At 47.5% G+C, this 67,078-nt stretch overlaps 1 protein-coding gene and 1 non-coding gene across 2 annotated transcripts; one reads left to right on the top strand and one right to left on the bottom strand.

Moving 5' to 3' along the window:
* Positions 1 to 12,520: 12,520 nt before the first annotated feature.
* TRNAV-UAC lies at positions 12,521 to 12,593 on the bottom strand. Its single transcript has one exon. It is a non-coding gene; the product is annotated as a tRNA-Val (tRNA).
* A 1,022-nt stretch (positions 12,594 to 13,615) lies between these two features.
* On the top strand, positions 13,616 to 33,715 carry LRRC52 (leucine rich repeat containing 52). Its single transcript, XM_039221249.1, has 2 exons — positions 13,616 to 14,485; positions 33,299 to 33,715. The coding sequence occupies exons 1-2, from the start codon at positions 13,864 to 13,866 to the stop codon at positions 33,622 to 33,624; spliced, it is 948 nt and encodes a 315-aa protein (XP_039077180.1). The 5' UTR covers positions 13,616 to 13,863; the 3' UTR covers positions 33,625 to 33,715.
* Positions 33,716 to 67,078: the final 33,363 nt, after the last annotated feature.

Here is a 67,078-nt window from a genome sequence, read left to right as displayed (position 1 = left end):
AGCCAAAACATGGAAAGAGCCTAAGTGTCCATCAATGGACGAATGGATCAAGAAGATGTGGTTCATCTATACGATGGAATACTACATGGCAATGAGAAAGAATGACATCTGGCCATGTGTAGCAACATGGATGGACCTTGAGGGTGTTATGCTGAGTGAAGTAAGTCAGGCAGAGAAGAACAAATACCATATGTTTGCATGTAAAGGAAGATTAGGAGGAACTTAATGGGGGACCGTGGGGGAGAAGAAGGGGGGAAATAGTGGGGGAGAGGGAGAGAGGCAAACCATGAGAGACTCTTGAATACTGAGAACAAACTGAGGACTGATGGGTGGGGGGAGGAGGGGGGAGATGGGCATGGAGGAGGGCACTTGTGGGGATGAGCACTGGTTGTTATACGGAAACCAACTTGACAATAAACTATTTGTAAAAAAAAAAAAAAAAAAGATTTGTCCAGATCCCCTTGACTTCTCCAAATAAAGACCACCACATCCTCTAAGTTTGGTCTTGGTTTTAGTTTGGTTTATGGGGGGAGATTCCTTACCACCAAGACCAAAGACCAGAGTTCGATTTCATATAAATAGACTATTCTGATGGACTCCTGGTGGCTCCTCCCGGGAGGACACCTCTCCACTCCCCACCCAAGGAAGCTCAGAGCCTCGCTGTCTCCAGGTTCTATCTCTCTGTGCTGCTGGTGGCCCCTGGCTGTCCCAGACCTCCAGGCTGCCAGTTCCAGATTGCACCAGTCTCAGAATCCTGCCTCATTGGCTTGGACGAGGCGTTCATTGAGAACAGCTGGAACATGTCTTTCGGCAGGAGGTGAAGGGGCTGTTCCCACCCCACGGCCTGTCCCTGGCCTGGTTCCACTGAGCCCAAGACCCAAAGACACAGCTCCCTTGATTCACAGATGATGAAACAGAACCCTAGACACTGAACTTCTTGTCCAAGGTTACACAGTGAGTTTAGGAAAGCATCAGGACTAAAACTCAGGTCCCCAAATTCCCGGTTCCAGGCTCTATCCAGCTAGATCTCCACCCACATGGCCCTCAGCTCCACATCGGTTTTCAGGGGAGCTGAAGGGGAGGAAGGGAAGAATGACATCACAGCCAGAACAGCTTCTGGGGGCTCTAAAGGAGCCTTGGTCTCTCACAGATTTTACAAAGGTTTGGGGCCAGCCCATGAGCACTCTTGGAAACTTCGGGAACACCCTAGTAATCTCAGACCTCAGCCTCTTTCACAGACCTCAACGCACACCATTTCCTTCCCATACTCCGCAATCAGATGTACTTTGCTGAAACCTCTTGCCTTTAAAAAAGAAAAAGAAAACAAAGAATCCTAAGAGCAGAGTACATTAAAGATAGCAGCTCTTTGTTTTGGTGATGCATGACCATAGGGAGGAATGTTTAAGAAAACACCAAGGATGTGAGACTCAATTCTTAATAAATTTATTCATCAGAGATTACATGCTCACACTCTTATAATCAGAGTGAATGATAAGCGTTGGGGATTTCAGGTCTGATAGGGACAGACTCAAAAGGCAGCTGCAGGTGTAGCCTTCACGAAATGCCTCAAGAAAGTTCATTTTCAGGAGTTTCCTACGCCGTGTCGGGGGCAATGGTCTCATCGAATCTGGCATTATGTGCAGAGAGATTACCTGACCCTGAGTGCACTCCGTGTGGCTGTGCTAAAGGTCTGTATCATGTAGTGGTGTCCCAGCCTCATCAGTTACATCTTTGGACTGTCAGTCTGGGGACATCTGTATCGGCATAGCTGTGACTCATCAAGCACATACTTAGACTATTCGGTCCGAGAACCTCGTCTGCTGGTCTTGCCATGCTCAGAACCACCGGCGTCTGAACACCTTTCCTCTGGTGACCTCAGTTAAACAGTTCTTCCTGGAAATCCTCTGGGACTCTCACCCTGGACAGTACTCCAACAGCTACTAATAACAAACTATATTCTAACTCACTGGCAAATCAGGAATTACGACTGCAGTTGCTATTCTTTGGGGAAACTTACATCACTGTATGACTTTGCATTGCTCTTACACATTGTGTTAGTAACTCAGAACCATTGCAAAATCACACAAAAATCATAGCTGCTACCTTTTGTTAAATAACTTTCCTGGAGGCTTGGGGACCCATTTGTGTGGCCCGGATGTTTCATGGATGCTCAAAACCACTTTAGGAATACAATATGATTATCTCCATTCCACACGTGACAGAGATGAAGACAAGTTCAGGAAGTTGCCAGTCATATAGTGGAAAGTCACATACACCTGACTCCACAGTCCACGACTTTCACCACCACATTATTAGGTCTCCCGCCACTTAGTATGTAGAGTGTCCGTAAGATGCTATTGGCATCACGAAGGAAGGGATTCTTTCCTGCCCTCTCATACTGACCTTTCTCCCAATTCACCAAAGGGGTAGCAGCAAGCCCTAGATTAGCGTCACACGACTGCCAGGTACGCAGAGACAATGCTCCTTCAACAAAATACTGGGGTACTCAGTCGGTTAAGCATCCAACTTCGGCTCAGGTCCGGATCTCATGGTTCTTGAGTTTGAGCATCGTGTCAGGCTCTCTGCTGTCAGCAAGGAGCCCATTTTATATCCTCTGTTCCCCTCTCTCTGCCCCTCCCCGACTTTCTCTCTCTCTCTCTCTCAAAAATAAATATTAAAACACATACACACATACACACACACACACACACACACACACACACACACTGGAATTTTATATGGAGCACCACAAAAAAGGCTGGGTCAGACAATGCATTCCCTGAAAAAAATCTTTATAACATCATAACACATACTGCTAACTGGCAATGTAATGCCATGAACTTACTTTCCTCCAACAAGAGTGATTCAGGACCTACTATGAGCTAGATAGTATATGAACATGTCTACACTCATATAAGGCATTCCACATATTCAGATAATGAATTGGTCCCTGGGCCCCAAGGTGCTGTCAGTCTAGCGCAGGGCAGAGGGGAAGGGAATGCACAATTATGGTACATTATAATGAAAATTGTCATACAGGTACAAAGTCCGAGAAAGCCTAGGATAATTCTGCCTCAAGAAATCCGAAGAGGTCCAGCATTTAACCTGGATGTGGAATTTGAAGTGGGGACCTGAAGTGTGAGCGAGACCTCGCAAAGGCACAGGAGAACAAGAAAAAGGGCCCAAAGGGTATACGATATAGAGAGACCTGGGCCACTGCCAAGGGCCAGCAGGGGCCAGCAGGCATCTACGTGGCTAGATGGTAGCAAATGAGCCGGGGAAGGGGGGCTGGGTCAGGTCCTGAGGCCCGGGAACACCATCTGCACTCAGAACCATGGAGAGTCATTAGAAGTTCCCCAGCAGAGGAGCAAACCAATTAGAAGGCTTTCCTGACAAAGAAAGCCCACTCTGGAGCTGTGTGGCCGGTAGATGAATAGGTATCTGGGTCTGGGTAGATTTAATGGCCCTGAATATTTAACTACGTGAATTTCCTAAACACGAAAAGTATGATACATTTTAATGTGTTTCTGTCTCTCTTTCTCTCTCTCTATGGCAACTAATCTTAATTATCTCACAATTCTGAGTTCAGGAAGATATCTCAACCTGTTTATCTTCAAAGGGAACAAGTCAAGGGTTTACTCTGAGTATTAAATGTGCATTTTTATAGGTTTAAGTCTTAATTAAATAGCAGTGAGATCCATATGCAGGGTACTGAAAGTGTAAATACCTGGAAAGGAAGGGGAGAAAATACTTGAAAGTTGCCATGTTGAAATATTGTTATTAAAAGAACAGAAAATTCCTATTAAAAACCAACTCATCGTACCCTGCTGTCTGTTCAGGCTGCTATAACAAAATGCCACAGCCCAGGTGTCTTGTAAACAACAGAAATTTATTTCTCACAGTTCTGGGAGCTGGAAGTCCAAGATCACGGTGCTGCCATGACTGAGCGAAGGCCCTTTTCTGGGTCTCAAACTTCATATAACCTCACAGGGCAGAAGGGTTTGGGCACTTTCTGGGGCCTCCATTATGAGCCATTAACCACATTCATGAGGCTTCACCTTCACGACTAACCTCCCCCCAAAGAACTCCCCTCCTAATTCCATCACACTGGCCTCTAAGATTCAATGATAGGGGCTCCTGGGGGGCTCAGTTGGTTAAGCGTCTGACTTCAGCTCAGGTCATGATCTCATGGTTCGTGGGTTCGAGCCCCGCATCGGGCTCTGTGCTGACAGCTAGCTCAGAGCCTGGAGCCTTTTTCAGATTCTGTGTCTCCCTCTCTCTCTGACCCTCCCCTGCTCACGCTGTCTCTCTCTTTCTCTCTCTCAGAAATAAATAAAACATCTAAAAAAGTTTTTTAGAAAGATTCAACGATAGCACCTAGGTTCCATTTACTACATGCAAATTCATACATTCAATTACCAAAAATGTCTGTGGAGGAAATATGGTCCAGTCTATACCCTTGTCCCTCCACACCCGCTACCTTCCACCCCCTCCCCATCTCCCGCCACATAGATGGGCAACACCCAACACCAGCACTGTAACCCAGTTCTGCCGTTGTGGTTTGGCTGGCTCCAAAACTTTAAAGAAAGTCATCCCTAAAGCACAAAAATTGGGGTAACAGCTCAGGACAGCAGGACAACTGGAAAAGGAAGCGATCTCAGTAGGATCAAAAAAGGGGGGGACCCGGCCCCATATATATCAGCATCTGCGGTAAGCTGGGCGTGCATTCGTTCAGAAATCAGGGAGCTCTCAGTACACGCCCAGCTCTGGCCCAGGCGCTGGGAATGTTGAGAAATCAGAAACCACCCCTCTCCTCAAGAAACCTCCGTCTCTTTTGATGCTTCTTGCAATTCTCTAACTGCTTAAGTTGTTCGGAGGAGGAAACTGAGGTTCAGAGATGCTAGTGAACATCAAGACCAAGGATATCATGGGGGGCGGGGGCGGGGACTGAGAATGATGCAGGAAAACCAGGTGAGAGGTGAGCACTGAGTCACTGGCTCTGAGCACAAGCTCAGGAGAGCCCCTGTCGTAAAAGAAGCCCCCAAGTCTAGGGGCCAAATTTACACACAGGGACCCCAGAGGAGGGAGCAGATGACCACGTAGGCAGGAAGAATTGCAAGCCATTATGTTCCCCCTAAGACCATCTTAGCTTTAAAAGTGTGTGCACATAGGTACATGCACACACACACCGACCGACTTCCTAACTCTGGCCAAGATATTTAGGAGGCAGCATACAGAGCTTGCTACTGAAGGCACAGAGACCTGGGTTCAAATCCCAGCTGTTCCACTTCACAATGGGTGAAGCTACTTAACCTTGCCATGTGTTACTAAGCCTTACCTCAGGGGGTTGGCGGGGTGGGGGGGGGGTACTCCAGAAGAAATGGTGTATGGAATGTACTCCGCAGAGTGCCAAGCATTCAGTGACAATCAAGAAAAGAGAGTTGTGACACTTCCCACTCAATCAGCTCTAAAGTGAAAACATTATCTGTTCTTACAAACAGGTTCCTTCTGAACCCGGACTCTCTACCTGCATGACTTCTACCCACTCGCCCAAATCGGAAACTGCTCTATGTTCTGTTTCTCACACAGCTGCCCTTCCCCCTTTCTCCACCATCTTCACCATCATAGCCAGCACTTCGGTGTGATTCCACGTTCAAAGATACTAAGCTAAGCCCTTTAGAAGATCTTTAATTGGGGAGCGAAGGCTTTACGAGGAAGGTACATTCATTATCTCTGTTTTGGATCTGGAGAAACAGACTTGAGTTAAAAAAGTTGCCCGAGGTCAGGGTGCCTGGGTGACTCAGTAGGTTAAGCATCTGATGTCAGCTCAGGTCATGGCCTGAGAGTTTGTGAGTTCGAGCCCCCGAGCCGCCATTGGGCTCTGTGCTGACAGCTCAGAGCCTGGAGCCTGCCTTAGATTCTGTGTCTCCTTCTCTGCTGCTCCCCTGCTCAAGCTCTGTCTCTGTCTCTCTGTCTCTCTCTCTCTCTCTCTCCATCGAAAATAAAGATTCAAAATATTTTTTTAAAAAAAGAATCTTGCCCACGGTCACACAGCTATTTCGTGAGAGAGCTCACATTTTATAGACCGTTTATCTCAAAGCCCAGATGCTGAAACATTACACTGTATTGCCTCCCAATGAACCAGTCACTGTCTTAGCCCGGTGCCTTCTCCCTGCGGCTCCCTGTCACTGTCTACAACCACAGCCCGCTCTACTCAAGCCCAGAAAACACCGTGGGCTTTCAGAAGGTGGTATGGACCACTATGGGGGCCCTCGGAATGCCAGGCCGATGGGGAATTTGGCCAACACAGAGTCCCTGCGCCTGAGAAAGGGGGTTGCTAATCTGAGAGCCGCCCTGGCGGGGAGGGTGGGCAGGCAGCATGGAGGCCAAGGAGGACCCCAGTCCATCAGTCTAGGGGTGAGGTACAGGGGGCCTGAGGCGAGGGGTGGGGGTGGGAATGAAAAGGCTGCATGCGACAGACATTACCTCACCAGGCACAAATACTCCCGAGGCTGGAACTTTAATAATTCTGTTACTAGGGAAACAGCAAAGAATCCATCTCCGAGAGAACCCTACATGGCCCATTTTTGCACACAAGCGTGGCGGCTGTAAGCTGGGTTCTCTCTGAGACAGGGGTGAAGGCGAGTGGCCAAATGACACAGCAAGCCACGTGCAGCAGGATTTTCCCTGAGGTTTTCTGACCTTTCCATTCTCTCTGGTTTGGGGAGTAGAAAGACATTGATCTGACGCAAGCTCTCCAGGAAGGGAGACAGCGTGGTCCAGGAAGTAGGGGCTATTTGAGCCCCACATAGGTTAGAGATCCTGCCTCCAATACTTGGACACTTGGGGTCTTGTGGGGAAGGAAGGGCTCAGGTTGAAGGTCAGCCTGGAGACAGAAGCCAAAGCATTTATCACAACGTTAGCCAGTCCTGCTCAGCCACCTGCCTTTCCCCTGCTTGGCACCACTGGGACCCTGGCCAGGCCTTAGTGATGGCCTCTTCAGTCTGTCCAGGAAGTAGGCACTGGGAAGGCCCTGCCAGGGGAGTGAGCTTGTGGGCTCTGATGAGAATTACGGATGCTCCTTGTAAGACCCACAGCAGAGTAAGCTTTCTTCCCAGGAGCTGCGTGGCCCTCCACCCATTTGTCCTTCTGGGAGTATCCTGATGATACACACATATGACTCTGTTTACCTCTGACAGCAGCCCTTCCAAAAACCCAAGAGCCCAAGCACCTAGGTGGCTCAGTCAGTTGAGCGTCCAACGTCAGCTCAGGTCATGACCTCACAGTTCATAAGCTCAAGCCTTGCATCGGGTTCGCTGCTGTCAGCGCAGAGCCCACATCTGATCCTCTGCCCGCCCCCCTGCCCTTTCCTGGCTTGTGCTTTCTCAAAAATAAATAAAACATTAAAATAAAAACAATGACAACAACCAGGAGCCTTTCAAAGGTGCTGGGAAAACTCTGAGACTTTGAGACCTTCTCACCAGCCTCTCTCAGGATTCACGCTCTCCTTTCCAATTTCTACGCCAGATGCCAACTTGGCCCCTCTACGTGACACCCTGGGGGACACCCTTCACCTTGCCTGTGGTGCTTGCGCTCCAAGTTTCTACCTCCCATGTGACATATTTTCTTGAAAATCTGTCTACAAGGAATGCTGAAGGAGAGACAGGACTCAGTTTCCATTAGTCCTCCTCCTAATCTCCCAGAGCCTCTGTGAGGTGCGGATTCCCCCTGAGAGACTGCCAGAGGCTTCCGCTGCTTCTGAATTTCGATATCAAAGATTGTTCTGAAGGGCAGGCTGGGGGTGGAGAGCCATGCTGGATTATGGAGAGATTTCCACTATAGTGGTTCTACACCTTCTGGGGCTTTGATAAAGAATGAAATGCCCAGGGGCACCTGGGTGGCTTAGTCAGTTAAGCGTCCGACTTTCGCTTAGGTCATGATCTTGGGGTTCGTGGGTTCGAGCCCCGCATCGGGCTCTGTGCTGACTGCCAGCTCAGAGCCTGGAGCCTATTTCGGAGTCTGTATCTCCCTCTCTCTCTGACCCTCCCCTGCTCACGCTCTCTCTCTCCTAGAAATAAATAAAAATATTTAAAAAAAAAAAAAAGATTGAAATGCCCAGTGGTCAATCCAATGGATAGAGCATGATCCAGATGATCCAGAAGTAATTCCCCCTTCCAGAAATCTGGGTCACCTCAGGCATCAACAAGTCAACTCTTGCCGACTGTGCCACTCATTCTTTGAGCTTATGAAAGTTGTTTTTCCTTTTAGCTTCCTCGCCAGCAAAAGGAAGAAAACTATACAAAACAATCTCAAAGGTTAAAGTAAGCCTTTAAACCTGAAAAATATTGTGAGGCCTCTGAAAGACAAGGAACCCCAAAGTGTAAATAGATCACAGAACAACAGTGGTTTGATTTGGTCTGGAGTTAATGTACCATTCAGTGCTTCAGAGGGGCACTTTTATCGTACACGTATTCCATGGAGCCTGTAAAAACAATAATGAGCATTTTGAGGCATTTGCCTAAGTGCTCATGGTATAGCTTAGTAACGAAGACCTTGCACTCAGGAGTAAAACTTTCTGGACCAAATCTTGCCTTCATCACTCATCAGCTCTGTAACCTTGGATGAATGGCCCCTCTTACAGCTTCTTTTTTTTCATTTATAAGATGGGGTCGTGCCACATGACTCACTGAATTGCTGGGAGAATTGCATGCCTGATGGAATGAATAGTCAAGGGTAGATGGTGTGTTATATTAAACGACATTCAATCTTCATAGGAATCCTTGAGACTCATTATTTGGCATCCCTATTTTATCAAATAGGAAACACGTCCATAGAAGCTGAAGTGTTTGCCCAAAGTCACTCGGCAAAGAGTCTTCTCCTTCCAAAGCTCATACCATACCACAGTTGTCTCTCGCACATTCTCCTCCCAAATCAATGGGTTCAGACAAAGTCGCAATGTGGGTTTCAGGCATAATGACCACTACACACAAGCCTAGCCTCGGCCATTAGTACATAAGTCTGTTATAAGCTGAGAAGATGATCCAATCCCCTGCAATTTCAAGGCTTCCTTTAGATTCCTCTAGATAATGAAGGCTACAGAAATGTATAATGTAGAGGGAGCCTGAAAACAAAGCCATCCCTAGAGAACACAGCAACTGGAGTGATTCCCTCTGGCCTGCACTCTATAAGGGTCCAAACTCCTGGCGGGGATTCAGGCAACCTGAAGGAGAAAGACAAAAATAGTTCATGCCAGCTGGTACCAGAAACAGACCCAAGACTCACAGATAGATAGATAGATAAATGATAGATAAATGATAGATAAATAGATATGATAGAGATGATAGATAGATAGGTAGGTGATAGATATGACAGATACATAGATGATAGATATGATAGATACATAGATAATTCATAATACATAGATAGATATAAATGTTAGATGATAGATAAATAGATATGATAGGTGGATAGATGATAGATGATAGATAGATATAGATGATAGGTAGATGGATAGAGATAATAGATGAATAGATGATATAGATATAGATGACAGATGGTAGACAGATAGATGATAATAGATATGACAGATGATAGAGATGATTGATAGATAGATAGATAGATAGATAGAGGATAAATAGGTAGATAGACAGACAGACAGACAGACATATTTGGCCCTGAGGCCCAGCCTTCCTGGCATATACTAGGACTTCTTTTCTCTTCCAGGCCGCCCTTCCTTTTCATCATCAATCAGTCCCACAGGACACAAGCGGTGTCAGAAATCTGGAGTGACCTGGACGCCATAAGCACTCCAACATCAAAATCCTCGGCATCCTGACATTCTCTAGACCAGCACCCACTGAATTCCTGGCCCAGAAAGCAGAACAGAGAACTGACTTCTATGCCCCTGGGATGCTAACCCCACGGAGAGTCCGGAGTTGAACACATGAGCAGTCTTAACTGAATAAAATGGCACCGGCATTTCTTCCTATTTTTCTTCCAAACAGTTACAAGTCTGCCGAAATGATATTGCCCTTGCCCGTGCACCGGATGGAACAGGCAGTGGTTCACATTTACGGAATGCTTACACTGTGCCAGGTGCCGGACAGTCACTGGAATCTGTCCCTCGTGCTCAGGTCTTAGGGTTCCGAGCATCTGTCCTGCCCTTGCACAGACTGGGGCTTGATGGAACTTAACATTTGGGTGGGTGCTCAGAGAGCATCCTGCCTTTTCTACAGAAAGGAAATCAGGGCCCTGGGAGGGGATGGAAGCCAAAGGTCCCGGCTGGGTCCACTTTGCTCTACCCCACCTCGGCCTTTTACAACATCAAGGACTGTGCCCACCTGTCTTTTGGATCACGAGAGTGTGTGGGGAGGCACACTGACACTCGAAAGGGATCTCTAAGTGGGGAAGGTGGTGTCTCTGCCAGATGCAGCTAAAAATAGGAGCTGGCCCAAGAGCAGCCTCGGCTAGTGAGTATGTATTGATACCAGGTGTTCCTCAGTGTGCTCACCCGATACCCTCCTGTGCTACAGGAGGGACAGCCGCCCCGGCCACCCCAGGGGCAGAGGTGGGCTCATCGGACAGCTGTATACACGCTAAGGGCAACCCAGCTGCTTCTGAAGCTGGAGGTGGCAGATTCTATTTCCGCAGAATGTGGGGGCCAGAGGGGGTCATCAGATGGAATAGGAAGGCTCTTCTCTTGGCCCTCCCCTAGTGGCTCACTGTGCCGCCAGAAACCTTCCCATCTTGTAGGAATTTAGAAGTCCTAAGGAGAGCTGGAACTCCTCTCGTTCACCTCTCTCAATATATAGATGAGAAAAGGGGTGATGGGCATGGAGGAGGGCACTTGTGGGGATGAGCACTGGGTGTTATATGGAAACTGACTTGACAATAAACTATTTAAAAACATAGATAGATAGATAGATAGATAGATAGATAGATAGATAGATGAGAAAACATAAAGCCCAGAGACATTAAGCAACTCTGCCAAGGGCAGACAGCACTAGTCCAGAACTTCCCAAAGCCGGATCCCTGAAGTAAGAGTCTCGTAGATGTTCCTTGAAGATCAATTGTTTTAAAGGTTCGGAGATCAGGTAGTTGGGAACGGCTACATTCTCTATTCCTTGTCTCATCCACTCATTCTCTATTTAACAAATATTTACTCAGTCTCAAGATGAGGAACACATTCTAGGGACCTGGTCTAACCCGGCAGAGCTGAAACCAGCCTACGGGTATGCAGACTTCAGGACCACAAAATGCACAGCTACCCCAGGCCGATGGACTGTGAGGCTTTGTGAAAATGGCAATGCCCTGGGGAGAGAGAGCAGGCTGAGGTCCCTAATAACTTTTAATGCACTTATTTGTCCGAGACTTTTCCAAGTCAGAGCACTTGCAATCATATGGCCGAAAGACTAAGCCTGAGCCCAAGGCTTTGGTCTTGAAAAAGTGTATCCACATCAGGAGGCCAGAAGTTAAATGCAGAAACCTGGACACACTGGCTCTTCTTAAAAAGAAAGAGTGAGAAAGAAGGAGAGAGGCATAAAAGGTGGAAAGTCAGAAAACTCACTCCACAAGCTTTGGCAAACCAGTCAGCGATCATCTCTCATCAAAAGGAAACAGATAGGGGCGCCTGGGGGGCTCAGGGTTTAAGCTACCAGCTCTGGGTTTCAGCTCAGGTCACCATCTCGTGGTTCGTGAGTTGGAGCCCTGTCTGGGGCTCTATGCTGACAGTGTGGAGCCTGCTTGGGATTCTCGCTCTCCCTGGCTCTCTGCCCCTCCCCCACTCATGCTCTCTCCACCCCTAAAAATAAATGAATAAACTTAAAAAAAAAAAAAAAAGTAAACAGACACCAAACCCAGTGCACTGGGAAGGAATGTGGCACCCCTACCACACCCCCTCCAAACCACACCCTCGACTTGAACTGGCCCCCAACGGAAGCTATCGCTCTGGAAATTAATTCTTCCCCATAGCCTTCACAGGTGGAAGTCCTCTCCCAGGCAATCATGTAAAGTCTAGCAAGGAACTTTTTTTTTTTAATTATAAGGAAAGGATGGTTTCACCATCAATAAAATCCTGCTTCAATTAGTACAACTATGCTTCGGGTCATTATTTTAAGTGTTTGAAATTCTACTTAAATAAGGTCACTTTCAATTTGGTAAACACTCCTAAGTCATCATCTTAATTCACGGCCAGTCACCCTAGGAATGCTGAGTAAGTAAACATAATCAAGCATTAGCTAACCAGCCACAAATCCACTTGAGTTTATTAATTTCTCTCTTGGCAGAGAAACACGAAAGGGGCCCAAACCATCAGAGACATTCACGCATCATTCATTCAGTAAATATTTATTACATACCAGGTGCCAGGCACGATGCTAAGCTAAATATAGGTGGCATTGGTTTCTTGTTTGTTGGTTTGGTTTTGGGTATTTTTTCCTTCCTTAAATAGTTTATTGTCAAGTTGGTTTACATATAACACCCAGGGCTCATCCCCACAAGTAAAGAGGGGACTTTCCACCCATGGTTCCACTGAAGCTCTAACCCAGGACCTTCTGCGTGTAAAGCAGATGTGATAACCACTACACTATGGAACCTTGGCGGTGGCATTGTTTTATTAATATTCACCGCTAGGTTATATACGAAATCCTATTTTCCCCCAAAAGATCAATTTTCATTCCTGACGTGCTTTTTCTTCATTTCTGCCCAATGTGCCTTCCTCCATGGAGCAGACGATGTGTCCTGACTGGTCAGCTTCCAGACTCGATCTTTTCCTCCAAAAGACCCCCTTTTCCATCATTCCTCAAATAGTTAATGAATATAAACTCCCACAAGAAGCGCTAGAGAGGCACTGGCTATTTTAGAAGTCCCAGGAGAATGGTAATGGTAAGAAGTAGTTCATATCCTTGCACTCAGATATTTTCTTATACATTTGAGTTTTGTGTTAAGGGAAGTAGCTTGTATTTGCTCTAAAGGTTTTTTAAAATACTAGCACACATATATTCCAAAATACATTCCACACATATATTGCAGAAAGGGTTGTACGCGCACTAGGAATGAAGTCTTAAGGGCACCACCTTATCAGAGGAATTCCCTTTCCTCATTCAAAGGAGGCTCCCTCTTTCCCATCCTACCAAAAACTGGCACCCGCCCGAATCCGCTCCCCAAGGGAAAGACCCATTCTGAGAACTGACCTTAAACAAGTCACTTTGCTCATCAGTAAAGAAGGGGGCTGGGCTGGAGACTGCCAAGGTCCCTCTTAGCCTGGACCCCTAGCCTAATCCTCTGCCACCCCTCCCTGGGGAGCTGGTACACACATACACACGCACACACACCACACACACCGTGAACCCATGTGCAGTCCCCCGCCCCCACGCTTCAGGGGCCTGATACCCAGCCCCCACCCCCGGGACAGCCAGCTTACCCGAGACACACAAAACACCCCCACACCACCCAGAAGGAGAGGCAGGACTCTCCCTCCCTCAGCCAGGCAGTCTCCTGAGGCTGCTGACATCACAAAGGTGTCAACTGGCAACCTCATTGTCATGTGGCTCTCCCCTGGCTCCCCTTCACTTGCAAACGCAGGGAAAGGGTGAGACCTTTCAAAGCCGCCAAGCGGGCAAGCCTCCAGCAGCAGCCCGGGAGTGAGCAAGCTGCAGAGCCACCCAGCCGGGCGGCGGGGCATTGGGCCTCGCGTTTCAACTTCTGTTCTGTTCTCCTGTAATGGAAAATTGCTTTGTACAAAGCTAGAGTGTTACAGTTCTTTCCAGCGCCCCTCCCCCCCTCCACCCCGCCCCTCAGCAGCCTTCTGACCAGAGGGACAGCGCCCGCAGCAAGGTGGAAGGAGGGTAGTTGCGGTTTCTTACTATGTCCCTTGCTTCAGGCCCTGGGCCCGGGTGGTTACTCTTTTCCTTTGGAATGGGACTGGTATCGGGGTCTAAGTGTCCAGATAATTGTCAGTGTCAAGACCAGGAAGTGATCTGCACAGGGATCCAGTTAACCGAGTACCCCCCAGACATACCCCTGAACACCCGGAGGCTGTACCTGAATGATAACGGCATCACTTTTTTGCCAGCGATGACTCTGGGACTCCTCAGTGACCTTGTTTACTTGGACTGTCGGCGTAACCTGATTCGCGAGGTGATGGATTATACCTTCATCGGGGTCTTCAAACTCATCTACCTTGATCTCAGCTTCAACAACCTAACCTTGATCTCCCCATACAGTTTCTCCGTGCTCAGCAACCTGGTGCAGCTGAACCTCTCCAATAACCCTCACCTGTTATCTCTTAACAAGTACACCTTTGCCAACACCAGCTCTCTGAGGCACTTGGACCTCAGAAACACCGGCTTGCAGACCTTGGACCATGCCGCCTTCTATAGCCTCATAACACTACAGACCCTGTATCTGAGTGGGAACCCGTGGGTGTGCAACTGCTCGTTCCTGGACTTCACCATCTACTTAATAGTGTCCCATCTGAACCATCCAGGTGAGGGTTTGGTTGGGTGTGGGGGCGAGGACGTGACACAGTAGGAGGAATTGGTTGCAGAAAAGGTAAACTCAAGAGATGGTCGGGATGGGACAGTGAGTCTGGGTTAAGCTGATTGAAAACATGCTTGTTGCCCCACAGACTCTATCTATCCTGGGGTTGCCTGGAGAGGCAGCGGGGTCAGGAGAAAAAGTTCTAGAGTGGGAACCCAAAGAGCTGAGTTTTCTGGTCCTAAGCTCAGACTTACTAGTTGGCTGCCCTTGGGAAAGACAACTTCTCTGAGCCTCAGTTTCCTTATCCATCAAGTGGGGACAATGATATTGCCTAATGGAGCTGTCCTGTCAACCTAAAATGGTGTGTGTGGAAATGACTGACTTCCATAACTGCATGGTAACAAAGTAATACAGGGGCGCTGTATTCCATTGGTGGCCTATTTTAATCTGTTTGATTCAGTGACTGAATTTTCCCAGGATCTGAAAGTAAATTCAGACATGCAGAGGCAGTAGAAAATCCAAGAGTATGAAGCACAGAAGAGAAAGTGTAATAGGGAGAGGGGGAGGGTCCAGGAGCTCCCCAGGCAATGAGAGAGGGGGTGGAGAGAAGGCAGAGGAGAAGGCTTTTGATGGCCCCTTTTTCTTCAAGATGCTAACCCTCTAAGGTAGGAGAGAGTGGCATGAATCCCTGAAGAAGGGGTCACTGGTGCCCACTGTGTCCAGCAGGGAGAATCCACTCTCCCAGGCAGATTCTGAAGTCTTACCTGGCAGATTTCCAAGCCAGATGCTACAACTCTCTCCACTGTCGCCAGCCCTCTGCCATGGTCCCTGGGGCCCCCCAGTGTCTAATCCCCTCTTCTATTCAGTGACTTTACTGTCCCATCCTCATCCTCCAATCATCCCACTCCAACACCACCTGCACTCAGGAAGTCAGAACTTCAGGTAACTGTGAACTGACTCCTCACAGAAAGCCAGGGGCCACTGAGGTGATCTGGCAAGATTGGACTTTGGATTCAAACCCTATCAAAACCATGTCTTCTCTCCCTCCCCTGAGTGTTCTTGAAAAGACTTTCAGGCACCTGCACCTGCTGACTCTTCTGGCCCAGGTGGCAATATTCCAGAAAGATCCCTAGCCAAAATGTTAAGTTTCAAGGGGATTTGGGGGGAGAGGGAGCTGAGTGGTGGCAGCGCTCATGGCCTCCCTTCCAATGGGAGGGTCTTAACATGTCTTCCGGGCAAGGCCTGGCTCTGGTGAGGCAAGTGAGCAAAACTGAGGGAGGCCCAAAGAGTGGGCGGCTCCTCACATTTTGTGCCCTAGGCACCTGGCGATGCTGAGAGGTACTTTAATCCGTGTTAGAATAAATTGAAAGGAAAGAACTCCATCAGACCATCTTCTTAAGATCACCAATCATAAAGGATAGAGGAGCAGTTATCTTGGGTACGTTGCCTTATTTCTCTATGAGAATGTCTTCTACTTTTCTCAGTGACTGGTGCTGTGGTGCTTTCTAGAAAGCTCTCTGGCAAAGGGCCATGATTGATTATTCTCGTGCATCGAATGTGGCTTTTACATGGGATTCTCCTGTCAAGGTTCATGTAACCAGCCTGTGAAGAAGCTTCATCTTCTTTTGCCCCTCCCCACCATATGTGTATATTTTCCCTGAGCAGAGCCCACCACGTGGCCAGGAGAACCTCAACCCTAGCTGAAAAGGGAGATGTAGCTTGGCGTCCTCCCCAGCCCCTAAGCCTCCTATTTCACCTGCCCTCGAATCTCCCTTAATCAAAATTCTGCGTATGGAGTTGTCTCTTCTCAGAATTTTCAGGCTGACTACATTGGACCCCTTGACTCACTTCATTCTGGGGTTGAATAGGACTGTAGACCGGATCTGTTTCACTGCATGTTTTCAAAACCATCAGAAGCGGGTAGCTATCCTGTCAAGCTCATAAGCTCTTCATGAACAAAGAGTCTGTCTTTTGTGAGCTCCCCCCCACCTCCACAACAACTACTAATCTGCACATCTCCCTCTGCTGTTTTTGGTGGCCTAGAGAAACCCACCCAGGCCACTTCATGCAGAACTGTGGGCTCGTGGCCCTGGCTAACAATTCTTATCTCTTAAAAACACTAAGGCCAGCCATAGAGGAATTGATCTTTGTAGAGATGTTTGAAGCTGCTAGAGTTTTTCACACATGCTGTCTCATTTTCTTTACTTTGAGTGTCATACCGACCCTTAAATTTTGTGCCCTAGGCCAATGGAAGAGGCTAGGATTGATCATTTTAATCCTATCATATGGATAAGAAAATAGACTGGCCCCAAATCACACAGCTAGTAAATGGCCCCCCAAAAATGATTTGAACCTCCTGAGTCAGGTCATTTTTCATGAGACCACTATATCTTAAATTCCCTAATTATATGATAACTAAGGTCCTATAAGTCAGTTTAATTGTAAATATAAGTCATGGTATATGCATGCGGCCACAGCACCTAAATTACAGCTTTATTTTCTATCTGACTACACATGAATTCACCCAAGATTATTTCCACTGGATGGGGAGTTCTAACCATCATAAACTCATCATATGCCTATGTTCACCTCACAAATCCAAGTTCATCACAACGCACCCAAATTCCGAAAGAAGGAGCCTAACCTTGCTCACCTTTGCATCTCAGTCTGGTTCTCTCTTCCCACACATACACATGCATACATCCCGTGACAAACACATAAACCCATGTGCAAATACACACACATATACCCACATACATACAAGAATCACGATGTGCCCACATGCACACACCATAAAAACATAAATACACATCTACTCACATACACAATCACCCACATACTTCATATATACAACACACATACATACACCAATGTGCAGATCCACAGCCACACTTGAAGAGGCACACACATTCACATGAAACTGAACACACACACAGTAGAATTCATGAGATGCTTTTCTTGGCCTTTAGCCAGACCTCAACATAATGGAAGATACTTATTTCATGTGACTCTCAAATGATTCATGTCTCAAGTAGAAATATCTTCGTTATTGAGAAATACTCATGATGAATGCTCAAGCTTAGCACTACCTATTATACCACACTTGATATCAAAAGGTGATCTTTGGCATGTTCTAAAATGGAGTGTACTCCTCTCTCCCCATGTGCCCACAGTGCAGGATATAAGAAGATTCTCTCTGAAGTGATGAGCTTAGTAACTTGGTTATTTGTAGAAAAGAATCCAAACTGAAGATGGGTTTCATTTTAGACCCAGGAAGATACTGAATGTTAGTACTGGGTGATTTTACCTGTGGTGCAGAATTAAGGTCAGGATGACAGAAGAATGGCAAAGTATAGAACCCTTAAAAAAGCAAGGCAGTGAAGAAAGGAACTTCCATGCTTCCACCACTCAGTTCATCCATTCACCCATTTAAATCTTTATTGAGTCCTATAGGTGCCAAACAAGAGCTCATGGGAGGGAACCAGCCAAGAAGCCTGGAGCATCTACACCATATATGTCCCATGGCCCAGTCAGGGTCAGCAGAACTAACCGAACTGGACAGAGCAGGACAAAAGAGACCGCCATGTGCCTACGAGGCAGAGCAGGCACTTGGGACAGCCTCGGCTGCAGATGGGGAAGGACAGCCACCATGCAGGCAGGGGAGCCCGGTGTTAAAGAGCTCAAGCTGGAGTGAAACAGACCTGGATTATAACCTTAGCTTTGCCACTTGCTATTTATAGGATATCAGAGAAGTTACTTAACCTCTCTGAACTTCAACTTCATCTTTCAGACAGGTATAATAATAGAACGAACCTATGTAGGCTGTGGAGATGAGAACACTTACAAACTGCCATTAGCAGTAAGTCTTGCACACCAAAAGCATTCAATAAGTGAATGGTTGGCAGACGTGGGAAAGATACAGGGTACTTAAGAGAGTACAGACATCAGTCAGGTGACCCCAGGATAAGCAGTGGGCTTCAGGAAGGCTGATCACACATGGAATAAGAAGGCTGAGCACTCCTGTCCAGGAGACAGGACTGTAGGGATGTATGTGGGGATATATATAGGATGTAGAAGGTCCCAGGACTCTGATCCCTGGGAAAATGGGACAGGGGGAATCTTAGAGGGAGTTGGGTATTAGACAAGTTATGAACACAGGAGTTCACACCCTGGGGGACAAAACCAGAAGCCCAAATCAAGGCTTGGTCTCAGCCGGGACCATAAGTCTCAGTGCTGAACCAGTAGTAGCCAAGTGGTTCTTTCTAAGTCACCTGAGTCTGGAACTGAACTTCTACCTAAAGACAAGCACCCACTTCTGGAAACAGGTGTGGACATGCAGACAGCCTGCAAGGGATGAGGGCAAGGAGGTCCAACTGTGGGGCAGACATGGCCTTGAAAGCAAGAAGACACCTACATGGTGTGATTTTGTTATCTGAAGAGGACAAAGCAATACCTCGGCTCCCATCCAGTGCCTACCACTGAGCTAAAATGAACCATTAGAGATTTACCCTTTGGGATCTCAAAAAGTACCCCAATCTTGAAGAGGACCCTGCAAAAATATATGAACTCCAGAGCTCAATAATACTGGTGCCCCAAGCCTTTATCAGCTCTTGGAGGCAGAATCGAATTCTTGAGAAATACAACTAGCTAAGATTAGTTCTGCAGCAGTGGGGAACCTTGAAGGAAGCCAAGGTCCAGCAAAGAAATGGAGAGATCTTAAAACAAAAATTATGAAGACCGTAATATGTCCTTCCCTATGGTGCATCTTGGCTAAATTCACCTGCCACAAAGGAGATGTAGGGAAAGTTAAATGTTTTATCCATCTATTTCATTATCAATAAAAATTTTCCCATATTGGCAAGAGGTTCAATTCCATTTTCAAAAGGTTTTCGTCAAAAGAAGCCCTCTAATGATATACTCAGCAGATGCACTAAAGGCTATTAAGTCCTCAAAGAGTTCACATACTCACTTTGCGAACATGAAAGTCACGGTAGAAATGGAGGTGGGTGGTAATGTGCTGGTTTCCAGGATGCTCTGATCAATGCAGAGGTAAACAGATCCACAGATTCCATTTTCTATTTGGCCCAGGTCAGCAGATAGGAGACTAATTCCTGGCTGGAACTGTAATTTTCCAGTCATTAATGCTATTTGAAGGTGAGAGTGACAATTGAGCTCTTCCCAGGATAGAGCTGCCTAGTAGGACAGGGTCGAATGCCTCTGAAGATGCTCTCAAAAACTCACACAACTCTAAGCTCCTGGACACAAGGAACCTGACCTTCATCCCCTCTTCTTCCAAAGCCTGGTCCAGCACTGCCCAACAAGTCTCTGCAGCAGTAGAAATGGTTTATATCTGTGTTGTCCAATGCAGTAGCCACTAGCCATATGTAGCTATTGAGCTCTTAATTGGGCTATTGCAACAGAGGAACTGAATTTTTAATTTTATATCCTTTTACATCTTGTAAATAGCCACATGAATGGCCACTGGCCACCATATTGGTCAGGGCAGCCCTTTAATAAAAGATGCTAACGCTAAAGCTTTAGAATCTAGCCTCCTCACAGGTAAGTGACTAGAGAGCCAAGCCCGGCATGGAGATCTCCTAACATCCAGATTCAGAGTTTTGCCCCATGCCATGATGTCGCCTTACTCTGAGACACATCACAGTCCACTCCAAAACATTTGTTGTATGTTCAGTATATGCCCAACATTCTATGATAATGTTGGGTGCTTTCATCACAGAGAAAAGAAGTCAAGAATTCCTGTCTAATAAGACAACCTTGGGATATGAGAGAAGATGCAATTGAAAGCCAGAAAGTCCTGTCCTGGTCCCTGTGATGCCACTGTGTGATTTGGGGCAAGTCACTTTCCCTCTGAGACTCACCTGTCTTTGAAATAAAAAGAGAGTAGGATTAGATATTCTCTAAAGCCCCTTTTAACAGGTAGTCTACGGACCTAAATAGAAAGATAAGGTGCATGTTAATGTAGGAAAGCCGTGATCAGCAGACGGGGTCCCAGATGGGCAATGCAATGGGTCAGTGCTGAGGTGGAGGCATCCCTGGAGACGTAGGCTACAGTCACATCATTAGGATGTGCATGTTATTAGTAAGCAGGCAGCCTTGAACTCTCGCGCTGTCCCACCTCCTCTCTTAAGCACCGTCTACTTGACTAGAACTATGCCTTGCCCTGGTCTATTCTCCCAGACCTGGCCTGCTCAACCAGTGTTCTCAAACTCCAATGAAATTTAGAACCCTAGACCCTATATACAGAGATTCTAGTTTCGGACAGTGCAAATCTCTAGGCCCTATTTTGAGAAACTCTATGACAATGGCTTGTGTTCTAGATCTATAGTAGTTACCCCCGCTGGTGAATAAATTGCTTTGCACTGAGATGTTAGTGGCTAATAATGTTCTGACATCCTTCCCTCAAGGGGCATTTGCAATGTGACAGAGAACAAAAGGGGAATTCAGAAAAGAACAGACTACCAGGCGTAGAAGTAGGGGTAGTTTGGGGACACTGTCCCTCTGTGTCCAGCTCTTAAATTATAGTCTTTAAGCAGTCCTGGGTGACCCGGTGGTGGGGCCCACAAATCAAAGAGGAGTCTGGGCAGAAGTGTTGTAGAGGAAGGGGGACCAAGCCAGTGAGAGACATCTGCAGGGAGCAGATGGGCTGGGTCATGTGCTATTTCAAGTCCACGTCATCTCGAGGGCATTTTGAGCAGAGAACATCTTAGTTTCATTCCAAGGCTACTTCATCCTGTATTCAAGGCTGCTGTAATAGGATAATGGCCCCATTTCAACCCACCAAGTACAAAGTCATCTACAGCTGTGCCAAGACTTAGATTTCCAGAATGAATTCAGGTCCTCACACTCTTCTACCATTAATGCTAACCCATCTCCTCCATCAGAAAAATTGCTGCAAAGACCAGACGCCCAGAACAGGAACAGCTGGGCAGCAGACATTTCCAAGGCCATCAACTGCTCTGCCAGCCCATCTCTCCTACCTTCTCACAAACACCCTGCTGAGAGCTGGAGGAGCAGCCTCATAAGGGCAATGAGGGGGCTGGAAGGGGGGCATCTGGGTCAGCGATCCCTAAACCACCCAAAAAAGCCAAGAAGAGATGAGGTGGCAAGCACGTGTGGTGTAGGAAGGAGCCTGAGTGATTCTCACACATTCTTGAGTTCAGCCACTCGAGATCCCTGAAAGGAGGTGATCCAAAATCCCTTCAAGCTCAGAATGCCCACAGGTCCAGTCACCCAATGCCACTCCGGCCTCTGGAAGGCAGTATTGCAAGGCCAGCCAGCCTCGGTTCCCTTACCTCTAGAAGAGAGGCGCTCTCCAGCCTGGAGGTAATCCAGCAGAGTGTGGATGTGGCTAGAAAGAGAAACCGGGATCTGGCCATGAAGGGCCTTTGAAGGGTTTTCTGGGGAACAGGCAGTGTGTCCTGAGAAGCCCTAGGGGGCAGGTGAGCCTGGATGCAAGGCTAGGGGCTACACAGGCATCCAGGTAAGAGGAAGGCAGCCTATAGCAGCCATGAGGATGAAGCAGTCTAAACAGGTCAGAAGGAACCATTCAGAAGTAGAGGCGATAGGACCCAGACTGATCTTGACCCTCCAAAGCTTCCTTGTACGCCCTTCATGACTTCTGGCACAATTCTACTTAATTAATAGACTTGTATATTTAACATGTGTCTTCTCTGACAGACAGTAAGGTCTATGAGAGCAAAGAACATGTCTGATTCTTCAGAAATGAGCTCAAGGCCTGACACAGAAAAAGACTCAATAAATATTTATTGAGAAAAATCAATGAATAAATAAGATGTGGAAAATAACAGACAAAAATTGGCTTAGGCCGCTCTGGGGCCTTCCCTGAGACGGACACTTAGAGGAAGGGCAGTGAGGAGCTTAGGGGAGAACCTTATCCCACCGTGAGCATGTTGAGTGGGAGGGGCCCCTGTCGCCCAGTAGGTCTTTGGATGTTCTGACCTGAAATCCAGAATAGAGAACAGAATATATATTTGAGAATCGTCAGCTCACTGGTGACCAATGAAACCAAACAAAGGATGAGATGAGCAGCAAAAGGGTTTAGAGTCAGGGGGTAATAGAGCAAGGACAGAAACTTTGGGGAATCCCAACATATGGAAGGCTCCAGAGGAGCCACCCATGAAGTGTCCTGGGCAGGAGAAGCCAGGGAAGAGACAGGAAATCAGAGAAGGATAGACTCATGGAAGCCAAGAAGAGTTTCAAAGAGTGGAAGCAGGTCAAGTAAGGGCTGAAAAGGCGTTCATCAGATTAGCTACCAAGAGGTCCCTGATGTCTTGGACATTCCAATGACACGGTGAGTGTTGACAGCAGAGCACAGTGGGTTCCAAAATGAACAGCAAAGAAGAAAAAGGGTGCAGAAAAAAATGTAAGCTTGGGACACCTGGCTGGCTCAGTAGGTGGAGCGTGCAACTCTTAATCTCAGGGTCATGGTTCAAGCCCCACGTTGGGCGTAGAGATTTCTTGAACAAAAAAATTGTAAACTCTTCCAGGAAGCTTGGCTATGGAATGAAGGAGATGGAAGAGAATCGTATGGGGAGGGGGTTATTTATTTTCTTAGGAGCAAAGAGGTCCACATATGTGTTCATCCACTGCTGAGAAGTCAATGTAAGGCAAAGACACGGGCTGGGGGAATAAGTCACGGGGTAAACCCCCTGAGGAGGCAGGAGTGGACAGACTCAAGAACCAAATGGAGGGCAAGCCTTGAACAGGGAAACGCCCCTCCTCTGGGACCACAGAGAAGGAAGTGAGGGTAAGCACACATGGTGATGAGTGTGAGGATGTGGGGCAAATGGAACCGAGGGGCCCACCCAGCAGTCCCTATTTTTCTCTCAGTGAAATAAAAGACAAAGGACAACTTTCTATCTAGAAAAGTACACAGGTTCACATGATGTTTTCTAAGATGCTTCTGTAACTCCAAGCCAATCAGGTGATCCTAAAATACCCCTTTGTTCTTGAGATGATCATACTCCAGTTAAAAAGGCAAAATTAAGATGGGCTCTGGATCCAAACGACCTGGTTTTTAATCCTGCCTCTGTCACTTACCAGCTGGGCCACAATCTCCATGAGAAGTATGCTTCTCATCTATAAAATGGGAATAAATTAGTACCTGGTTCTTGGGTCATTGTGCTAATTCAATGAAATAGCCCACAGTAAGGTTTTAGAAGTATACGTAGTAAGTGCTCAACTAACGTTAGCTATTGTCATTGCTGTTACAATTCCTGGTGGTGACTAAATATCATGGGGGACATGGAGAAGGGGGGAAGCAGTGTGGGCTTACTGAAACAGACAGGGTAACAGGATAACTCTTTGTCCTGGGGTGCACTGTCCACAGGGAGCCCAATTCAGGGGGGCCCAGGACTTTTGGGGTGGAGGAGGGTATTTTAAAGCTTTCAAAATGACAGTATTATGTAAAAAAAACAGAGAGAGAAAGAAACCTAACACCTAGCCTATATGTAGGGATTTTCTTTCTTCTCGGAACAGTGGTAGATCTGGCCTTCCCCTCAACCCAAATAATGAAAGGAATAACTAATACATCTAATACATCCAATTAAAATATAGTCCAGACTAGAATTAAAATCATGTTAACAGAATCTGGCAGTTTTCAATATTTTCTTCCAACAGCTATGATGCTTGGCCAGAGCATGTGGCTGAGGTGAGGTACAGGCCTTGAGGACTCTATTTGACGTTCACACAGGGGTCAGGGGCCCAGCCTGGCACCTGAGTGCACTTATTCCTCTAATAGTTTCTGAGCACCTATTAGGTGCCAGGCCCTGGGCCAGGCACTGGGCCTACAGCTCTGAACAGAAACAGACACGCTCGTGTGGAGCCTCCATTCTAGCAGGAGAGGAATAAATAGACAAATAAACATATGACATAATGTCAAGCGATGATAAGTGCTACAGAAGAAAATTCAGGAAGGGAAGGGAGAGAGTGTGCCTGGGATTGAGGGCAAGGCAGATACTTTACATTGGATGGTACCAAGGAGGTGAATTTGAGCAGAGAATTGAATGACGTAAGGGGACAAGCTCTGGACATAGGATGTGGGGGAGGGGGCTTCCTAGACAGAGAGAAGAGCAAATACAAAGGCCCTGGGGTGGAATGAGCTCAATGTATTAAAAGGTGAGTATGGTGGAGGCAGATGGAGGAAGGAGACAGAAAAACAGAGGCCAGATCAGGTAGGGCCTCTAGGCCACTGTGAGGCTTCTGACTCTGTTCCACGTGTGACAGGATATCACGAAAGGGTTTGGACAGGTGAGCGGCATGACCTATGACCTGCAGACGGCTCCCGCTGCTGGATGGAGTGAGAAGGGCTGCCACAGATCAGGCGAGAGAGGATGGTGGCCTGGACCAGGGTAACGGTCCAGATGACAGAAGTGTCAGGATATATACGTTGGGAAGGTCAGCCTAACCGGAATGTCTCGTGTTTTGAGAGGCGGCTCGTGATGCGAGCGAGGAAGCAATGAGGGGTCCCAAGTTTCCGCCTGGGCCACTCTGATCGGTGGTGCCTTTCTGCAGCTGAGCTTTTCTAAACTGCCTCTATCCATGAGGATGGCCGTCCACTACCTGGATTTTTCTGAGCGGATGGGTAGTTATTAAGCAGGCTCAGCTCTAGACCAAACTAAGAAGAAACTAGAATTTGCTTTTAGCTTCCAAGAACCAACTGGTACCATCCCCTAGCCCGGCCACACAGCCGGCCCCCCACCCCCATCAAAACCTTACTCAGAAAGGTGCCCGCTGGTTTCTCCGAGCGTAGGGCTTAAGTCGTTAGCTTCTTTCTCAGAAGACGATACCCTTCAAGCCTTATCCTGCTGGTGCAGTGGAAGGTTATATCTCCTGCTGACAGAATCCTGTGTACTCACAAGTGCCTAAGGCAGTATTTTGAGGAAAGGGCATCTTTCTACCCCTAAAACATGCCACATACAAACACTTATACAGAAGACCAGTCCTGCAGCCTAGAGCACCTCTAAAAGCACAGGAATAATCGGGTTGAACTTGCTGGACTTGAAGGTCTTTTCTGTAATGTTCCAAGAGCTTATGAATCACTTTTAACCTATACCAAAATATGGACTTTTTATCCAAGGGGAAAAAAATTGTATCAGATAAGAACTGTAGTGCCCAAAGCCCAAATCCTCCAAATCTTTAAGGTTTCATGATGCCAGGGATGGTTTAGACCAGGAGTCAGCACTGCCTTCTAGAAAAAGCCAGATAGGAAATGTTTTAGGCTTCGTGGACCTCTGTTGTAACTACCTGGTTTGGCCATCTATTCCCTGAAAGCCGTCACAGAAAATACGTAAATGAATGGGCATGGCTTTGTTCTGACAAAAACGTATTTACAAAAATGGGCAGCAGGTTGAATTTGGCCCACAGGTTGGAGTTTGCTGAAGCCGGGCTTGTGCCATCAAGGGAAGCTTGTGCCAGCTAGGTGGTGAGCAAGGAGGAGCTCTGGGAAGCAAAGGTGAAGTCAGTGCTCAAAAGACCCCGCGTGAGGGTCTGCGAAGGCGGCCTGGCTGGCTGGCGCTGGTGGTGCTGGGCTGCTAGATGGTCCACTCCAGGCTCCCCTCTAGAGAGTCGGTTCCTCTGGGCACCCATGGTATAGCCGCATGTAACACCGGTCCTTTCAAATTCCAACTGGGATCTGGTCCTAAAGAGCAAGGCCAAAGACGCAAGCGATTAAGGACTGTTGTAGGAGATCAGACCAATAGCCCACCCGTTGTCTCCTGTGCGCATCCAGCAGACATCGATTGAGCCGGCACTAGGGACACAGAGGGGAAGAAGAGAACCTCTGCTCTCAGTTCTCTGAGGCTGATCGGGGGGGGGGGGATAGTAAGAAGTACCCTTTGCCGCCACGCCCACCACACTGGCATCTTCACTTCCTTCTCTGCAGTCTTGGAGGCCAGAAGAGCGTCGCTTCCCAGTTCGGGGCTCACCCCTCCATTTGGTCCCGGAGACCTTCAGTTCCTGACTCCTCCAGGACTCCGCACCCCTGGCTCACTGAGTCCTCCCCAGATTTTTGCCAGGGAAGCAGGGATTCGTATTCGTCTGGTGTCGAGCTGTCCAAGGCGGCAAGGATCAGCCGGCCCACCTATGAGGTTCTTCCTCCCCAGGCTCCCTTTCCTCGAGCTGAGCATCACGTCAGTGACGTTGGCCCCGAGGGGTATTAATAACAAATAACGTTCTGTCCATTCGGCAATCCCGCTCTGAGCTCTGGTGTGGCTTCGGCACGGTGCTTGTGTTAAGGGTGCAACAGTGAGCCACACGGACAAAGCTCCATGTCCCCATGGAGTTCATGATCTAGTGGGTGGAGGCAGACGAATGAGTAGGTGGTAAATCCACTTCCTTCACAAATACATAATTAGCTGGAGGGAAAAATAAGGTCAACTATGCGTCTCGTGACATTCGGGCAAGCTCGGGCCGCCAGGGAGAAATGGGAGAGGCAGGTCTTTTCTCGGGGTTCAAGGTGGAAAGGTCAGGACAAAAGGCTCAAGCTGTTAGAAAGCAGCGCTGCACCCTCCGCGGCAGGTACAGTTCCGTAGTGAAGGGTCTCCTCCTCCCATCCTTCATCGCACGTTGTCACCAGGTGGAGGCCCAGCCCTCGCCTCGCCCAGATGGCTCCGGAGCAAGCACACCGGCTCGCGGGGCGCCCAGCCTGCACTTGGCTCCTCGGAGACTAAGCCCTGGGCACCCGCAGCAGAGCGCGGGGCAGGACGGTGGTCCCGGCCGGCCCACAAGGGAACAGCCTGCCTTAGAACCACTGGGTTCGAACCAGTTTTCTGAGAGAGAGGCTTCCTGGGCTCCTGCACTAACAGGGGTGGTTCTGAGCCACAGAAGCTCTGACTCCTCCAGACATGTGAGCGTGGCAGACGGGCTTTCTGCCTGTGAGTAACCTGCTATGTGTGGCCATAAACAAGGGGGTACTTTATGTTTCCTTAGGAACTATTTGCAGGAAGAGTTTAAACATTAATGACACCTGTAATCATACCTGGGCACTTTAACGGGAACAAATGCCTGGGGCCCATGGAGCGGGGCTGAGAGAAGGATGACATGGGGCCTAGTAACCTGTTTCTAGTATGAATGAAGGCCCCAGAATTGTGCAGTGCACAGCACACACAACAGTACATGGTGGCTTTTTGTCAGAGGAAAGGAGATCAAGAAAGCCAGGGAGGGGATAATTGATAAACAATTTATTCATTCTGTAGCATGGGAATGATTAAAACTATCCGGTGGAGTGGTCAAGGGTAGAATTTAATTTTGAAAAGCACCTTCTACTGTGCCCAGCATACATCAGGCACTCGAAGATCAGTAGATGGGTCTATAATCTCTAATGTCATCAGACTAGGATAGGAAAACAATGTCTGACTATTAATCTAACAAAAAGGAAATGAAATAATAAAATAAAAGGCAACAAAGTAGAGACAAAGAGACATAAAATAAATGGGACAAATTGAAAACAGATATATCAGTCTAACGTTAAATGTTAACGGAATACTTACAATACAAAGTTTGCCAGACTGGACGGAAAGCAAAACTCAGCTACATGCTGCTTAGGAAAATGTATCTTAAATATAGGAGCCATAGATTAAAGTAAACGGATGGGAAAAGGTAAACAATGCAAACATTAACCAAAAGAAATTCAATAGAGCCATACTAATGTCAAAGACAGTAGACTTTAAGGCAAGAAGCACTGCTAGAAATAAGGAGAGATATTGCTCAGTGAGGCAAGGGTAAATCTACCAGAAAGAGGTAACAGCTAGAAGTTTCTCCACATCTAAAAACAACATATCTTCAATATATATAAAGCAAACCATGACAGAACTATATGAAGAAGGAGGTAGATGCCCTGTCAGAACTGGTGACTCTAACATCCTTCCTGCAGTAACTAATAGACAATTAATAGACCAATAGTAACCAAGGGACAATAGTTTTTATCGCTGAAAAGTCAGTAAAGATATAAATAAAAAGCCAAAAAAGATACAGGAGACCTGTATAAAATCACAACCTAGTTGGTATTCACAGAACAACATACTCACCAAAGAGAGAATACACATCTTTGGGGGGGTAGAGGGACACGCAAAATTTACTAAAATTGACTTCATGCTCAGCCATAAAGTAAATTCTTAATACACTTCAAAGGACTGCAATCATAGAGAGTATGTCTCTGACTGCAGAATTCAAGTAGGATTCAACAATAAAAATATTAACTAGAAAATCCCCCCAAAGTAAGTGTTCCTTTTTTTTGGTTTATTTTTGTTTTTGTTTTTTTTAATAGTTTATTGTCAAGTTGGTTTCTGTATAACACCCAGTGCTCATCCCCACAAGTGCCCTCCTCCATGCCCATCACCCCCCTTCCCCTCCCCCCCACCCCAACTGCCCTCAATTTGTTCTCGGCATTCAAGAGTCTCTCATGGTTTGCCTCCCTTTCTCTCCCCCACTAGTTTTCCCCTTCTTCTCCCCCATGGTCCTCTGTTAAGTTCCTCCTAATCCTCCTATATGTGCAAACATATGGTAGCTGTCCTTCTCTGCCTGACTGATTTCGCTCAGCATAACACCCTCAAGGTCCATCCATGTTACTACACATGGCCAGATTTCATTCTTTCTCATTGCCATGTAGTATTCCATCGTATAGATGAACCACATCTTCTTGATCCATTCGTCCGTTGATGGACACTTAGGCTCTTTCCATGTTTTGGCTCTTGTTGAGAGTGCTGCTATGAACATTGGGGTCCATGTGCCCCTATGCATCACCACTCCTGTGTCCCTTGGGTAAATTCCTAGCAGTGCTATTGCTGGGCCATAGGGGAGTTCTATTGTTAACTTTTTGAGGAACCTCCACACTGTTTTCCAGAGGGGCTGCACCAGTTTACATTCCCACCAGCAGTGTAGGAGGGTGCCCGTTTCTCCACATCCTTGCCAGCATCTAGAGTCCTCTGATTTGCTCATTTTAGCCACTCTGACCGGCATGAGGTGGTATCTCAGTGTGGTTTTGATTTGTATTTCCCTGATGAGGAGGGATGCTGAGCATCGTTTCATGTGTCTGTTGGCCACCTGGATGTCCTCTTTGGAGAAGTGTCTGTTCATGACTTCTGCCCATTTCTTCACTGGGTTGTTTGTTTTTCGGGTGTGGAGTTTGGTGAGTTCCTTATAGATTTTGGATACTAGCCCTTTATCTGATACGTCATTTGCAACTATCATTTGCAATAGACAGCCCATTTCATCAGCTGTCTATTAGTTTTATGGATTGTTTCCTTTGCCGTGCAGAAGCTTTTCATCTTGAGGTCCCAATAGTTCATTTTTGCTCTTGATGCCCTTGCCTTTGGGGATGTGTCAAGTAAGAAATTGCTATAGGTGGGGTCAAGGAGATTGTTTCCTGCTTTCTCCTCTAGGGTTTTGATGGCTTCCTGTCCCACATTCAGGTCCTTTATCCATTTTGAGTTCATTTTTGTGTATGGTGTGAGAAAATGATCTAGTTTCATCCTTCTGCATGTTGCTGTCCAGTTCTCCCAACACCATCTGTTAAAGAGACTGTCTTTTTTCCATTGGATACTCTTTCCCGCTTTGTCAAAGATTAGTTGGCTGTACACTTTTGGGTCCAAATCTGAGTTCTCTATTCCATTGGTCTATGTGTCTGTTTTTGTGCCAATACCATACTGTCTTGATGATGACAGCTTTGTAGTAGAGGCTAAAGTCTGGGATGGTGATGCCTCCCATTTCGGTTTTCTTCTTCAATAGTACTTTGGCCATTTCCAAAGTAAGTGTTTCTTTCAATAAATGATAACATCTTATTAACAAGAACAAGAATGAGCAGATATAGATTATGCCTTCAAGAGTTTTGTCCACCTGGTGGGGGAGAAGAGATACACTCCTTCTCTGGCAAGTAGCCCCCCCACCCCAGGCAAGGGACATGTGACAGGCACCGTGAGAATGCTATGGGAGGGGGGGTGACAATCACATGTAGTCTGATGAGGTGGCTGTGGGAGCGCCCTGGGAGCACATACATTCACACCAGATTTTGAAGGACAAGAAGGACTTGATCACGCAAAAATCAGAGGAAGAGGCATTAGAAACAGAAAGAGTTGTGTCACAAAGCTTGCTACGACAGGGGCAAGATGTCCTCGAGGAATTAATAGTTTAATTTGACTGGAGCAAAGGGTGGGTCACTGGAGTGCTAAAGGAGGGAGAGGTCAAAGCGTGCAGATGCTGAGGGCTCTGAACTCCAGGCCAGGCGGTCCGGTGTTATTCCCAGGCCCACGGGGGGGTCAGAGGAGCGTTTTGAGCCAGCGTGCCTCGACAGAGCTGTGCTTGGGGAAAGCGAGCCTGGCAGGTGTGTGTGACACGGTCCAGAGCTGGGAAATGGGGGAAATGAAGGGAAGTGGATTTAGGGGGACCCGCTGGGAGGCAGGAAGGCTCCCACTTTGGCAGTGACTGGGGAGTGGGGAGGGGGAGAGAAGGCAGCTGCAGAAAAACCTAGACCTCCCTCCCCGAAGAGCCACCCACATCCCTCCCTCACTTAAGAGCAACCTAACAAAGCCTTACAATCACTGCTAATTGCCCCTTTCAAGGTAACGCTCCAACACCGGGAAACGTGTTTCTCAGTGTTTCATGTTTAGTCTCCTCTCAGCCACCCAAGCCTCAATTTGAAAGCTAATCTTCTTAAAATAGAATGAGATAACCTCCCCCTCCCCAGACACACCCCGGACCCACAGAATCTCACATTTTCCTTTCTCCAATACATCTTTCTCTGTATCATCCCGTGTCAGGTCTCTGGCAGTCTGGGGAGGTGTCCCAAGCCCTCTCTGGATAGAATTCCTGCATCAAGGCCAGGCGCCCCCAGCAGCCCACCGCCCCCACTCCCGGGCCTCCTGGGCAAATCGTTAAGCCAGGCTGACCATACAGAGGCCTCCAGGCACGACTGTGGTCCTGCCCCTTGAGGGCAGTTATAATGGATCCGGGGGCCCCCAGCCCCTTTTCCTCTCCTGAGAGCTAGCTCTCCCCCAGGGCAGGGTCGCCCAAAGGGTCTCTTCCTCTCCTTCTCTCTGTAACCTCTGCACAGAGCGGAGGTGACAGCCCACGGCTTCCCTTCCCGTTGTCTACAGCTTCCGCCAAGAGCCAACCCTCACCCACATCACAGCTCTCAGGCCATCTTCCCGAAAGGAACAGCCACCCTCGCTGCAGGTGCACTGGCTGCGGCGGACACTGAGGGCACTCAGCCTGGTGAGCTCTTTCCAGCCACCCCCGTCCAACAGCCTCCTCGCCACTTGGCTCCCTTCTGCACCCCTTTCTCTGATTCCCCTGCTGCTAGCTCCAGTCCAAACGCGATTTCCCTAACTTCCTTGGTCACCCAAGGAAAGATCTGAATGGCTTCACACAGCCTGGCGCCTCTGCTCTAAAGTTCAGGAGAACCATCTCTCCACACTAGCTTGCTTGCATCTCCCACGTCTACAAATGAGCTCAGGGAGCTCCGTCTGCATTTTCTGTGTCTCGTCTCCTGCCTGGATCCTTCAGGTTATCTAGAAACCTCTCTGAGTCTCCGTTTCCTTATGTGCAAAACAAGAGCAATAGGACCGTGTGTCAAAGCTGCTATAAGAACTGAAGGAGATCTTTGGATGCCACTTAGCATGTAGTCTGGGCTTGGTGAATATCAGCCACTATTATAATTTTGGGCACGATTATCTCAAGCCCAGGTCTCCACCCTGCGTTGGAGGGCACTTATGTGACGCCTGCTGGATATATTACCCTGGCACCACACATACACAGACAGACACCTCTGCATCGGCATAGGGGAGCATGTGGAGCTAGGAAAATGCAGGGCTGAGGGCAGAGCTCTGAGTTTTCTGTGCAACTATTGAGCACCATGCCTGCTAGCTCTCCTGCAACAATTAAATCCTCCCAACTGCGCTAAGAGCAGGTAGCATTCAGGGCGCGTGTGAGGCGAGGAGATGGGATTCAGCGAGGGAAATGGGTGTCCTGCCCAAGTTGCCAAACTCAGTAAGTGACGGTGGGGATTCGAACCCTGGCGTGGTGGGTCTGGCTCCAGGGCCCGCTTTGCTTTCTGTTGCATACTCAAGTCCAGGGCGCTTGGGCGCTTGACACCGGGAGGGGCTCAGAGAAGTAGCCCGGCGCCTGATCAGCTGCTAAAAAGGACCGAGGACTCATGTGGGTCGTGGGATGAGCCAGTGGATGCCAGCTCACCACGGAGACGCGGATCCGCTTCTCCCCCTGGTCACCCGCTCCCCTGAGCTCCCCGCACCCTGACGCCTTGAGCACAGATCACACAGGAGGCATCTCCGGGGACTCCTGTTCCTCGGGAGAGTTGAGCCCGATGCCTCAGCGGTCCCCTGGCTGGACTCAGTCACACCTGGGAGGAAGGGAAAGGGAAAAGGGGGGAGGGGGGAGGGAGACGACGGATATCAGTGGGGGTCTGGGGAGTGCCGGGGGAGACCTTGCTGGTTTCCAGCCCCCCAGCCCCTGTGGCGGTTTCCCGTCCCTTGAGCATCCTTCAGGAGCCAAGCCCATTTTCAGGAGGCCCCCTGAACGCAGCAAAACCGGTCGCGGGGGGGTTGGGGACCAGAAGCAGGGCTGGTGCGGTACTTCTCAGACCCCCTGCGCCCACGTACCACCCGGGGGCCTCCCCAAAACGCACACCCTGATTCAGGAGGTCCGGGGTGGTGGCCGGCAGGCGGCGCTCCGGGCAGCAAGGGCGCAAGGCCCTCCCCGGTCCCGCCTGGCCGTGGGCGCCTGGACGTTCTGCGGCTTCAGCATGTGCCCGCTGTGTTCTTCCTCCCAGATGCCCAGAACGCCACGTGCGCGGAGCCCGCAGAGCTGACGGGGTGGCCCGTGGCGCAGGTGGGGAACCCGCTGCGCTACATGTGCATCACGCACCTGGACCGCCGCGACTACCTCTTCCTGCTGCTCATCGGCTTCGGCATCTTCTCGGCGGGCACGGTGGCCGCCTGGCTCACGGGCATGTGCGCGGTGCTCTACCAGAGCGCCCGGCGCAAGTCCAGCGACGAGGAGGCGGAGGACGAGCGCGGCCAGCGCAGCGACGTCAGCGGGCGCATCTTTAGAAGCCGGGTCGACTCGGCCCAGGACGGGTTCCCTCAGCTGATATAGCGGCTGGAGACTGCGGCCCGACGTGCCCTCCCCGGGCTCCCCGCCCCCCACGCCCTCACAGCTGTCTTAGACACCGACGCCTATTAGTAAAGCAAATAAAATATTTGGTGGCCATTTCCCAGGTCGGTCCTTTCCTGCTCGACCAGCCCAGGGCCACTTCCTTCAGCTGGGCAGGAGGGCACAGGACAAAGCCCAGAAGGCCGCTGCAGGCATTTCAGTGTGGAGGAAGGCCGACTTGTTTAATGAGCAACTACTATGCCTCCAACCTCAGTGCTGGCGGGAGGGACGTGAGAAACACAAGATTGGAGAGCCGTCCTCAGAGAGCAAACAGTTGGGGACAAGTCAAGATTAACATGAATGAAAAACGCAAGACACAATGATTGGAAGTGACTTCAGTGGAACACGTCCATGGGCCAACCCCACACCCCATTTCAAGACCATCCCTACGACCCTGTGGTCCGGATACCAGTTTACAGTGAAAAGCTGAGGCCTGGAAAGGTTAAACAAGGGACGAAGGTCACCCAACAGGTCGGCAGCACAGCCCCCCAACGTCCATGTTCTTTCCTTTCCACGAAGTTGCCTCCTCAGGAAATGTCTAGCAGCACAGCCAAGGACTCACCATGCAAGCCTTGGAAGAAAGCAAGGAGGGAAACCCAGAGGCGGCCACCACTAACTGAGCCCTTCGCCAGCACCCAGCCTCACCCCCAGCCATTGTAAGCATTTTCTCTCCAGGTCAGCCCTCACCGCGACAGGTCAGGTGGTCGTTGTTATGCTCATTTTCCTGGAACTCAGAGAGGCTAAGGAACCCGCTCAGATCAAACAGGTGACAAGAAGCCAAACGATTTTTGAAGCCCAGGCTGCTTGACCCCGAAGCCTGTGCCCTGTGCACCAGGAGCTGCTGTGCTTCATGAAGTGCTCAGTGGAAGAGCCAAGGGTGCACCAACGCGATCCGCCTCTCGGGACTGGCCAGAGGAAGGGCAAGGGAGCAGGAGCGGCTCAACCAAAGACCCACTCAAGACTCTGATCAAAGGCCCTCGCCGTGAAGCCCGCGGCCCCTAAACCCCCTACCAGATCTTTCCTACCTCTGCACTTGCACCATGAATCCCATGTGATTCCCCCAGATTTGTTCAGCGTTAGTTAAGAGCATGAGCTTCTGCCCCCTGATTCTGCCCCTGCCCCCATGTGGACTTGGGCTTCCTGGCTGTGATGAGCCTGAGGACTGAGACGGCCTGCTGTTCTCTGTAGACCCAGTGCATAGGGGCTCCATACGAGTTCATAATCACATCCTACTGAAATCACAACCCACCGATCCTCCCTACTCCATCATGCGGATTGGGAGGGGTGGCCACGGGCAAGCTCCTTCACTTCTCTCTGCCTCCGTTTCTTCATCTGTAAATGGCCGTCATTATGGTGCCCACATGATATACAAAGAGTATAAGAGTAATGTGAACATATAAATAATAATGCAACATCCTGGGAGAATTTGAGGCTTGTAGAAGAGTTACAAGGATAGGACACAGAGTTTCCACATCCCCCCTAAAGTTATCCCCCACTACCGTGGGTTATCTGTCAGACTAAGAAATCCCAAGGCTGGGATGCTACTGGTCAACCTCAGACTTCATCCGGATGTCACCGGTGGTTTTCCTTTTCCGTTCCAGGATCTCATCCACATTTGCACTTAAGACATTCTTCACAATCCATCTAACATTTACGGGACAGGCGTTGCTCTAAATGCTTATGTGCATCAGCTCACTCCACTGTGACACTCGCCCTGTCACAATGACCCTGTGAAGTGGGTACTATTATTATCCCCTTTAGATAATGACTCTGAGGCCAAGGTTAAGTAACTTGCTCAACATTATATAGCTAGAAAGACCAGAAATGAGACCAGCTGTGTCTGACTATAGGCTGTTTCCCCCAATAAGCAGCCAGTACTCTCTCTCAGTAAATTTTTTTTTAATGTTTATCTATTTTTGAGAGAGAGACAGAGCATGAGCAAGGGGAGGGGCAGAGAGAGAGGGAGACACAGAATCCGAAGCAGGCTCCAGGCTCTGAGCTGTCAGCACAGAGCCCGACATGGGGCTCGAACTCACAAACCGTGAGATCATGACCTGAGCCAAAGTCAGACACACAACCGACTGAGCCACCCAGGCACCCCCAGGAATTTAAGTGACCAAGAAAATCTTGGCAAAAGAAATCTAAATTGCGGTTTTTCCCAACTTCTCCTCTAAGATCCCTGGATCTTCCCACATCAAAATGGACCGAGCACGCACCCTGACTGGCCCTAAGAAGCCACAAAGAAGAGGTGGGGTTAAGACCCTTTAGGTAGCATCTGGTCTGGTTTGGCGGAGACACGAGTAATCAGGCAACCTCAGGATGGAGTGGAAAGTGAAGGGCGGACATGGGGTACTAAGGGACACGGAGGAAGGGCACCTCAGCCGGGGGGTCACTGGGAGCCCTGAAAACTCCCGGAAGAGGAGACATGTCATCTGAGGCTCGAAGGCTGAGTTGGGATTAGCCAGGCAACGCAGCAAAGAGGGGGTGAGACATTCTTAGCAACAAGAACTGCACATGCAGAGCCCGGAAGGAGACAGCCTGGCCCGTCATGCCAGGAAAACAGAGTCCAAGGCAAGGAGAAGAGAAATGATATCAGAGGGCGAAGCGAGGCCAGACTGGAGCGCCTTATACATTCCTTGTGTCCAGGTTACAACACGCTATGCCGCAGCCACAGAGAACCCCAGAGCTCCGTTGGCTTTAGTACAACAAAGACTTATTTTTCGCTCCTGTAAAGTCTGACGGGGGTAGGGCAGCCCTCCCCCATTCTGTATCTACAGCTTCTAGAACATTGGCCTGGGAGCCCCTTGCAGAGGAGAGAAGAGGTATCCAAGGCGTGTCACTCTTAACTTCCTGGGCCTGGAAAGGACACGTCACTTCCCCTCACACTTCACGCAGCCCCAACCTTCAAGGCAAGCAAAGGTAGTAGTCTGTGTGCCGGGAAGACACAATCCCTTGGGAAATGGAAGTACCGTGTATGGCTCCCCCCCTCCCATGATAAGGAACTTCAACTTCCCCTGTGCACTCAAAGTTTTAAGCACGAGAAGTGCATGGTCTCATTTGCATTTTGGGAAGCTCACTCAGCTATAAGGTGAAGGAGGCAGTAGAGAGAGGGATGACAGGAAGCAAGGAGACCAGCACGACTGCAGTATTCTGCATGACACAGGAGGGTGACAGAGCAGCGGCCGGCCGCGGCAATAGAAGCAGAAGCGGATGAATTTAAGAGCTTTGTCAGAGGTAGAGTTGACAGAATTCCAGGAGTGACAGCATCTGGGAGGTGGGGGCAGAATGACTAGAGGATTAGGGAAAGAGGAGGTAATTAGGAGGGGCCCAAATTTCTGACCTGGACAGCAGGTGGCCGGTAGCCCCAGGCACTGAGCCAGGGAGAACAGCACAGCACTCGGGCTGTAAAAACCTGGCACACGATAGAACATGGGGGGGTGGGGGGCAGGATGGAAGGTCAAAGCCTTATTCTCCGCAATGGGAGTCAACGGGCAGTGCCTAAGACAAAAAATCAAATAGGATCAATATAACCATGTTCTTTGGTGACATCAAAAAAATAAACAAAAAAAAAGCAGCCAAAAGCGTTTCAAGCGTCTGCCTCTAGGGAGGAAAAAAACACAAGGAAATGGATGGAAGACTGCCATTTTCCATAACAAATTTTGTAGAATTACAACTCTCTGAATAAATTATGTGCATGTATATTTGATGAAAACTGAGCGTTTCTTTAAAAAAAAAAAAAAAAAAGACTGGGGCGCCTGGGTGGCTCAGTCAGTTAAGCGTCCAACTTCGGCTCAGGTCATGATCTCACGGTTTGTGGGTTCGAGCCCCCCCTCGCGCTCTGTGCTGACTGCCAGCTCAGAGCCTGGAGCCTGCTTCGGATTCTGTGTCTCCCTCTTTCTCTGCCCCTCCTCTGCACACGCTCTGTCTCTCTCTCTCTCAAAAATAAACATTTAAAAAAAATTTTTTTAAAGGCTATCTGCTGCAGGATGTTGCTACTTTCAAGAAACATCTTCACCACCTTGTACGGGGGCGGAGGGGGGGTCCACCGGGATTTCAAAACTTTAAAAACAATTTTTTTAAGATTTCTTTATTTTTGAAAGACAGAAAGAGACAGAGCACAAGCAGGGGAGGGGCAGAAAGAAAAAGGGAGACACAGAATCCAAAGCAGACTCCAAGCTCTGAGCTGTCAGCACAGAGCCTGACATGTGGCTCGAATCCATGAACCGTGAGATCATGACGTGAGCTGAAGTTGGATGCCTAACCGACTGAGCCACCCAGGCGCCCCTGTCCACCAGGATTTCAAAGGGCAACATGCTGGGGAGGGGGATGTTCCTAGTCCCTGCTGTATATCTTCATTCATCCTTTGCCCCAGAACTTGATTCCCAGAAAAATCAGAGAGGGCTTCCTAAGGAAGACCACTTTGGACCTAGCTCTTGAGAAGTCATAGAATTTCCCAAAGGAAAGAGCACTTTACTTTTTCTAATATTTTTTAATGTTTACTTATTTTTGAGGGGAGGGGCAGAAAGAGAAGGAGACACAGAATCCAAAGCAGGCTCCAGCCTCTGAGCTGTCAGCACAGAGCCCAACATGGGGCTCAAACCCATGAGCCATGAGATCATGACCTGAGCTGAAGTCAGACACTCAACCAACTGAGTCACCTAGGTGCCCAGAAGGAACACTTTAGATGGGTGTTAAGGGTGAAAGCCTGGAGGTAGGACAGAGAGAGAGATGTTCTGGAATGATGGTAGCTCTGTTTGGTGGCCAGAAGACAGATGCAGTGACTCTGGGATGGAAACAGATCAATCACGTGGCTAATGGAACTGTTCGGGGCAGAGTATTCACAAAATGAGGTCCACGGGCCACCCGCACCAGGGTCCTAAGGATCATTCAGTGCTTCGATCTTCAGGATGGGAAATCTGCACTATAGTATGTTCTCTGGGTCAATCTTGCACACAGTAAACTTGAGAAACACCAGTCAAACACGAGGAGATAACGTCCTGAAGCAAAGTAGTGACAGTGACTGGAAAGGAAGAAATGGTCATCAGACCAAGGGGCTCTGGGACCCAGAGCTGGCCTCTGCCAACAGTCAGGAAACACAGCCCCACTAATGGTGGACCAGCAACACCTGATGCTTCCTGACCGCCCCCTCCCACCATTGCTGCCTCGTAGAAGGATCTCCGCTCCATTCAATACGGTGTGAAAAGTACTGACTTCTGGTCTCAGCTTTTCCACTATGCATGTGATTTTAACAAGTCATTTCATTACTTGGGTCTCAGTTTCCCCAACCATAAAATGGGGTGGTTCGACTAGATTACCTCAAAGGCCACCTCGAATCGAACCTCCTGAAAACAACTGTGGATGATATCCAGAATCTAAGAGAACTCCTGCAAATCAAAAAACAAATAGACAAACAAAAACAAAAAACATAAGAACCCCAATAGAAAAATTGGCCAAGAATATGAACAGGCAACTTATAAAAGAAGAAACTCGAAAAGCTAACAAGCAGAGAGTGTTCGAGCTCATTAGTAATCAGAGAAATGTGAATTCGAACAACAAACTTCAACCTTACTAGACGAGTAAGAAACGGAGCTGGATCACGTGCTGTTTGGCAGGGATGGGGGGCCACGGGGACCCCGGTGAGCTGCTGAAGGAGCATAGTTGGGTAGAGCCAGCCTGGAGAGCCATCTGGAACTGCTTAAGCCACATTCAGATTGTACTTCCCTATGAGTTAGCAGGTCTGCCCAGCCCCGTGTGTGTCTCCCACAGAAACGATCGCGCATGTCCATGATGGAATCCACATGAGGGCATACAGTGCAGGAGGCTGGATGAGTGAGCAGGTAAAATTCACAGAGTGCTATAGAATGCTCCCAAGCAACTGGCTAGCTGTCCATTAGGCAACATGGCTGGGTCTGAAAAACAAGACTGAGTGGGGAAAAAAATTGGGGGGGGGGTAGAACTCTAATGGTACTCTGTAACGCTGAGAGCACACAAGTCCTTACAATGTCCCACAAGGCCCTAGATGATCTTCCTCCCCCTCCCCCACTACTGCCTTTACCCCCCTAACAGCAACTTCTAGCCTTGTCCCCAGTGCTCACTCTGGCCCAGCCTCACCGGCCACCCTACTGTTCTTAACACACTCAGGGCAGTGAGCTGCTACAGGACCTTTGCACTGGCTGCTCCCTCCACCTGGAATCACAAGCATTCAAAATCACACAAAAGCGCGCGCGCGCGCGCACACACACACACACACACACACACACACCCTCGGTCCCCCTTACTCAGCCCATTTCTACCTTGACAATAATCAAATGTAGGAAGTGAAAGGTAGTTAAGTACTCTCTCCTCACTCCCACCTTTTACTATGTGAGAGGGTGGGAATTTTTGCCTGTTTAGTGCACTGATGTCTCCTACGGCCTAGAGCAGAGCTTACCATAAAAGAGGCACTTAATACACTTTTGTTGACTAACTGGATGATTACAACACCATACCACTTACCATGTCAAACGCACTTTTAAACACATTCAGTGGGGCGCCTGGGTGACTCAGTCGGTTAAGCACCCAATTCTTGATTTCTGTTCAGGTCATGATCTCACGGTGCATGAGTCTGAGCCCTGCACTCCTCCTTAGGATTCTCTCTCTGCCCCTCTGTCTGCCCTTCCCCTACTTGCATGCACTCTCTCTAGAAATAAATAACATTTATAAACAAAATAAATAAATAAACACATTCAATGAATATCATTCAGTGAATGGTGAGCGAGAATGAGGGTTAAAGGATATTGAATTTATTATTTTTTTTAATGTTTATTTTTGAGAGAGAAAGAGCATGAGCAGGGGCGGGACAGAGAGAGAAGGAGACACAGAATCCAAAGCAGGCTCCTGGCTCTGAGCTGTCAGCACAGAGCCCAATATGGGGCTCAAACTCACGAACCGTGAGATCATGACCTGAGCCGAAGTTGGACACTTAACCAACAGAGCCACCCAGACGCCCCAAGGATATTAAATTTAAAAAGGGAAGGGCCTGTCATGAGAAAATGATGACAAGGTGCCATTTAGTGAGGAGTGCGAGTAATTTAGGCTTGTGTAGCTGAGATTAACACAGGGAGGTGACAGGAGAGCAGTATCCCCTCACCCTCCCCTCTGCCCATCAGCACATCTGTTGAGAGTTCCCCTACCTGCCAGGTCTTTGCCTGAATAAACAAAGCCCTGGCTGTGGGAAGGGCCCTCGGCTCAGTCTCCACTGTCTCTGAGATTTCAAGGTCACAACAGAGCTGACGATACCTCGTGGGCAACACTGCACACAACTCACCCAGCTCTTCGGTTTCCCCAAACACAAGCCCTGACCCAAGGAGGAGGGGACTGGGCTCCACCCAGAATGGTACCTCCTGCGGTAGAGGGAGTTCCAACTCACAAAGCCTTTTTGCAGCCTTCAAAGATCTTACTGTCCCATCATATGAATACAAACATTAAGGTGTAAAAAGGTTAGCGGCTGCCCTTTGTCACCTGGCTAGTACCCTGCAGAATGCACAGGTCTTGGGGACGCCATGTTTGTGTTTTCACTACCAATGTCGTCCGCCGCGTGGTACAAAGGAAATATCCCTGTTACGGGAATCAACAAAATGAATTCTTCCAGATTTGATTTTGCATGATTCTGCCATCAGCTCCTTCCTGTTGCTAACTGTCTTCGTCTCTAGGATTCAAATTCAAAACCTGTGGATCTGATACAGGCTGTCTGAAAGCTAATGTTAGAAAAGAAGGCCAAACAAATCATCTATCACTATTAAGAATAAAGGATTTAAAAGGATTATCTGTTCTTTGCAGGCAGCCAGACGGTGGAGACCGCACACTGGCAATCTACTCCAGCAATAATAGTTCTGATGTTGCTGAGAGGTAAGGGAGGAGCCAGTGGGAATCTGGGGCGATCTGAAGACAGTGCTGGGTGACTGACAAGGATCCGATTAGGAAAGGGGGCAGGCTAACTGGTTTCTTAAGCAGATCAATTATTTAGGCCAAGAGATAAATACTTAAGAACAATACGGTCTGAGAGCACCTGGGTGGCTCAGTCAGTTGAGCGCCTGACTTTGGCTCAGGTCATGATCTCACAGTTCTTGGGTTCAAGCCCATGTCTGTGCTGACAGCTCAGAGCCTGGAGCCTGCTTCAGATTCTGTGTCTCCCTCTCTCTCTGCCCATCCCCTGCTCATGCTTGCTCTCTCTCTCTCTCTCTCTCCCTCTCTCAAAAATAAATGAACATTAAAATATGTTTTTTAATAAGAAAAATATAGTTTGGGGTCATCTAGGTGGCTCAGTTGGTTGAGCGTCCAACTTAGGCTCAGGTCATGATCTCATGGTTCATGAGTTCGAGCCCCACATCAAGGCTCACTGCAATCTGCACAAAGCCTGCTTTGGATCCTCTGTCTGTCTGTCTGTCTCTCTCTCTCTCTCTCTGCCCTTCTCCTGTTCATGCACTTTCTCTCTCAAAAATAAATGAAACATTTTTTTAAAAAAAGAACAAGGGCACCTGGGTGGCTCAGTCAGTTAAGCGTCCGACTTCAGCTCAGGTCATGATCTCACGGTTCGTGGGTTCAAGCCCCGCGTCAGGCTCTGTGCTGACAGCTAGCTCGAAGCCTGAAGCCTGTCTTCAGATTCTGTGTCTCTCTCCCTCCCTCTCTGAACCTCCCCTGTTCATGCTGTCTCTATCTCTCTCTCAAAAACAAATAAAGCATTTAAAAAAAAAGAACAATACAGTTTGGTATATGACTTGGGGTCTACTTGGATACCTACTCACTGAAGTGACTATAGGCTCATTCCCAGTCAGCAAAGTGAATCAGAACAAGCCTGATCCTTTGATCTCGTCTCCCTCAAAAGTAGTCCATGGCTTACAGTTCTTCCCCTCACTGAACTTGGCCCCGTGCAACACACATGGTGGGAGCTCTAAACTTCTCTGAACTGCAAACTCGCTGATGCTCCTGTGGTTACAGCTTCACAGTGAAGTCCTGATACCTTGCAAGCCTCCTACCAGGAAGCCCCCTTGGGTTTACCAGTTATCAGTGAAAATCCATTTAGGCTGATCTCTCTCAAGCCCTCACTCCCACCCAACAAACAACACGTAAAAAGAAATCACCATAATGATCACTGTTATCTAGGCATTGAGAGATTTCCTCATGAGCTACATGGACCTTGAACACATTGTAATCTCTGTCATTCTCATTTTCCCTCAAGTTAGAATGGGGATTAACCCCGTGTGAGGTCCTAAAGTTTAGAGATTATTTCTATGAGGAGATAATACAATCCCTGGCACAAAGTAGGCCTTTGAAAAATGGTAACTTCCGCGAAAGGTGAGCTATCTTAGCCACCACCTCTCCCTACCCCCGACCCTCACCCCTCACCCTGACTCCCATCCCTACCCTCCATCTCCCCACCCCACGCCCTATAGAAAAACCTTCCCTTTCAGATAGGTACTCAGACAATCTAATGTCACCCAACACCTACCCGCTGCATGACCTTAAACAAGTCATTCACTCTCTCTAGGCTTCAATTTTGTCATTAATAAAAATAAAGGCCATGGACCAGAGGTAGCCCGTCCACCTCCAAATTTTGATGTTTGTGATTCTGATTCTGATTTTAGCACAAAAGAGCTCTACGAGCAGTGAATTTTGATTCCTCTAAACCTTACAGAGGGCTTCCGCGCAGTTTTATTTAAGCTCAAAGAGGAAAATATAAACATTGTTTGGAGAATGAGACAGAACTGGGCCCTCAGACCTTGAAATCCAGGCAGAGAGTCACGTCCGCAAACAAGAACATTACAAGATGCATTCTACCCGCATGAAGACAATGCACAAACCATGGTCCAGAAGAGGAAACAAAGCTCTTAGCCTGGAGGCGTCAGGGAGTGCTTCAGCAAGGAAGAGACTTCTGAGCTGGGATTTCAAGGATGCAGGTCAGGGTAAGAACATTTCAGAGGGAAGCATGGTCAAAGTCCCCAAGAGAGGTGGGGGCATGACACACCCAAAGAATTCGAATCGGGAGAACATCGTAGCTACAGTACAGAGAAGAGTGTTGCGAAATAAAATGCGGGAGACAGAACAAAGCCAGATCAGGCAGGACCCTGAGGGCTATGGGAAGGGTTTCTGTATTTATCCTAAAAAGTATAGAGAGTCATTGAAGAGCTTTAAGCCAAAGGCAGATGTGACCAAGTGTGAGTCCTTAAAAATTTTTTTAACACTTATTTTTGAGAGAGAGCAGGAGAGGGGAAGACAGAGAGGGAGACACAGAATCCGAAGCAGGCTCCAGGCTCTGAACTGTCAGCACAGAGCCCGACGCGGGGCTCGAACCCACGAACCCCGAGATCATGACCTGAGCCAAAGTCAGACGCTTAACCGACTGAGCCCCCCAGGTGCCCCAGATGCAAATCTTTTAAAACATGACTCTGGCTGTGGCTGTAGTGCAGAAATCAAATCAGAAGCAGAAAGCAAGGATATAGGGAGAGAATTGGGGTGCTGCAAGGATCCAGATGAAGGAGGATGGTGGTTTGGGGGTGGCAGCGGGGGTGGGGGAGGCAGCGGGTTTGGGGGTGGCAGCGCAGGTGGCGGGAAGTGGCTGATCAGAGAGGCCCTTACAAGGTAAAGGCAAGGGAATTTGCAAAGGATTGGATAAGAGAGTGATGGACGTGGACGTAGCAAGGATGAATTCTAGGGCTTGATGTCCACAATGGGCTGGACGGCCCGGTCCTAGAAGGTACGCTTCAAGCCACCAGAGCTGGGTTTTATTATATGGAGATTTATATGGCCTCATAGGAAAGATGCCGGGCGGGTAGTCGGTGACATGAGCCTACAGCTCCATGGCATCAGAGTTGCAAATTCCTCCGTGAGTAGTCGGTGAAAGCCACAGTTACGTAGGGGGTCACCTGGAGAAAAGCCAACTTCGGCTCAGGTCCCATCTCTTGGTTTGTGAGTTCAAGCCCAGAGTCGGGCTCTGTGCTGCCGGCTCGGAGCCTGGAGCCTGCTTTGGATTCTGTGGCCCCCTCTGTCCCTGCCCCTCCCTTGCTCATGCTGTTTCTCTGTGTCTCTCAAAAATAAATAAACATTTAAAAAAATTTAAATGAGTTCAAAACGATGAACTGGCAAGTGACTGAGAAGAATAAGAAGGAGGAAGAAAAACAGGAAAAGCTTTTCTCAGACTCTGACAAATTGTTTTTCATTGGCTCTGCTTTTACAAAGAAAACCTGAAAGCGCAAACAAAGTGCCGCAGCCAGAGGGAAGGATTAAAAACAAAGAAGCCCAGCTATTCCCTGTATATAATGAGTATTCCTCAGATTACCAAGGATTTTGCCCTTGTCAAAATTCTCACTTGTTAAGGAAGATTGTTTATTCATTTATAAAGCCCACACCATGCCTCCCTTTAGGCAGACTATACTTCCCCACCAACTGACTTTGGGCTTGGCTGCATGAAAATGGAGGTGGGCAGATGTGATATACACCATGTCCAAGCAGAAACTTTTTTTTTTCTTTTTCTTTTTTTTACAAATAGTTTATTGTCAAGTTGGTTTCCATATAACACCCAGTGCTCATCCCCACAAGTGCCCTCCTCCATGCCCATCTCCCCCCTCCCCCCTACACCCATCAGTCCTCAGTTTGTTCTCAGCATTCAAGAGTCTCTCATGGTTTGCCTCCCTCGCTCTCCCCCACTATTTACCCCCTTCTTCTCCCCCAAGGTCCTCCGTTAAGTTCCTCCTAATCCTCCTATACGTGCAAACATATGGTATTTGTCCTTCTCTGCCTGACTTATTTCGCTCAACATAACCCCCTCAAGGTCCATCCATGTTGCTACACATGGCCAGATTTCATTCTTTCTCACTGCCATGTAGTATTCCATGGTATAGATAAACCACATCTTCTGGATCCATTCATCCATCGATGGACACTTAGGCCCTTTCCATGTTTTGGCTATTGTTGAGAGTGCTGCTATGAACATTGGGGTGCGTGTACAAGCAGAAACTTTAAATATGCTTTACCGACCAGCTCCAGCTCTCTCATGTTTCCATCCTTTACCATGAGAACAGCACGTTTCTTCAATTGGGATCCCGAAGTGAGAGGAGACAGAGAGCAGAACCTGGCCCAGGGAAGGCCAGCAAAGGCACACTTAATTGACTCCTCAGATAACATGAGCCATAAATGAAGTGTATGCAATTTTCAGCCACTGAGCTTTGGGGGCTATTTGTTGCTGCAGCAAAAGAAGACTAATACACCTATCCACAGTGAGATTTCTTTAAAATTAAATCTAATTATGTTTAGCTCCAGTAGAAAGAAGCAACGGGACTCTCTTTGCCTAGAACATATTACACACGTGGCACTAATAAGCAAAGTATAGACACGGCCTCGTTGTAATCATCATGGCTACTATCTGCACCATTTTACACGAATAAACTGAGACTCAGATAATTTAGGCACATCTCCCACGATCACAAAACTCGTAGAAATGGAACAAAAACTCATCTATTTCCAAAAGCCTATGCACTCTCCATGCTGCCATATTAAAAGATTCACCAGAAAACAGACCCGGATTTCCTGCACAGGAAGCGAGAAAAAAATGGGCGACCAATCAGTGCAGGCTCAGGTCTACTCACATCCGTGGCTACTTACACTGCTGTTGAGCAAGCACAGAAGAACCAGCAAGAGACATCTGTAGCCCTGAATCTGAAATCTCACTAACAGGGCGGAGCCTGCTTGGGATTCTCTGTCTCTCTGTCTCTCTCTCTTCCCCTCCCCCACCTGTCCTATCTCTGTCTCTCTCAAAATAAAAAAGCTTTTAAAAAATAAAAAGAGGGGCACCTGGGTGGCTTAGTCGGTTAAATGTCCGACTTTGCTTAGGTCATGATCTCGCGGTTTGTGGGTTCGAGCCCCGCGTCGGGCTCTGTGCTGACTGCCAGCTCAGAGCCTGGAGCCTATTTTGGAGTCTGTGTCTCCCTCTCTCTGACCCTCCCCTGCTCACGCTGCCTCTCTCTCTCTCCTAGAAATAAATAAAAATATTTTTAAAAAAATAAAAAATAAAAAGAAGTAAAAGCTCACTATGATCAACCCTTATGAATTCAGCTCGGTTTTCCCATCTACTCCTTGGTGATGGAAATCACATCTGCCTTCCCGAATCTTGAGACAAAATTAAACCTTTAACATGTGAAGAATGAAAGATAAACAAAATACGTTAATCACTTATCAGTGTTCACATATCCTTTGAGGAGTTCTGTGATCCCCCCAGAATTTAACCTCACCTTGTGGATTCCCTGACTGGAGCTGGTGGTAGTGAGGGTGGCGGTGTGTAGTGGAAACGCAGAAGCTTTGAACTTAGACAAGGCTGGGTTTCAATCCCACTCTGCCTCTTACTAGCTCTGTGACGTTGGAAACTTGACTTTATCTCTCTGAACATCAGTTTCCTTTTTGCAAAATGAGGATGAAAATAGCTAATTCAATGAGTTGTCTGGAGATCAAATGGGATGGAATGTTCACTCCTTCACTGTGGATCACTGGCCTCTGCCTTGAGCTGCAAAGAGACTCCATGGCCAGGATGACAGCCCTGAAATGTAGCATATCCATACAATGTAACACCATTTAGCAACAAAAAGGAATAAAATACCAGGGTGCCTGGGGGGTTCCTGAAGGTCCACCTCTTGATTTCCTCTCAGGTCATGGGGTCTGGCTCCATGCTGAGTGTGGAACCTTCTTAAGAGTCTCTCCCTCTCTCCTGCTGCCCCTCAACCCCACTCACATTCTCTCTCCCTCCTTCTAAAATAAAAAAATCTTAATGTGTATTTATTTTTGAGAGAGAGAGACAGAGCATGAGCAGAGGAGGAGCAGCGAGAGAGGGAGACAGAATCCCAAGCAGGCTCCAGGCTCCAACCTGTCAGCGCAGAGCCCGATGTGGGGTTCGAACTCATGACCTGTGAGATCATGACCTGAGCTGAAGTTGGACACTTAATGGACTGAGTCACCCAGGTGCCCCTCTCTAAAATAAAATTAAAAAAAAAAAAAAAAAAAAAAGGAACAGTGCTCACTTCAGCAGCACACATACTGAAAAAAAGGAACAAAATACCGACACAGGCTACAACTTGGATGAACCTCAGAAATGCTATGCTAAAGTGAAAAAAGCCACACCCCAAAGGCTCTATATTGTATGACTCCATCTGTATGAAATGTCCAGAAAAGACAAGACTGTAGAGGTGGAATACAACTTTGCGGTGCCCGGATGTGAACGGGGGACAGGGACTGGCTGCAAACAGGCACCAAAGCTCTTTTGGGGTTGAAGGAAATATCCTAAAACTGGACTGTGGGAGCCGTTGCACAGCCCCGTGAATTTACAAAAACTCACTGAAATGTACATTTAAAACAGATAAAGTTCGTGGTAAGTAAATCATGCTTCAAAAGCTCTATTTTTTAAGAGGTCTTAATCAATTCCTGTGCCAAATATCTCAGACGAGCAAAGGAGGAAGCCCCGATGGCTCTGACCCCCCTTCCTGTTCTGGGCCAAGGACACTCGAGCCCCTGTCCCAGCTCTAAGAGCTGTTCCCTGCGGCAGCTGGGCCCAACTCCTGCACTTAGTGACTCCGAACGGCCCCAATTCAGGCCTCCGCAGCAAAGCTCACCTTGCGGAAATACTGTAAGAGCTATAAATACTTTAGGTCCTAGGGGAGCCCGGGCACTTGTCGGCCTTGGCACCAGTGACCCAGGGCAAGGGACATTCTATTCCTGGGCACACGGAGAGTCCGTGGGCGACCTGGTTGCAAGGCACTCTCAGATAATAAACTCTTGCGTGGCATGGTTTGGACCCTTAAGACATCCAGGCTCTCTCTCTCTTTTTTTTTTTTTTTCATTTTTTAAAATGTTTTTTTATTTATTTCTGAGAGAGAGAGTGTGTGTGTGAGCAGGGGAGGGTCAGAGAGAGAGACACACACAGAATCTGAAACAGGCTCCAGGCTCTGAGCTAGCTGTCAGCACAGAGACCGATACGGAGCTCAAACCGAAAACCGCGAGATCATGACCTGAGCTGAAGTCGGACACTTAACTGACTGAGCCACCCAGGTGCCCCATCCAGGCTCTCTTAAAAGCTAATTCCTACAAGCTAATTGCAGCCAATATCCCTGTAAAACAGGACGAAGGTGTGTAATTAGAACTGAAGCCCATTCACCAGGTAGAGGGGCTGGGGAACCTGACTTTACAGCAACTCCACCCCTCAACCTGGCCAGCATCATAAAGCCACCTGGTAAGCTTCTTTTTTTAACATTTATTTTTGAGAGAGAGAGAGCAGGGGAGGGGCAGAGAGAGGGAGACAGAGAATCCCAGGCAGGCTCCACACTGTGAGGTGCAGAGCCCGGCACAGGGCTCTAACTCACGAACCGTGAGATCGCTACCTGAGCCAAAATCAAGAGTCTGGTGCTCAACCGACTGAGTCACCCAGATGCCCCCGCTGGTAAGCTTTTTAAAAATACTACATACGTGGCACCTCTGCCACCTCACCCCTGCCCCACTCCCCAACACAGATTTGGGTCTAACCGGCCTAGAATGTGTCCTGGGTGTATTTTTTTTAAGCTCCACAGTGATTCTACTGTGCATCCAGGACTGAAGGTCACCAGCTTCAGAAGGAGATGGTGTCAAAACAAGGTCTTCCATCAGTAACGCTCGAGCCTTAAAACACTTCTCCCTGAACAAGGGCCTCCCCCTTACCTAGTAAGATCAGCGGCGGCACAAAGTCAGCAGATGTTGGACCTTAGGGTGCTGTCATCTGCAGTGTAGGTGCTGCCAATGTATACCAGTTTATCCCAAATGGGTGCATGTTAAGGGAATCAATCTGTACATCTTTAATCATAACTCCTGAAAGAAGAGGTAATGCAAATTACTAAACCGGTAGTGGAGAGGCTAAAAGAAAAAGGCAGTCTTTATTATCCATATTCAAGAACTTCTCAAGACCAAGAATAAAACCAATTAGGACCTAGTACAATAGGAACACAATATTAAATATTAAAGGCGATCAAACATTAATCTTAGACATGAGTGATCATGAGGATGTAGGACAGAGTTCTCTGCTGACCGGAGTGCACCAAAAAGCTTTGCGGATGAGGGAGAGCCCTAGCTGGGCCTTGCAAGATGGACAGACTTTTAACTGAGGACATAAAGGGACAATAAAAAATGATCACCAAAAATAGTCATTGCAATAGCGCTTACCATAAAGCAGGCACTCCCAAGCATCATTTGATTTTAAACCTCACAACCACCGTATGGCCCTTATTTTACAGACGAGCATATGGGGACTTGAAGGGGGCTTAAAATATGCCCACACTCACAGTCCGCAGGCAAGGCGTGACCCCGTGGGACCGGACTCCAGAATCCGGGCAGGCAAGGCGTGACCCCGTGGGACCGGACTCCAGAATCTGGCCACCCAGGCCAGAGCAGACAGGAATCTGTCTAGTGTGATGTGGCACAAGGCATCCACTATGCCAGGAATGTTGGGCCTTTGTCACCAGGGCCCAGAGGAGAAAACTGCCCAAATGGGACAAGGTCAGGCCATCCACGTGGCTCTGACATGCCGTGGCCAGGAAGGGGGGCACCCCAGATATTAAGCCAGCTGCAACAGAGAGCTGAAGCAAGTGCCAACGCAAATGGAATTTCCTGGGTCAGAAATGCATGACCAGAGAGGCATCGGAAGAGGTGAGCATGACTAGGGGAGCAGAAGTCTAGAGACTTCCAGCAGGTGAGGTTTGGCCCCGGGGGCTGTGAGAGATAGCGAGGGCTGGACTGGAAAGGAGTCGCTAAGCGTCTGTCTGTGTTCTTCCCATCAGGGACCCTCCAGGACTGTGGGGGGAGCAGGAAAGGCAGAGACCGTGAGAGCGAAGTACAGAGGCAGCTCCCAGAGACGATGTGGAGAACAGCCAAGCGTGCCTTCCTTGGCTAAACTACATGCTTCAAAATGCCTGGTTGTGAAGTGACCAACCGTATTATATCGGGTGCCCAGTGTACGTTTTAGCCCTGGAAGTGCACCCACTGGGTGTTGGCAAAAGGGGTAGAGAACACGTGATCTCTGCCTGCAGGGAACAGACGATCTTGCGAGAGAGACAGGGATTAGTACTTACGAGTGATCTCCACATGTTGCTGGAACCCAATCAACAGAAGACTCAGAAGGAAGAAAAAAAAAAGGAAGGAAGGAAGCAAAGAAGGAGGGAGGGAGAAGGAAGGAAAGGCAGAATGAAAGAGAGGAAGGAAGGGAAGGAGAGAAGGGAGAGAAGGAGGGGGAGGGAGAGAAAGGAAGAAAAGAAAGAAGGGAGGGAGAGAGATCCCCACATTCACAGAAGACATTCACTCAGGGGGATGGCCATCAAAGCAGGAATCACGCACCCGTCTGCATCAGAATCACCCAAGGTGCTTTGTTACCAGGAGGGACTCGCTGAAGTGGGACTTCAGAACGGAAGCCATCAGAGGAGCTCCCCGGAGGCATCTTGGGCACCCTGACGTCTGGAAACTCCTGCTTCAGATCCTCTGTCCCCCCCTCTCTCTGCCCCTCCCCTGCCCATCTCCTCTCTCTCTCAAAAGTAAATCAAACAGTTTTTTAAAAACCCAGTATAAGTCAGAGGGGAAAAAAAAATAATCACACTAGTTTAGCTTGTTGGGGTTTTTTAAAATCTGAATCAGAACCACTCAGCCTGATCCCCCTACCTTATTCATTAGATTTGGCTCTGAACTACAGAATCCACTCTCATTACCTGTGGTCAGTCCACACTTTCAGCACCTGCCACTTCATCTCCAGCTACAACCTGTACCTGCGATCTCATGTTCAGGTTGGTGGGCCCAAAGCTAGGTGAAATCTTGAGCCATCAGATAAAGGTGAAATTGCAGTCATAGTAAAGTATGGTTCCCAGAGTGAAGCACCTTCCAATTCAAATCCCACCTCCACGCCTTCCCAGCCACAAGATTTGGGGCAAATTACTTAAACCCATTCAGCGTCAGATGACTCATCTTAAAACCCTCAGTCAAGGTTAAAACCCTTAAAACCCAACAGTCAAGAGACTGTTGACAGTGATCATGAGGCATGACCCACTTCTGCCTCGAAGCTCACTGCCTTCCACTGGCTGACTTTGAAGACTGGACTTCTTAGAAGTTTCTTTGAGTGCTAACCCTAGTTAGACATCAAAAATGCAATGCCCTTAAGCATTTCATCTGTTTGATCTTACTCATTCCTTAGAACGTTCTCCTGACATCATGGCCTCCATGCATGCATTTCTATCAGAAACACACACATACTGGGGTGCCTGGGTGGCTCAGTCGGTTAAGCGTCCGACTTCGGCTCAGGTCATGATCTCACGGTTCGTGGGTTCGAGTCCTGAGTCAGGCTCTGTGCTGACAGCTCAGAGCGTGGAGCCTGTTTTGGATTCTGTGTCTCCCTCTCTCTCTGACCCTCCCCTGCTCATGCTCTCTCTCTCTCTCTCTCTCAGAAATAAACAAAACATTAAAACACACACACACACACACACCTTTTTACCCTCTTTATTCCTGTACGTCCACATACATCCTTCACCATCCTATTCAAGCATCACCTCTACTTTAAAAACTTCCCTGACCCCATCCCTTGCCCCACTTCAACCATACCCACTGCCTGTGGCTGCTCACAGAAACTGAACAAGGTCCACAGGTCTGATCTCACCACATTATGATGATTGGTCGACTGCTATCTCTCCCCACTGGACAATAGATTCCCCAACGAGAACTACTTAGCGATCTCTGTAACTTCAGCACTGAATATCATGCCTAGAATGTAGAAGCATTCTATAATTTGTTGAGTTAATATATGCCATATGTAAAATATGAAATTATGAAACTGATTTTTTAAAGTGCTACAACTTTCTACTCGTAGCATGGTTTTCAAAAGCCAGTTTCAGGGGTGCCTGGGGGGCTCAGTCGGTTAAGTGTCTGTCTTCGGCTCAGGTCATGATCTCGCGGTTCTTGAGTTTGAGCCCTGCTTCGGGCTCTGTGCTGTCAGCGCAGAGCCTGCTTCAGATCCTCTGTTCCCCCCTCTCTCTGCCCCTCCCCTGCCCATCTCCTCTCTCTCTCAAAAGTAAATCAAACATTTTTTTAAAAACCCAGTATAAGTCAGAGGGTAAAAAAAATAATCACACTAGTTTAGCTTGTTGGGGTTTTTTAATGTGTTTTTTTGTTTTTTGTTTTTTTATTTCTAGGAGAGAGAGAGAGAGACAGCATGAGCAGGGGAGGGTCAGAGAGAGAGGGAGTCACAGACTGAAACAGGCTCCAGGCTCTGAGCTGGCAGTCAGCACAGAGCCCGACGCGGGGCTCGAACCCACGAACCGCAAGATCATGACCTAAGCGAAAGTCGGATGCTTAACCGACTAAGCCACCCAGGCGCCCCTGTTGGGGTTTTTTAAAATCTGAATCAGAACCACTCAGCCTGATCCCCCTACCTTATTCATTAGATTTGGCTCTGAATTACAGAATCCACTCTCATAAAAGGAAGCTTTCCACCATCAAACATGTTAACAAGACTGTTTCTGGCTCTAAAGGCAATTCAAGTCAACGCAACAAATACTGGTCAAGTATAAAGCACTAAGATAGACACTGTAATTTGTAATTCTACAAAAAGAATACTTCCAGGGGTGCCTGGGCGGCTCAGTTGCTTAAGCGTCCAACTTCAGTTCAGGTCATGATCTCATGGATCATGAGTTCGAACCCCACGTCTGGCTCTGTGCTGACAACTCAGAGCCTGGAGCCTGCTTCAGATTCTGTGTCTACCTCTATCTCTCTGCCCTTCCCCTCCTCACACTCTGTCTCTCAAAAATAAATAAAACGGTAAATAAATTAAAAAAAAAAAAAAAAAAAGACTTCCAAAGTCACAGCATTCCTCACCAAACTTCCCAAGGTGCTGACCTCCTGGCTGGCTGACAGGCTCTTCCCCAGAGTGTCTGTTGGTGCCTGCCTTTTTATCATAGTTCTTTTTTAGTTTTTTTTTTTTTTTAAGTCGGCTCCATGCCCAATGTGGGGCTTGAACTTATGACTCTGAGATCAAGAGTCACATATTCTACAGACTGAGCCAGCCTGGCATCCCTGTCATCGTTCTGATACTTGGAGCAAGAGCCACAAGCCCGTACGTGGGCACTACCCAAGCTTGCCTTGAGGTCCAAACCCCAGCTGCCCCCTTTATGAGCCACTGTCCACGACCTTTTCCTGCCATTTCCTCCAACTGAGCTCACCTTTTCCATTCAAACCATGAATGGTTACTTTTCAAAAGTCTACTTAAATAACCGCTACTGTTTCTTGAGTGGATCTATGTGCCAAGCACCCTATGAGAGGTTTTATGTACACACAATCACCGTAAGTCCCAAGAACACTATGATATAGGTACTATATGTATCCTCGTTTATACATGGAATGGGTAATGGAGCCAGATGTGGCTTCAAAACCCATGCTCTTAGCCACAGAGGTACACACCCGTACAAACTCATTAAATAGTCACATGTTATCCTGTGGTTGAGGTACTAACCCATTTTACAGATGAGAAAAGCAAGGCTCAAACAGATGAATTCCAAAGTATTTAAGGCACACCAGTGACTTACACAACGTCAGCCCTGTGCTGGCAGCTGTGTTGCTAACATAGAAAGAACTGCAGCCAGACAGGAGGGCAGAGCTAAGCGGTGCCCTGAGATGGGTCCTGGAGGCACAATCAAGCCTCGCCAGTGTATCTGTTGTTTCCAGTCACAGGAGGTATTAAACTTCAACTTCTGGGGCGCCTGCGTAGCTCAGTCAGTTAAGCGTCCGACTTCAGCTCAGGTCGTGATCTCGCGGTTCATGGGTTCGAGCCCCGTGTCAGGCTCTGTGCTGACAGCCAGCTCAGAGCCTGGAGCCTGTTTTGGATTTTGTATCTCTCTCTCTCTCTGACCCTCCCCTGCTCACGCTGTCTCTCTCTCTCTCTCAGAAATAAATAAAACATTTAAAAAAAATTTTTTTTAATAAATTTTAAAAATCTGCGAGGTCTACTTTAGTTAGTTTGACTTCTCTTTTTAACTGCTGTTCACAATTCAAACAATCCTCTCTGATACAAAAATGAACAGCGCAGGTAAGAGCATAAAACAATGTGGCGGAGTTTTTAAAAATTCCTGTACTGGGGTGCCTGGGTGGCTTAGTCAGATAAGCGCCTGCCTCTTGGTTTTAGCTCAAGTCGAGATCCCAGGGTCGCACGATCGAGCCCCGCATCGGGCTGTGTGCTGACAGCATGGAGCCTGCTTGAGATTCTCTCCCTCCCTCTCTATTTGTCCATCCCCTGATCACGCTCTCCCTCTGTCTCAAAAGTAAATAAACTTAAAAAAACAAAGTAAGAGATAAAAACCCACGTACCAAAGTTTATTTACCCAAATGAAAACAATTCCTTTTAAAAGAGTCATTTCAGGGGAAAGGAAGTTGCCACTCACGAGGCAACCAAAGGGCAGAAGGCTTACGTAGTCACCAGTTACAAATATTTGTAATTACGGTATTAATCAAGCACTGAGCAGTATCTTGGAATAAGCAGCGTACATCACTGGCAAGCACACTTGCTTCATGTCGTAGAAAGAAGTCACTCAAGGGACAGGAAGGAGAAGCATTTGCTCCCCTGGGGCGCCTGGGTGGCTCAGTCGGTTAAGCGTCTGCCTTCAGCTCAGGTCATGATCTCCCTCTCTCTCTGCCCCTCCCCTGCTCGTGCCCTGTCTTTCTCTGTCAAAAATAAATAAAAAGAGAAAAGAAAAGTGTTTGCTCCCCCCCCCCCCCAAACTACAGGGTGTTGCCCTCCCGATTAGCACATGGATGGCCCATTCGGGACATTAGTGAGGGACGGACTTCCTACCCGTGAACTAACAGCCTTGAAACCAGCAGATAAAACACCAACTCTCAGCAAAATTAGACCCGAAGTCCCCAGACAAGTCATATGCCGGAGTCTACCTTTGGCCTCAGATTTTCCTATTCCCAACGCTGACGGGGCCGCGACGCACTGGATCCTCTCCCGGAACCAGGTCAGCAGCTCAGCTAAGAGAGCACATTTCCATATCCACCTCCTGACCCATGGCCGGCACTGCCGCCCAGGCTGTCACACCAGTGGAACTGAGTCATAAGAACACTCTTACCCACCACGCGTAAGAGGGTGAAATTGAAAAAAAAAATCCTCCCTTTAGAGCTTTGCTATGTCTCTCCCTGTGAATAAAATGATATTTGTGATCATTATGTAATCAGGGAAGGCTCACATTAACACCAAGAAGAATTTCCTGGGTTAAGAAGAAAATAGAGGCCCCTGGGGGGCTCAGTCGGTTAAGCGCCCGACTTCGGCTCAGGTCATGATCTCCCAGTTTGTGGGTTCGAGCTCCGCGTCTGGCTCTGTGCTAACAGCTCAGAGCCTAGAGCCTGCTTTGGATTCTGTCTCCCTCTCTCTCTCTGCCCCTCCCCCAATTATGTTGTTTGTCTTTCTCTCTCTCTCTCTCTCTCTCTCTCTCTCTCTCTCTCAAAAATAAACATTAAAAGAAGAAGAATAGGGACTTCCAAAGTAAAGACCCTCAGAATTCAGATCTGAGGTCTTTGCCTCAAGCATGTCTGTGACCTCTGTCCACAGAACCAAGGAGATGAGGGGGATCCTTTCCTTGCCCATTCTTCTAAGAGTACTGATTGGTCCATTGAGCGGGACTACGCACGCTGTTGGCCTCTTCCCCCCACACAGGAGAGAGGGAAACACCGGACTAACTTCTTGGGCTTCGAACTCATGTAACACACACAAAGGTGCGGGGAGGCATTGAATCCAAAGAAAGAACAAACTGGCCTTCAAAGAAATCTTAAAGGCAATTAAAATCTTCACTGAAATTTTCTTTAAAGGCCACCAAGGGAGCATTCCGTTCATAATAATAATAATAATAAAATTTCTCAGGACTGTCTTTCCCCATCCCCTTCCTACCCTCTCAGAGAACACAGACGTGCTACCCAGTTCATGTCCCACACTCCCCATCTGCCCAAACTCGCTCTCTGAGGCCTCAGCTGGCGTTTGCTCTCATCCCCCTTCTGGCTTCGCTTTCTGAAATGCTCTTCTTTCCCTCCAGGACCTCTCAGTCCTTGCCAGGGGAGCCCATCACTCAGCTCCATCCTTCTCAGGATGTGACTCCACACACCATGAACAAAAGCGGCCACACATCCAAGAAGCCTACTTCCTGTTAGAAGGCAGGGGGAAAGGAAAGCTTCTGAATGCTGTGGTTTTGTTTTTGGTGGGTTTTTTTGTTTTTAATTTTTTTTAACGTTTATTTATTTTTTGAGACAGAGAGAGACAGAGCATGAGCAGGGGAGGGGCAGAGAGAGAGGGAGACACAGAATCTGAAGCAGCTCCAGGCTCTGAGTTGTCAGCACAGAGCCGGACACGGGGCTCGAACCCATGGACCACAAGATCATGACCTGAGCCGAAGTCGGACGCCTAACCAACTGAGCCACCCAGGCACCCCTGTTTTGTTTTATTTTTTGGTCTTTATCTCATTCGTTCACCAAAAAAGAGACTTAAATGTATGGAAGGTGGGGTTGATACCTGAAGTCAGATGACCTGATTGTCTTTGTCACTGTGTGTGAGTCTTTGGGGCAATTAACCTAAACTTTCTGGCCTCAGTCTCTCTTTATCTATAAAATAAAGTAACAGTGGGGCACCTGGGAGGCTCAGCTGGTTAAGCATCCAACCCTTGATTTTGGCCCAGGTCATGATCCCAGGGTTTGGAGATCGACCCCCATGCTGTCAGGGCAGAGCCTGCTTGGGCTTCTCTCTCTCTCTCCCTCTCTCTGCCCCTGCCCCACTTCCACTCACCCTCTCTCACACGTGCTCCTTCCCTCTCTCAAAATAAATAAATAAACACTAAAAAATATATATATGGTAGGCCACCTGGGTGACTCAGTTGGTCGAGTGTCTGACTCTTGATTTCAGCTCAGGTCATGATCCCAGGCTCGCGGAATTGAGCCCCACATCAGACTCTGTGCTGACAGTGTGGAGCCTGATTGAGATTCTCTCTCTCTCTCTCTCTCTCTCTGTCTCTCTCTCTCCCTCTGCCCCCTCCCCAACCTGTGTGCTTTCTCTCTCTTTCTCTCTAAAAGAAAATAAATAAATTAAAATAAAATAGGAAAATGAATTTTTAAAAATTTGGTAAGGGGCACCTGGGTGGCTCAGTCAGTTAAGCGTCCAACTTCAGCTTGAGTCATGATCTCATGGTTTGTGGGTTTAGGCCCTGCATCAGGCTCTAGGTTGACAGCTTGGAGCCTGGAGCCTGCTTCTGATTCCGTGTCTCCCTCCCTCTCTGCCCCTCCCTGCTCGCACTCTATATTTCTCTTTCTCTATCAAAAATAACTAAACATTAAAAATTTTTTTAATTTTAGGGGCGCCTGTGTGGCTTAGTCGGTTAAGCCTCTGACTTTTGCTTAGGTCATGATCTCGCGGTTCGTGGGTTTGAGCCCCGCGTCGGGCTCTGTGCTGACTGCCAGAGTTATTTTTTAAAAATTTTTTTTAATTTTGATAACAGTAATGCCTTCATACAAGGACATGATGATGATTAAGTGAGAAAATATGCTGTGTCATAAGAAATAACAAGAAAACTCTGAAGTACATCCTCTGAAAATGATTCTCAATCCTGCTGGCTTTCTTTTTTTTCTTAAGTTTATTTATTTCTGGGCGAGGGTGAGTGCATGCCAGCAGGGAAAGGGCAGAGAGAGGGAGACAGAGGGTCTAAAGCAGGCTCTGCATTGACAGCAGACACCCCAATGTGGGGCTCAAACTCACAAACTGTGAGATCATGACCTCAGCCAAAGTCAGATGCTTAACTGACTAAGCCACCCAGGTGCTTCTCTGCTTGGTTTAATACTTACATTGTTTGGGATATTATATATGCATCATTCTTGATCATTATAGAAGATTTAAGAAGATACTTAGACATATAAAATGGTCTGTTTCCAAATTGTTCACTTTTCTGAAATAGACTTTTTTTGATTATTTGCTTTTTTTTTTATTTTTTTTATTTATTTCTAGGAGAGAGAGAGAGAGACGGCATGAGCAGGGGAGGGTCAGAGAGAGAGGGAGTCACAGACTGAAACAGGCTCCAGGCTCTGAGCTGGCAGTCAGCACAGAGCCCGACGGGGGGCTCGAACCCACGAACTGCGAGATCATGACCTAAGTGAAAGTCTGACGCTTAACCAACTAAGCCACCCAGGCGCCCCGATTATTTGCTTTTTTTAATTGAAGTTGAGTTGACCTCCTATCTTATATTAGTTTCAGATGTACAATATAGTGATTTGACAATTCTGTACACTACTCAGTGTTCACCACAATAAATGTAGCCACCATTTGCCAAGTTTGTCACTCTTGATGATCTTGGCTAGAATATTAGATGACCTCCCTTCACCTGCATTGAGAGTCACCTGATTCTACCAACCTGTTTTGGTGAATTCCATAAAGTGGAAGCCGAAATCTTTAGACCACCAATCCTAAATCTAAATTTCTAATTCTCAGACTCAAGCTCCAAAAAAAAATTTCCAAACTGTAGTTTTCCCATAGCACAAAAGGTATTTCTGATCTGATCCCCTTTTAAAAAGAGACTCCTTTTCATTTTGAACTATAGTGATCGAGATTACCCCATCCTCAAGTTTCTAATGAATAGCAGGCAAAGGCATCAGACACAGGTTATAAGAGGGCTAAGCTAGAAGGTAAAAGAGCATAAAACCCAGGACCAAAGGAACAAAGATTTAAGGAAAAGTCACCAGAGGGCTTCCACAAAAAATACCAAATCTATTTCTTCTAAAATACATGAGAAAATGGGGCGCCTGGGTGGCTCAGTCGGTTAAGCGTCCAACTTTCGCTTAGGTCATGATCTCGCGGTTCGTGGGTTTGGGCCCCGCTTCGGGCTCTGTGCTGACTGCCAGCTCAGAGCCTGGAGCCTGTTTCAGTCTGTGACTCCCTCTCTCTCTGACCCTCCCCTGCTCACGCTCTCTCTGTCTCTCTCTCTCCTAGAAATAAATAAAAACATTAAAAAATAATAATAAAATAAAATAAAATAAAATAGATGAGAAAAAAAAAATGTGACCATATGTGAATCCAATGTTTTCAGCGAAAAAGATTCCAAAGCGATCCCATCAGATTCCACGTGAAAAGGTGTCAGTGAGGGTAAGTCAGAGATTGGGTGAGAAGGGACATAAAGAAAGGGAGGACGCGATCACCAAGTGACATGCAAGCTAAGGGAGGGTGGCACATAAGATCTTCTTTATTTTTGAGCTTCACATCTGGGATATAGGTACCTACGGATCAGGTCGAAGAAGAACCAGACAGCTCCTATAGCACCTACTCAAGGAAGGCAGTTGGTGGTGGGTATCTCTTCCCACCCCCGCCCCCTGGACTGGATGCACACTGTCTCTGGATGGAGACGTAGCATTTACCTTGATTCACAATTGAGTATCAGCTAGCTCATCACTGCACTGAGGGAAGAAGATAGACAAGAAAGATGAAGAGAAGCAGCCGGGAAGAGATTTTTAATACGACTACTATTGAATTGCTCTCTTTGCCAGATTCCATACCAGGCAGATAATCAGCAACAAATTTAATTTCTGTAGGTCTTTTCTATTGAAGATATGCTATCTTTTGTAGGACATACAAGTTTAAATAGGTGAATTGTCTGAAGCACTCCCAAATTCTGGACAACCCCAGGATCTCTTTACGTGAGAGTTTTCCCTTAGATTATCCACATCATCTTCAACAACAGTAGCTAAAAATGATATAACAAAACCTGGATTCCATTCCCAAAGAGGCATTCAACTCTGCTCAGCTGCTAAGAAACTAAGAGCTCCGACTGATCATGTGCTCAAACTATAAGACTTAAACATGACAATGAAACCCAAATAAACGTAACACCATAAGACATTTTCCACTGATCCCTCCTTTGAGTTCCCTGCATTTTGCTTAACATGATGCTCATCCATGTGTGGCTAAGAAAAGACAATACCCTCAAAGGCAGAGAAAGCTCACGAGACCTGTCCACGGGATAATAGGCTCATCTGTGGAAACTCCACACTCCAGATTGAATTTCACCAGCAGGACAGACAGGCACCACCGAACTGGGTCCAGCGTCATGGCTATGGCTTCTGCTTCTCTAATCTGGTTTCATCTATGAGTCAAGGGAAAACCTGGAAACGTAATACAGTGACCAAGCACGAAGGTGTTTCCAAGAGACCCAGGATGCCATCCCCAAAGAAGTACCTTTTCTTTTCTCTTAGTGTCTACCCACCTTCAAAGAGTGATCACACATTATGAAGCACCTGAGTGGCTTAGTTAGTTAAGCATCTGACTCTTGGTTTCAGCTCAGGTCATCATCCCATGGCTCATGGCTCATGAGATCAAGCCCCACGTTGGGCTCCACACTGACAGCACAGAGCCTCCTTTAGGATTCTTTCTCTCGCTCTCTGCCCCTCCCCAACTTGCACCCTTGCTTTGGCTCTCTCTCACACACAAAACAAATACATAAGCTTTAAAAAAAAAAAAGTGACCACATAAAATGCCTCAAGAATAACCAAATAGGATGTTGAGATCCTACAGACAAAAGTCCAGTAGATTTTTCCCCATTAGGAAAATTTAGTTCTTTAGAGCATTTCTCAAGAATCATATATACTTAATACATGATTAATACTTAAGCCTTCTATTGCAGACATTGACATTAAAAAATAAAATATACAGAGATTGCACAAATCTTGACAGTAATGTCACTTATCCATCCATCCATTCAATAAATATTTGATTAAACCAAACATCTTTATATAAAACGCCCATGTGACAAGCAAAAGGAGGAATAGAAAAATAGTTAAGAGATACGCTTTGCCTTCAAAAACTAAGTCAGGACAAATACACAAAACAATAATAAAATCAAAACCAAAAAAAAAAAAAAAACCCCAGAAATTAAGGGAAAAAGGTAGAAAGTAATTGCCCTGAGAGGGGTACATATAAAGTACCATACTTATGTGAGCTCAGAGAAGGCTGAAATCCTTCCTGGTGGAAGGGGTCAAGAAAAGCTTCACAGAGGAAAGAGTATTTCAGATGACCTTTGAAGGATGGGTAAGATTTCCACCTGAAAGATGCAAGAAAAGTGCATCCAGCTGGAAAGATTGGCCTAACCGATGGGTCTGAGGAGGCAGACATAGAAAACAAGACATTTTTCGGTCTGGCTAGAAAATAGGGCTGTAAGGCATATAAAGCAGATGGGGGGAAAGTTGGAAAAGTAAGCTATAACTATTTCATAGATGGCCTTCAATAAGAATTTGGAATTTGTATTGTAAATAATGAAAGGCCACGGAAGGTTCTAAGCTCAAGGAGTGGCATGGTGAGACTTCAGAAGGCAGATTAGAGGAAAATGTGACCAGAGGCAAGAAGACAAGTCAGGATAGAAATATGATGGGATGGATAGATAGATAGATAGATAGATAGATAGATAGATAGATAGATAGATAGATACAAACAAAGATTTGGGGTTTCAGAGAGGGCATCAAGAGGAAGGGGTAGACAAGAGAAATTCTGAGTCAGGGTCAATGGGATTTGGCCATTGGTGATCATGTGGGACCAGAACATCAAAGATCATCCCCGAAGTCTGCATTCTGGATGACTGAGAAGATAATCATATTATCGACAGAAACAGAACTTAGGGGGTGACCAAGCCTGTGGAGCCCGTAAATGCTTATGTTTGACCGTCAGATGGTAATGTGGAGGTGGCACCAGGAAGACACTTAGGGGAAAATACAAAGGTCTCATTCATGGGGCACCCGGGTGGCTCCGTCAGTTGATCATCCAACTTGGGCTCAGGTCACGATCTCATGGTTCGTGGGTTCGAGCCCCACATCAGGCTCTGTGCTGACAGCACTGAGCCTGGAGCCTGCTTCGGATTCTGTGACTCCCTCTCTCTCTGCCCATCTCCCATTCATCCTCTGTCTCTCTCTCAAAAATAAATAAACATTTTAAAAAACTTATATAAAAAAACAAAGGTCTCCTTCAGTCCTGTTACTTCACCTCCCTGTGATAGTAGCCACTGTTGACCCCTCTCCCCTTGAAATTCTCCTCTTGGCTTTCTGGACGATACGCTTTCCTTATCTTCCTCCTTCCTTGGTGGCAACTCCAACAAGGGCTCCGTGAGCTCCTCTGCTACTATCTGTCCCACGAGCGTCTTCCGCCGAGCTCTAGACTTAGTCTTCTCTCATTTTACATCCTGTCCTTGAAAGGTCTGTCTGCTGCTGTTTAATGTCACCTCTGTGCAGATGGCCGCTGTAGAAGGCCGCGGTCGGGAGTGCAGGCTCTGAAATCAGTCGGGCTCAAACCCCAGCTCCACTCCCTACTGGGCAAGTCATGTTGGAAGAATCACTATATCTTGATTTTCCTCACGTGTAAAATGTGGTTATAGGGTTGTTAAGGGGATTTAAGGTGGGCGTTCATACAGAATCTGCCACATCGTAAGTCCTCAGTAAATGGTAATCATTATTAACCAAAATGTGTAACTGGAAATCTAATCTCTCCCGATGGGCAGGTCTATACAGTCAGTTGTCCTCTGAGCCAGATTCCCTGAAGTCCCAAAGTGACTACACCATTTTCTTACTTCCCTCAACCCTTTATTACAAACGCTCATCCAATCATCTGAATTCAAAGCCTAATGGGACTCAACCCATATCTCTCCCACCTACTTCCCCCACAACATCCATTTTTCATCAACTCCTATAAAATTCCAAAGGATTTAACATGGCATAAAACGCCCATTGTTATCTTGCCTCCACTTCCCTGTCCAAGCTCACCTCCCACCCCTCCCTCTCCTTCCCTGTATATTTACACATTCTGCCCCAGCTTCATACGAAGGTACTTGCCATTCCTCGCAAGCATCGAGTAATCTAATATAAAATTCTTTACGTGTTTCTTTCCTCTGCATGAGATGTCCTTCTCCCAGACTCCTATGGCCAATCTATTTGTGTTTAAAGACTCAGTTTGTGACATCTCCCTTTAAAGCCTTTCCTAGCTGCCAGTGGGCAGTTCAATGCCTCTGTCTCTGCTTTTTTTTTTTTTTTTTTTTAAATTTNTGAGAGAGAGAGAGACAGCATGAGCAGGGGAGGGTCAGAGAGAGAGGGAGACACAGAATCTGAAGCAGGCCCCAGGCTCTGAGCTGGCAGTCAGCACAGAGCCCGACGCGGGGCTCGAACCCACGAACCGTGAGATCATGACCTGAGCCGAAGTCTGACGCTTAACCGACTGAGCCACCCAGGCGCCCCACTCTCTGCTTCTATAACAAAGTGTGTACCCCTGCTGTGGTACTTACCACACTGGGATTTTGACTTGCTTGTCTCTCTTCTCCAGTAAATTGTAAGGAGCGTACAGACAAAAAAACAGTCTTATCCATTGCTTAACTCCCCCTTTCCTGATCTAGCACAGTACACAGCACACAGAAGGTCCTTAAAAGATTTCATATATAAATAATAACTGAATAATCCGACAAAACAAGATAATCCTAGATGCTTCATGCTCTCCCCGCCCCCCCCCCCACTCTTTTGTCAGCAGGGTTAATCATAAAATGCATGTAGCTTGATTTCAGTTCAAAATTTTTCTGGTTTAGTCCATGCGTCTATAACAATAACCGATCATTTTCTATCCTATTATCCAAGATGCATATGTTTTAAAGCTGAAAAGTTGGCTTTTATTTTCTTCTTCGTGATTTTCTGCATTTCTCAGATGGTTGTTGATCTCCTGATCTATAACCAGTCGCCTGACAAAAATCAGGAAATGCAAAGGAGAGCGTGAAAGAAGTCTAAGTCTGCAAGTATGATGAGATTCCCTTTAATTCAAATAGTTGAGTAATGTGGAGCCTAAAGATTAGCATTCAGAATGCCAAATGGGCATAGTATTGGGTGTTGGGGGGAGGGGCATGTATGGTAAATTCCCCATGACGAGATATTAAAAGAAAAAAAGCTAGAATGTTTGGAAAGCACATCCTCCTCCATTCAAAGATGACAGGTTCTACCAATAAGGGGGTGACAGTGATAAAGTCATTTCCCAGTTACCACAGTGAGCCTACGGATCAGCCTTGGACGCCATCAGCAGCCTCTGCTTGCAGAGGCTCTCGCTCTTTTGCTGTAGCCTCACAGCGCCAGCCTCTCTACCCTCTCTCTGCACATGCCTTGGCCTTTGGGAATCACCTGCTGGAAAAGCATTTGATCCTGCCTTCACCCCTCCCAGATCCCTGCCTGGACCCACCCCAACAGACACCTTGACTTTGGACCTGAGCAGTTCCCCCCCCACTCCCACCCCGGTGCCTGAAGGAACAGCAGCTCTGTGTCCCAGGCTTCCTCTCACATTCTGGAAGCTAGTGTTGTACTCCAGGCTCCTAGACTTTTTGATGAAAAGCTCTCTCTCTTCCAGGTTGAGGGGATGAACCACAGATAAGTTACGAAAGCACCAAAAAGGAAAACGAACCCTGAAGACCCAGCAGCTCGGAGATCAGTGGCTTAGACAATGCTACCACCCATTGGCCAAAAATAAAAGTACTGCTGTTCTCTGCCCGGAGTCCAGAGTGGCTTCACGGAACATTCCACGTGGATTTGGAATGGGCAGTAGCCGAGCTGTTATTACTATTATTCCTGGTGCTCCGATCATAAGTTTTTGATATTTATACCATAATCCCAATGACAGCAGGCCTACTAGGAGTCAGAGCTGCGGCAGAAATTGAGGTTCTGAGAATGCAGAGCAGGAAGTCAGTTCAGACTTGAAAAGAGGGAGCAGAGGGAGAGAAAAGGTTGAACAAAGTGCCCTAATGAGAAAAACAGATGGAGAAAGAGGCAGATATCGCCAGGGGACTTCCACCCACCACCCACTAACTGCATGAAGTACGCGCCTATAAGGAATCTAATAGGATCCCCACTAAAATTCTGCAAGACTAACGCTTTCGTGCCCATTATTAGCGTGGGTAGGGCCCAGAGGAGCTACAGGTTTGCATAAGCTCACAGCTCCGACACAGCATAAGTGTGTCACACATAAGCGTGAGCATAAGCTCACAGCTCCGACACAGCAGGGCTGGTCTGAACCCCCTTCTAGCTGCTCTGTTCCCAAAGCCCATTCTGATTACATCTCACTTCTCAATTCGTTTAGGGCGGACACGGGGTCTACAAGGCTGTTTTCTTGTTTTAATCGCCATCTCCTGCTGGGGTGTCAAATAAAGTCAGTGTTTTCTGCTTAAAGGTTAAACGTTGAACAGAAGAGTGCACACTCTTGGAAATCTGGTGCCACGGATTTCCTGTATCCAGAGGCACTCTCACCCCCCTTCCCTGCCCCGTTTCTCTCCCCTATAAAGTCCTCTGCTTAACTACAGATACAATCACAGTTTAAAGCTGCGCTATCCCATTCAACAGCCACTAGCTACACGTGGTAACTGAGCATTTGAAATGTGGCGAGTCCAAATTAATAATGTACTCTACACGGAAAAGTATACACTGGATTTCTAAGTTTTCATACAGAAATAAAAACAGAAAATATCTCACTAATGATTTTTATAGTGATTACATGGTAACATGATATTCTTGCTATATTAAGTTAAATAAAGTTATCATTAAACCTAATTTCACCTGTTTCTTTTTACTCTTCCATGGGACTGCTAGAAAGTTTTAAATTACGGATGCAGAAAGCCCTCCATTTTTACCAGCTAGCATTCGTTTAAAGACATGCAAACATGCTTTTGTAAATAAAGACATTTCATACCTTAATTAGTACAAGATAAGAGCATGAAACCAAAACCTATTTCTTCAGCTGATAGACAGAAAATTGCCACCTGATGTTCAATTAAGACAGCTATAATTATTAACCAGGAGTTTCACGTTGTGAAGAAACTAATGAAGCCAGATTTTCTCTGATTGTGTGTCTTACCGGTGACTGACTTGTTCACTAATTATCCCAAAGTTTTTACCCTGCAGATTACATTAATAATAGTGTAATTTATATACTAGGAGCATATGCCCCATCAGGCTCAACAAAGAACTTCACATTTCTCACAGTAAGCTGTGCTCCTAAAGTTCTGGGATTTTCTCATCACTGTTGAGTTCAACACCTTCAAAGCAGAGGGAAATCTCACTGTGAGCAAGACCGGTCATAAGATAGAGAAAAGCCATTCAGCTTCCAAGGTTCCTTCCCAGGCTAAGGGTTCTTGGCAGCTTTTTCTAATCTCATCAAAAACAAAACAAAACAAAAAAACAAAAACAAAAGCCTGGAGGGGCACATGGGTGGCTCAGTCGGTTAAGCACCCCACTTCTGCTCAGGTCAGGATCTCATGGTTCAAAGGTTCGAGCCCCGTGTCGAATGTGCTGACGGCTCAGAGCCTGGAGCCTG

Source organism: Hyaena hyaena, unplaced genomic scaffold, assembly GCF_003009895.1.
Source record: "Hyaena hyaena isolate Hyena2069 unplaced genomic scaffold, ASM300989v1 scaffold_968, whole genome shotgun sequence".
Taxonomy (NCBI): domain Eukaryota; kingdom Metazoa; phylum Chordata; class Mammalia; order Carnivora; family Hyaenidae; genus Hyaena; species Hyaena hyaena.
This window is presented reverse-complemented; position numbering and strand designations above follow the sequence as displayed.

Bases quoted from the DNA above. Each gene is read 5' to 3' on its own strand.
- LRRC52 (XM_039221249.1), top strand. From the start codon at position 13,864: ATGTCCCTTGCTTCAGGCCCTGGGCCCGGGTGGTTACTCTTTTCCTTT. The intron at 14,486-33,298 runs GTGAGGGTTTGG...TCTTCCTCCCAG, and splicing joins GTCCCATCTGAACCATCCAG to ATGCCCAGAACGCCACGTGC.